Genomic DNA, 58,383 nt, shown 5'->3' on the forward strand with positions numbered 1-58,383 from the left:
GACTGAAAAAGTAGGCCACGGTCTGACAAGTGTAAGGTGAAATTCATCCATGCACGCCAAGTGTTTACGCAAACCGAAGCCAAGCAAAATTGTGCATGAAGATTTATTTATTTATGTGCAGAGAAATACTTTTACCCAAATAACTAGCTTGTAGAACAAGGGACATGGACTGGTCGAGGACTGGTGGGGAGAGAGGGTGGGTGGAGGTCAGGGAACTGGGGGAGAGTTAATAACTTGAACTAATAAACAATACAACCAACTGATGGGAATTTGGCAGCCGTGCCATCCATGATTATCTGTCAATTCAATGTGCCTCAATTTAAAAAAAATAATAATAAGTGCTTGGGGTTTCTGCTCCGTGGCTACTGTGCACTTACTGGGACAGTGGATCTCATTGCCCCTGACAATGTGTGTTTGTTATTTTTTGTTTTTTTATACCTCTGTTCATAAGGGGCTAGTCATGGAGCGTATCTGACAGGGAGATGCTGCATGGAGACAACCAATCCCAGATCATGGCGCAGTGCCCAGAGGGGACAGTTAAATGAGGACCACCGGAGTGAATAAAACAGCAGGACAGTAAACACCGGGGCCGCAGAATACACATGCGCTACATTAGTGCCAAAGCATAATGCAAACCATATTTTGGGCATGTCATTTTAGGTAAGTGTTAAAAAAATTCTACAAGCATTGAGAGCTTGTAGATCAGCTGTTTTCCCACGTGTCAGAAATTATCACTCACTTTCGCTGATGCTTGATTTTCCATGATCGTACAAGGCGCAATAAATAAATGTATAAATTCACCGTGACTTCAGGAAGGCGAGGCTCATGAGGCAGTGAGAAAGGGTCTGCTCTGTTGGTTCAGGTTCTGGTGTTCTCGCTGTCTCACTACTGACAGAACCTGGAGCAACATGCCGAAACGCTGAGAAATCAGAGTGTGTCGCTCAAGGATTTGGTATCACTTAAAGGATAAGGAATGTCATAACTGATGGTATCTGCACTGATTTACTTATCGGATTTGACTGATTTCCAACTGAAAAGGGATTCCAAATCTGAACAAAGGCTGATCGCTGATGTTGCGCTGTCAAGCCTTTACAGCTATCATATTACAGTCTAAGACCCTACAGTTCCCTAATTACATTTGTAGGGATTTTAGTAATCTGCTGTGCTCAGCTGAAGGCTATCAAGCTGAGCCGGGATTCATTTCTTTGGCACCGAGGAGACCAACAGAACCAACTGTGAGCTCCCTGCACTGCTGCAGTGCAGAACACAGGGAGGCTATCTTTTCGCTCAAGTCATTCGCAAACCTTTTCATGTCAAGGACCTCCAAATTAATATATAGTTGGCCGCATCAGAAGATATTGCTCTATAAACGCATTGTGAGCTAGTTATAAACAGACTATAGAGCACCGAAGTCTGACGTCACTTTCAGTAGAGGGCGCCAATACACAGGTTCATGTATTTTGTCACCTCCCCTTCATATTCAATAGATCCTGTGTTCATTTGGCCAGATGCAATTTCTTGGGGTCTAGTAGGAGTATAAGTAGAAGTAGTAAGTAAGCCTTGCCGAGCCTATCTCCTGTTTCTGTAGCGTGAGTCAGCTTGATGTACAAGTACACCCCCTGGACATGATGCTAGTATGTCGTAGGGACTTACCCCCAATCCAACCCTTGATGCTGAGTGCCACACTCGTCTTTTACTTTCTCAAGTAACAATCTAAAACATGAACCTTGGTTAAAAAAAAAAAAGGTTGTCCTTACAATATTTTCTGGGGACCCCCTGGAACCATCTCAAGGACCATACGGTAGGAACTGATGGTATTATGTGTGAACACAAGTCATGACCTCATTTAGACTATACAGAAATGTGTCACCACAAGCTCTGGTCAACCTCCAAGACTCTCAAATGAGAGACTTGAAATGACTGAAATGCAAGAAGTGCATTTGCCAGCAGAAAGAGTTACTAGGCAGGACATGGGTCTTGCGTCTGTGACATGCCACTATGAGGGGCGAGCATGCACGCACACGCACACACCCCCCGAGTGTGCCCGAACGAGTGAAAATAAGCAGCCCTAATCAGGAGAAAATAAACAGAGCAGCACCCCTGGGCGTCATGGCAACAATTGATGCATGGGGCCGAGACAGAGTAAGGCAAAGTCATTGTGTTACACATGTTGACATGTACACCCATCATCCAGATATTGCCTTGCAATCAGCCTAGCCATCTAATCTGATTTTTTTTTAAATAGAGCGTGTGGGCTACTCATGATTGTGCACACATTGACTGTGGCCAGTCTGGCCACATGACCACATACAACATCATCACCATATCTCTAATCATCACAGAGTCGGAACACCTGATTTATACTTGAAAATAGCTGATCTACAACACGCCTCAAGCTTGAAAATTTGCTATTTTGTGGTGTGAGACACAATGCACAGCCAAGTAAAAATCAGGCTTAATTACTTTGGGTGGTTTTGTGTGGCTGTCTTTCTATTGCAATTGTTGATGGGGAGTGTGTCGCTAGTTGCTACTGTGCAGGCTGGGGTTCATTGTTCACTCACCCCATGGGCTAAAAGGGTTACCCTGGACTGCGTCCAACAAGGCCTCAGGGAGCCTGCATGCTTACGATTGGTGAGCCTCCTAGGAGCCAGGCATTCTATCTGGGGGACTCCAGTCTTATCGCCGGGATCAGGGGAATTTTCCCATCGAGATGAGAAGCAGATGTCTGTTCTGTTCCTTCCGTCTCTCCGTTTCTGTCTCTCTTGTTGTGTCTCTCTCTCTCCCGACCTAGCTCTTTTAGTCAGATCTCACCCTTCATCCCCTCCCCCGGGTCAGTGGAGGAACACGAGGCACCATGGGAAGGGTAGATGTCCCCAGGCCCCTCCACATGACGAAGGGGCCTTGCTGTGGGAGGCAGTGCGTTTTAGGTAGCTGTTAGCACGTGGATCTGGTCCAAGCGCTCTCAACTTTCTCATGGAAAACACAGAAAATGCACTCTGTTAAAAACGTCATGTTTCGTACATTCCCACTTAGGGTTGGTAAACTATGTCTGTCTGTAAGGTAGGCCTGCTCTCCCAAGTGCACTTGGACATTATTATTGTGTGTCCACTGTTGATCTTGTGTGTGACCCCCACTGACCCCTGGCTGGATGAGGATACATGGAGTTCAGAATTCAGATGGGGAAAGGATAGCGGTTCTCTCAATCACTCCCACCCACCACTACTATCACCGGCATCAGTACTGATGGAGTCTTTGACTCATCAGTACTGATGGAGTCTTTGACTCCACCCTGTGCACCTGCCTCTGCCCGGGGTTACAAACAATCCTTGCCTGGATAGATACGATATAGCATATGCCAATATTAAATAATTTGAGCACAGCCCTAGTATGTACAGCTCAAGGTTTTGCCAAAGTACAACATCCCTTTAAAGGGTGGATGAAGTACTGTATTTGAGTAATGAAAATGTGATTTGTGTGTGTGTTGTTTTGGCTGACAGAAAGTGAACAGTGATTTCAGAAACACACACACACACACACACACACACACACACACACACACACACACACACACACACACCCCGGTCAATGCCAAACTGTGCGCACACACTCCCTGGATGCGAACGACGAACATCTGCCCCACATTTTCCACACCGCCTGTTTTAGCGCCACTTTTTTGCAAAAAACATTTCTTTATTTTACTCGTACAAATTCTATCCATACAGTACATCACGCAAATCGGTATACACTACATCTATAGTCATGTGATCAATATACCCATATAGACCCATATAGCCCATCCCCATTGGTTAAGATTGCACCGATCTGTGTACAACTTTGTATGCGCACTACTAACATTATGAATACACTGTTATGTGTTATATATTTATTTGTATTGCCCTGTTATACAACCACCAGACGACAGATTATTGCCAGATTATTGCCAAAATAAAAACATCACAAACACTATCATCCCGGTGAAGACCTGTGCCCCAAGGGGCACTTTTTTGTTTTTCCAAAAACCTCAATTATTATCTTGATACCTATTTTACCTTAAAACTGTCTGTTTTTGAAGACAATATAAATTGAGATTGAACTAGAAAAAGTGCCCTTCTGGGCACAGGTCTCCACCAGGAGGATAGGAGTGTGTACGTGATGTTTGGCAAAATGTTTAGGAGTAATATAAACAAGTTATTTTTTTTCGGCCTAGTGGAAATGTGCGTGCATAATTTCAGGGAAATTGCACACTGTATGTGATTTGTGGCATTTTGTTCGAAACGGACCAATCATGTGAGCTTTGGAAGCCAATCTTAGCCAATCAGGATGGAAGGTGGGAAATGGTGCAGATCCGTGTTGATCACATGACTATGGAGATAGTTTATACTGAATTGTGTGATGTATGGATAAAATGTGTATGAGTAATCTACAGAAATGTGTTTTGCCTAAATCGGCCTCATGGTGGCACTATAACAGACCGTTGAAGAATATTCTGGGCAAAGGTTCGTTGTTGGCATCCAGGGAGTGTGTGTGCAAAGTTTGGCATGGATCGGGCCAACGGTGGCGGAGATTAGCTGGTAACGGACGGACAGACGGAAGGACGGACACACACACAGACGGAATGCAAAACATACTCTCTCCCCATGCCTTCGGCCTGGTGGAGACAATTATAAAACCACTTCAAAGATGGATAATGTAGGTAAATTGTTTCAGCTTTACTTACAGCCACCATGATTCCAATGTTTTGAGAGCTGCAAATTGGGAGAGAAGACGAAACCAAGTTGTTGAAGGTAAGGATTGCCATCAAAGCCTATCAGTGTTAATAAGGCTGTTTACATTCTGAGGCTCAGTGTTGAATGACAGGGATTAAGAACAGGCTGGTGGTGTTTTGATGGTATATAGACCAGGGGTCTGCAAAATGTTTGACATGAAGTGCCATGTTTTGATTATTGCCAGTGAGTACCCACCCCCACCCGTGCAGCACAGACAGACAGACATGTTGTATAGGTGCCGATGAAGGATTGAAAGCAAAAGCTTAGTAAAGGCCGTGCTCAGGAAGCCAACAAGTGTTTTCTGTCACCATGCCTTGTTGGGAGTATGTGGACTGAATGGCCATATCAGCCAAAGAACTGTTCCTAGATTAAATAACAGCATGTCAGGTTAATCATGTTGTTGTGCATTTGTATGTGGGACTACGGATGGAAATTATAGCTAAATACAGCGTGTATTGAAAACTGCTATGTTTGTTAATTAATATGCACTGTCCCGAAAATAAATAAACTGAAACATAGGCTAATGTGTACTTTGTGTAAAAGGCTCAGCCATCATCTGTAGAAAATCTAAAATACAAGGATTCTAACATTGTTTAATAATAACCCTGCACCAGGTGGGGATATATCAGAGTTCATTTTGAATCTGGAAGGCTGTGGTTAATGTCTTTAATCACCTTTGGGTCACAGAGTGGTCACACACAGTGGCTGCCTCCCATCCTTGAGTCTGGACTGTGTACTGAGGACAAAGGGTTGTAAAGTGCAGGCCTATTGGATAAACAGAGGCAGATTACAGATAACATTAAAGATGATAGTGTAGGTGACAATCATCTATAATAGGAGAATCTAATGACATGACATGAGACAATGCAGAATGTGACGGGAGCCACTTTAACCATAGTATTCATTCATATTATGGGTATGTGACCCCCACCCCCCCAAATAAATAAATAATATACTAAAGAATACAAATTAATAAATTTTCGCCCAGGCGGTGGCATAACCATCTGGGCACCCGAATGGTAATCCAGTCGCAGTGTGCCGCGGGTTCGACTCCCGAGCCCGACACGGTCTTTACTGCATGTTTTCCCCCATCTCGCTCCCGTTTCCTGTCAGCCTACTGTCTGTCCCTTAAAAAAAAAAACAATAAAAGGCGTAAGCCGCAAAAGAAATATCTTAAAAAATAAAAACATTTTCAAAGACAATTGGAGAGACACTTGTAAAGAGACCTCATTATGGCCCAGTGAATCAACACCGTCTGATGCTGTATCTGCCCCGTTACCAAAACAGCAAACACTTCCCACTCGCCTCATTTATCATTGTGACATATTTTGGTATAGGACAATTACTACTCTGCTCTAATGCCCCACCGTACAAAAACACCCTCTGCGGCCTTTAAAAGCATGCTCGACCACCACACCTGGCTGGAAGCGAACACCAGGCCCTGCAGGCACCTGTACAGCAAGCAACAGCCCAGATGGAGAGATGAATCACAGAGCATGCGTGATTTATGAGAACCCTTGACAGTGTCGTCACAACATGCTGACATGTGCAGGGTGGCAGTGAGACTTAACGGGACAGCAAGAGACTAAATGGAGACCATCCTTTAGAATTCGCCACCAGGATCCCCACTTAAAAGGTGTGTGTGTGTCAGCTTTGAGGTGCTGTTTAAAGACTGCTCACACACACACACACACACACACACACACACACACACACACACACACACACACACACACACACACACACACACACACACACACACACACACACACACGGCATGAGAATACATATGTTTACATTGCCAAAGCAAGTGTCAAAAGCGAACACAAAAACAATTTCAAGAAAGAAATGTATGCCCCCCCCCCCGGCGTGCATCTGTGTCAGGGAGTTTGTATTCCCACACTGTGAGGAAAGGGGATCTATGGGCCCTCTCTCTCGTGACTGTATCCACTTTCACTACTGGCTCATCCAGTGGCTTTTATGGGACTGCTGGGGTTCGTGACGGTGGGGGGGAGGGGGGACGACGACGACTCCCACTGGACGCACTGTCCCAAATCTGCTGTCCTCCGTCTAATAGATAAGTGATGACAAATGGTTCCTGGCAATTGCATTCACAGAACACACTCGCATGATTCTGAGGGACTCACCAATTATACTTCTAGCGCGCCTTTTTCTCTAATGCAGTCCCCCCTCCCTCCCCTTTAGTCCCTGTTGTCTCCTGGGATGGCTCTTATCAATGTGGAAAAGTCACAGGAGGAAATGCCATCTTAAGTTGAGGCGTCTGCATGCTGCTTCTCCTTTGGGGACCGTAGTGACAAGAGATTTGATAACTGAGATGAGTCCCATAACTGTTGGACAAGAGACTTATGGCGTTCTGGATTGTAAGATCTGCATAGTACACAGCAAAGTCTGGAGTGTTCAACTGACACTCAAGATGTTTCTATGCAGATTGTACTACGTAGGTCAGGGGCACTGTAAAGGGCTAGGGCACAGTGGGACAGGGCCTATAGCATGGAAGCAACAGGATCCTGCAAAGCACGCGATCATGGGAAATGTGTGCACATGAATCGACAGGCCTATTTACACTGGGCAGGAAACACAAATCTGCAGATGTTGAACAGCTGGGATACATCAATAACTACACCATGGGAAATGAGTGCAACAGTTTTAAACTGTGAGTTATGAGTAGAGCTTATATGATAGTTACTGTATGACGTCCTTTTATTCTCACTGCATTTGCTTGAATCCCACTGGTCATGATGTTTTCCTGTTATACATTTATCTATATTCCTATTTCAATCAACCGCTGTTGACAGTTGATATACAACCGTGCAGAACATGTTCAACATGTCATTTGTGTAATAATCAGCATTGCTATTTTGGGTATGCCATTGTGAAAACTTTCCAAAAACCTAAAATAATTTCTCCAATATATATACTGTATATTTTAGCATAAACAGCAGATCTTCAAGCTCACACGCTGCAACGCATTGTGAGCTCATAGATCTCCTTATTTTTTAAGAAGTAGAGTCATCGCAGCCAGAGACAAAGGGTAGTTGGGGGTCCTTGGCATGGAAAAGTTTGGGAACCCCTAGTATAATCTCTTGACTCTTGCTGTGGAGAGGAGATGAAAGTTGGGGGAAAGTGGAATAGAGGAAGAGATGAGTGTACTTCATAATTGCAAAGATACAGACAGTACAACAGTCTTTGTCCTGGCCACAGCAGATGCTATCTGAAATGATATGATGCATGCAAGCCAAGAGCAAGCAATCCCAAGGAATTGTCTTGGGAAATAGGAAATAAGTGAAAGACATCAAATTAACAAAGAATGGTCATTCCCATGGTTTGGCTGGGGGAAGCCGCACGGTTACGCAATTTGGTACTTTAGCTTTCGCTATTATCTAATGATGCAGTCTCCAGAGTTAATATGGTTGGTTGTATGGATCATCCTTTTCAGTAAGACACATACAATAAAGGAGAATAATGTGAATAAGTTAGATAATGTCATGTGTGTAATGCATGTAGACTGCAAAATGGTGAGAACTGGTCTCACCCCGACAGCGACCATATAAGTACGATCATGGCAATACAGCTCTGCTCCTTTTCACTTGGTTCTGGTACAGTATGTGTTTCAGGTCCAGCCGCCTGCACAGTTTGGCCTGGTGACAGACAGCTGGGTCTGGAAGTGGTTCCTGGTATAGACGTCTGGCTGTCTGCTGATGCGGTTCTGGAAGCCGGTGTACACGTCGTCCTGCAGGAGGCCGTTCAGCACTACGTGTCTCACAACTCCGATGATGTTTTGAATCTCCACATAGGTGTGGGTCCTGTCAGGCCTGTCGGTAGGCAAGGAGAGATCGAGGAAGGAAGTCCACCATGTAGTCATAGCCGTCAAGCACAGGCTTAAAGTCTTTCTCGCACACCTATGTTGTATAGTCTTTGAATCCTGCCCATTTGTGATGGCTCTGTTCATCTCACCCAGACATGAGTAACTGTCCTTTCTTTCGTGCCGTCAGGTGGATTGGTGATGGACCCATCAAGTCTCTGTCTGGGTCTTTTAATGCGAGGGCCGCAGCACCTGGCCAGGGTGTCCACATCCTGTTGCCAGGTGAATTCATATTGATACGACCATTGAGCTCTTCTGCAGTGTTTTTGACATTCGTGTTCTTAATGTAGCTGTCTGACGGATGTCCGGATCCACAAAGTAGCCGGCCATCGGGCATTAGGCTGTAAGGATTTCACCAGATCAGACTTGTAGACCAGGAGCTTTTTCCGCTATTTTTTTATGAACTCTTCCTTCCACTGCTCAGTGTATTTCCCCCCATGAAAGGTCATGGGGAACCCGGAGGCCCCCCTGGCATAATCTCCTTTATGGAGATCCATCAGTATGTGCCCACATATGGGCATGCTGATATGCCCATATAAGGAGATCTCCCTCAGGGAAAATACAAGCAGGCTATTTATAAGTGATAATGACATTTATATGAATAGAAGATAGCATGTTGCTCACTGTTGGTTCATCGTCTATTCTTGTGCTAGCGTTGATGGAAGGCTATGGAGTACTTTAGTTAGTTTTACTAAGATAAACAGCTATAACATGTAACATATAATTTTGGTTTGGATATATGTAGCAATTTTCTAAATAGTAGGCAAGTTTGTGCTGTCTGAGAAGAAACTGGCTGTGGGATTATTTTGGTGTTAAAAAACATGCACCATACAGGCCAGTAGCACAGACTGGCAAGGGTGTGGACACATAATGTGAGCTACAATAATGGTCCTTTTGCGTAAGACTTAAAAATCACCTTGTGAGATTTGAGAGATTGGCTTACCACGGACAATTGCAGCCTGTAGTTTATCTCCACTGATCTTAAGGGAATACCAGTAACTTACTGGTAACTTACTTTATACATTACTTTGAGCAATCTATGTCATATTACCCAATATATAATATAGTGCCATTAGGACACAGATGTTGGCTTCTACTGAATCTGATCTGTCATCACTAATATCAAACTGTACGCACCAGTTCCCCATGTAATAGCCTTGATTCATGTTGTACTGAGTGAACTTATCGCAGTGATTGAATATGTTATGTAGGAGTCGCACATAAAACACTTACAGTATACTCCAAAGGCAGCTGGCAAAGACTACAAACTCTGAAATTACACATAATCTCGAGTCGATTCCCAGAAAGTGGTTGAGAAATGCTATCTTTTAGCACAGTCAGAGGTCCTTGGGTCACTCTACCAGTAAATAATGTTTGTTTTTCATAAGGTGCCAATACGATAACTTTTGTCCATGGTAGGACATCATAGTCAATACTTTACCGTGAGTAAACATATGCACTGAACAAATCAAAAGACTTGAGATCTTCCAGACTGTCTCCTTGACCTCCAGTTGCTTTATGAAAAGTGAAATAACTTTACAACAAGAAGCTTCTAGCCCTCTCTGCATGGGGTTTGTGTAACGCCCGGGATTCGAACTCGGGTCTTCCGCGAGTCCAACAGCAAGTCCAACATCTTAACCACTAAATCAAAGTGATATCTCTATGGACCGGGGGAAATATTAGACTTCCCACAGTCCATAGACGTTAGAAAGTCCACTTTATACAATACTAAAATAGCAGATCTACAATCTCAAAGTGTCCATGGATGCGTTGTTCGGGCGTGACACTGTCGTACGACAGAGCATAAATTAATCCTTAGAACATTGCAGAGAAAAATCACAGCAGTCTAAATTTCCCCTAAATTGTCCAGTAGGCGTAATTAAGAACATCTTCAGGATGCCTCGCTGCCTTGCCTTCCAAATAGTTCTCCATTCCCCTGTGACCTCAAATGGATCAAATTATTTTTTGAAAAAATGATGAATGGATTCCAGTTTGCTAGTCTCCTCTGACAAGTCTTTGAACAACACAACTTATAAAATATTTAACCTGTAGGTTGATACAATGTGGGTGGGGGCTTTTCAGTCTTAAAAGCTATGGTTGCGTCCACCGGCATATAATGTATATTTTATGATGGATAAAGCATCCCTTCCATCCAAATCCAAGCACAATGCAAGTCTTGAACTGTAATAACCTCAAGGAATTATGGCAGGACAGATTTTTGGAGATGGGCCGCGCACATTTTCATATGAGTTGGATGAGTGACCAGTCCGCCATCTTCATGTAGATTAGTTTCAACTATGGGGACTGCAAATTGGAACTGTTCAAATGCAATGTGATTATTAGTACTGCATGATGAAGGGTAAATGATACCAACATTTTTAATATCTAAGTCAGTATTGCAAATGCAAGGTTTAAGTGAAATAAAACAAATTAAATACACGTAAATGGTGCAAAAAGATACATAATAGTAGGCTATATCTGATCGTTGATGGGTAGGAAATGTTTAATTTGCCAAGTTAACCATTTGAATGTAGGACATTTTGTCCATGACTCCCTCTATAAAACACTGTTTTGTTGGTGTTTTGTTTTGTTTCATATGCTGGGCATATCTTAAATCTGATTAAGATACATTCAAAGAAATATCCTCCCTGGGTTACAACTTGATTTAGATGTCAGGGGTTTAGTGAGATCAAACTCTCTGTGAACAAATTAATTCCAGCAATTCCTTAAAAGATAAACAAACAAAAAACAACAATACTACTTAAAGGCATATTCAGTGATTTCACTTAATTCAAATATCACTTTTTTTTCTTTTGTTGTGATAATCCTCTCTACTATAGAGTGTGCTGACCATATAAGCAGTTCCTCCCTGTCCCCAGTTAACCCCTGGGGGTCAAAAAACCTTAGGTTTCGTTTTTGACTCTCTATCCTGATTGGACGAAGGCTTAGGTCCCACAGCCCAAAACGAAACCTACGTTTTTTTGAGTGAAATCACTGAATATACCTTTAATGGGGATGTTAATATTTACATGAAATGTATATGAACTACATTTTATAGTGCCTTTATCCAAATACGTTTACAATGTGTATTTCATTCACACACAATGATATACCAACAGCAGAGCCATTGAGGCAACCATGCAGTGTCTTGCTCAAGGACACTTCAGCACAAAGCCAGGATGAGCCAGGGATTGAACTGGGAACCTTCCACTTCCTAGATGCATGGCCACTAGCCCACTACTGGGTATCCTCCAGAGCCACTGCTGCCTCAAATACATTGGTAAAGACCTGTGTGTCTTGTGTGTCTTTTCAAGCGATGGCTTCCAGTGATTAAATCAATGACACGTGAGGTTTGAGTCGAAGGGAATAATAATTCAGAAATGGGCTAGTGCAAAGACTGGAGTGAAACAGTCTTGGAGAAAATAGTAGGTCTGATCTAGTATTTCACACTGAAATCATAGCGGATAAACACAATTATGTGTCCCACTGGAGGCAATTATCTGTTCTTATGAAAATACAGATTATGTTTACAAATGACCATTATCTTTACACTATCAATGAAATATTATGCACCATATACTTTGGTGCCAATTAAATTCGCCTCACATCCTGACTCATCGTGAGCTTTTAGATCTGCTATTGTGTGACTGCGTTGTAAATCAAGCTAATCAGGCTTAAAAGGGACACAAATACAGGAACACTTTTAACTGAAGTGTTTAACTAAGTGTTCCGGAGTCATAAAATGAAGATCACATTGTAACGTCTACAAATGTTTCCTCACAAACCCCTTATAGTAGTGGTTCTCAAAGTGCGCGGTCTGGGAACCCCGAGGCGTACCAGTCCAGAGGGTAAATTAAAGTAAAATAAAAGTGAAGACTTTTTTTTATATTTTTGAATGATTTTAACAACACAAATCTTGTATGGGAGACGGGGTCAATTGCCAGATACATATTCATTTGGGAGTCCTGAAGAAGAACATTGGGTAACCACTGTCTTACCATAATAACGTGTGTTAATTGCGAGGCATTGGCTTTGTTTGTTTACACTATCTCACTTCATACCACTCTGCGAAGAACTGGTTGACCAGAGGGTGGCACTCTCGTAACAGCCTTTCAAGTGGCAGTCAACATTACTGTACACGCTGTATCACACACACACACACACACACACACACACACACACACACACACACACACACACACACACACACACACACACACACACACACACACACACACAAACATGTCACAAAGTACAAAAAAGAAAGGTGAAATATAGTGAACTTTGTGACTCCATCAAGTACTTCATATTTGAAAAAGTGTGAATTACAGTAGGCTGACAAAAACAATGGAGACTCATAATTTAAATATGAAACTATAATGCAATGTATGGATAAAAAAAAAGTAATGTTAATTATAATATAAAAGTAATTGGTGTGTATTTTGTAAGGTGTAATAAAAGACATTGGTGTTCATACTGTAGATCAGTCTAGCAGGGGTGGAAGTAACACATTAACTCAAGTACTCTTAAGGAGAATTTTTAGCTACTTTTTAAATACATTATACTTATACTCCACTACATCCCAGAGGCAAATATTGTAAAAAAAAAAAAAAAACATTTTCCATGCCAATACTTTTGAATTCAGGCCACGGTACTTCTTCCACGGCTGTTTAGGAGAGGAAACTCCTGTCTTTAATTGCACAGTGAAACGTCTGTACTCTAGTAGACTACAGAGCAAATCCTCGAGTCTATACTTCCTGACCTTAGGGGAGATATATATCAGAGAGCATTGATTCCCTGTTAAATCCTCACTGGTTATCATGGGAGAGACCACGCGACTCCTGCCTATACAGTCACTATGGACAAATTGTTTAATTAGGGTGGCCCCCTTGGGAGTAGATGGGACATTCTGGGTAATAAATAAAGATTAATTGTGTCTTGTGGTGAAACAGATCAATGTACAATAAGAAATGGGAGGGAAGGGGGTTGCCAGACTCAAATGAAACCTGGAATTGCACTTAGAAAAATTAGGAAGCCTAAAAACTGAGTGCAAATAATTAGGACTACAATTTGCTTTGTATCATGCTGATCTCTGAAGAAAAAAATAAGCAATTTTAGCAGGTTGGTTAGAAATCTCCTGGGTTTGCCGTTCCATGAATCTCAGTCAGTCACAATCAGTAATCTTCTTGGACACAGATGTCATACAAGATGCAAGAGAAAATAAAGTCTGAGTTATACTGACGTGATGGTTGCACTTATAATGTAGCTAGATGTGTGACACCAGCACTGTGCCATGCCACGGGCACCAGCCACTGGAGACGTCTGTGCTCCAACAACGCCAGTCTCCAAAAAACGTTCCTCATTTATCAGATGGGTGACCAGATGTCCCTCTTTGCGTGGGACAGTCCCTCATTTCCAAGACTTTTCAGGCGTCCCACAAATTGAGACCCTGTTCCACATTGTGCCTGGTAGACTATTGCATCAGTGTTCAAATGCCCTAATAGTTAGTCCCCCAATAGTTGGTAAATTATTTTAAAATAAAATGTGAGACACCAGAGGAGTTTATAAATGGTAGCCAATAGGCCTATGGTCGAATATGACATCAAGGCATTTAATAGCAACTCAAGTAGTAAGTTGCTAACCTGGTACTCCAGTATCGCTTGTGTGGGACAAGTGGGATGGGGGGGACCGGGTCCCCCCATCCCACTTGTCCCAAACAAACATAAATCAAGACAGATGGTGAATCTCAACTAGCTTAGGTCCATTTAATATAGCCAGATGTAACCTATATCCCTGCATCACAAAGGCCCCTTTTCGACCAAAATAACTTTGGTTCTAGAACAGATTCTGTTCTAGATCCTTGGAACCGTGGTGCTTTCATGGAACCAGCTGAAAACCGCAAACCAGTTTAAAGCACCATTCCTAAACAACTTTTAGGGTTCTGAACAAATTATTTTTCAGTGGAAACACTCTGAACTGGTTCAAAATTAGGCGGGGAAAAAAGAACGGAACTGGTTCAACCACGGTGGAAACAGCTGGGCCAGAGAGTAGTTCAATGACACCTGGCTTAATTTAGGTTATGTTCAACGACTACGACTTTGATAGCCATTATAGCAAAAATCTCTAAAATTACCCTTTAATCATTAAAAATGTAATTCACCATGTGACGTTATGGCTTTTACTCAGTTTGCTTGGACGCCCAGTGGCTGATTTGGAGTGTTATATAGACACGTTTTCCAAGTGGCCGTGGAGGAGTTACGGCTGAGTCCTGACAACACTAAACACTTATTCAATTCGTCAGTAGCCCTGCATGCATGAGGAACCACAGAGAATCCACAGCTTAATGGAATGTGGACATAGAGTTAAAGGGGCCGAAGCTGCTGGGAGAGGCTGATTTAGAGTGATGCAGGTCCTGACCCGTGAGGCTGCTTCACGCTGCCACGCCACGGGCACCAGCCACTGGAGACGTCTGTGCTTCAACGACGCCAGTCTCCAAAAAAACGTTCCTCATTTACGGGATGGATGGCCATGTCTGGTACCGTAGACAACGGTGTGGATAATTCCCAATTCTCCTTAATACGGTAGATCGCTCAGGAAGTCAATCGCTGTTTCGACCTTGGATTCCAATTTCCTATATGGTGTCACTGTGTTTGACTCCGAGGATTGACCCCCCCTGGCTGATTTCCCATTCCCTCCGTACTAGATCGTAGTTAATGAGCTGTGGGGAGAGTGGCTTTATTTTGGGCGTTCAATGGGACCATTAATCCTGGGAGAGAAACAGCCAACTAGCCTGAATGAGCTACAATGCAAAATCCTTGTTGAATTAAGTCAGAGAGGGAAATCATGGACGCCTATTGGTACAAATGGCCTTACATGAATACGGTATTTTAACACTCTCTCAGAGGTAAATTAACACTCACAATTTTACAGCGTACTGCCATTGAAGTTTCTCGCCAAGGAGACTGCTGCATTAATATCAGAAACCTCAGATGTGACCTCTCGCAGAATAATGAACTTTAATGAAGTAGTGGATGGCAGTCTTTTGTATTCTGCTCCAAGTTTAGCTCTGTATGGACAAGGAGTCAAGGACCCAATATCTTACTTCCTGCTTTATTGGCATGAGATACATATACATTGCCAAAGCAAGTGTGAAATAAAACAGTCAAAATTTAATTTACAATTAAAAGGAATAAAGCAATGTGTAAACAGAGCTGTGTCAGTGCATAGCAGTAAAAAAAACAATAATTGTATATAGAGATAGAGAGATATACTTTATTAGTCTCCCGAGGAAGAAATTTGTCTTAGACAAAGGGCCCGCATGCAAGCGTAGCCCTAGTCCATGTCGCCACAGTGCAGCGCCAAATACATCTTTCTTGCATCATAGGCGACCGCCTTCTTCAGAAGCTAAGAGAAAATGTGTATATATATATATATATATATATATATATATATATACACATGTATAATATATGGTATATATACATACACACATAGTGTATTTGCTGTTAGAAATAGTGATATAAGCGAGGAAACTTTGGTATATGTCTCATGTATCTCTATTTCTCTCTCTTCCCCTGACATGGTCAAGGCAGATGGCCTACCATAGAGTTTTGTTCTGATTGAAGCTTCTGCCTGTGTTAGGTAGGGATAGGTCGACAAGGAGATTTCCGTTTAAGCCTTTATTTCCATTGCACAGACACGCATTTAGATTTGAGCAAGGAGGTGGTGAGGCATCACGGTTATGGTTTTTACTATGAAAGATAGAAACACATAATTATTATACAATCCAACAACATTTAAACAATACACCAAGTATATATTCTCTAAGGTTTGTGATCATTGCATTTCCCTGAAGTTCACAATAGGCCAAGCACATGTGCATTTGCATTACACAAAACATATCTATACTATAAGCTTCAAGGCAAGCAAGTAGCTATAATAGTCATTATCTCCATCACAAACCCAATAAAGTACAACATATGCATTCATGAATTTAACTGAACTCACTTCAGTGACGCATAACCGTGGCCTGCTGAGACTCCAGAGCAGAGGGCTAGCTCTCTCAGCTGGTTGCTATTGCTGCTGCTTCCAAACAATGACTGGAGTGAGTGAGAGCAGGTGTGATTAGTGATTGAGAGGGAGTGACAGCACGTGAGGTGGGTGGGTCCAACCCATGGAATAGGCCAGGGGAGGGTTGTTGCTGCTCACTAGGATGACTCTTTTCTACATCCTGTTTAAGGGAGGTTTTTCTTTGGCACTGTAGGAAAATGCTTGCTCAGGGGAAATGTTGGGTCTCCTCTATAAGCCTATGTAACTGCTCTCTCATCCATACAGTACAGTAGATCTTTGGCTATGGCTGAGGCTAATAAAGATTTTTTTTCCCAGCATCCGCTCAAAGAAATGGCTGTGAAACCATAGCCTCTTATTGGTATACCGGATAATGAAAGGCTCTGCAGTGTTTTCATTGGCCTGTAGGGATGGTGGATGCGCATGGGGGATGTGCATTGTAATGCTCCAGTACGATTTTTTCCCTTCTAATTAAATGCTGCACGAACAGGTGTGATCTATGCTCCTCTTCTCTCAAACAGGCGTGATCTCGGCTTCACTGCTCTCAAATCAGTTGTTGGAAGAAATAACAAATATCAAACTTCAACGATTGTGGTCCAGGCAGTAAAATGCCTAAAATGTATTCTTCCCATGAGATCAGCCGAGTATGGACGTTGAACGCTAACCATTTGAGGGACAGTGGGACCCCATTCGCACCCCGCAGGCCAAAATGTTGGTGTAAGACATTTGCAAATATATATTTTTTACATGCATAGATTACCACCAAAGATTAATCAGAAGAAACCCGCCAATGACAGTTATATCATATGCACACTGACAGACCAGTTGACATTTTCAAGTGGATAAAATTGCATTTAGAAAATCCTTCATCCTGATTCCTGACTCGATTTATGATTTATGAAGTCTAGTCTTGGGTGCTTTAGACACTTTCCCACACAAGTATTACATACTGTATCCATAACAGTCATCATCAATAGACACCAACTTCTTAACAACATTTGCTGGATTTTTATATGGGCTAGCCTATTAACAAGCAGATTGCAGGACAGTACAATTAACTTTCATTTTTACTTCACTACATATCTCACACACACACACACACACACACACACACACACACACACACACACACACACACACACACACACACACACACACACACACACACACACACACACACACACAAGGTATATTCAGTTAATTCAAAAATCACTTTTTCTTTCTTTTTTGTGATAATCCTATAACTATAGTGTGCTGACCATATAAATATTTCTTTAAACATATGTTTATTATTCTTCAATATCACCTCCAAGTTCTTGGACTTAATGAAGTCCAATAACTTATTTAAAGAATACAGCAGGTTTCAGCTGACCATATAATTAGTTCCTCCCTGTCCCCAGTGACCCCTAGTTTCGGTTTTGGTGGTGGGTGAGAAAGCCTTCGTCCAATCAGGATAGAGTGTCAATTTTTGTCCAACATAAATTGACACTTTTGACATATAATTTTACGTCATAGTGTCTGAGCAAATAGACATGATGTACGATGATAAGAGCGTCCCTCACTTCACACAGGTGTGATTTTATTTTTTAATTTTAAAATGTAATGTTTCTTAGGGATTGTAAAGGATATGCAAATAATAAGCATCGTGCTTCAGCCTACAGTATATGCCTTTTTTCGATCATTGAATTTGGATGTGATTTGGTTGGATATGCACATTTCTGATGATCCACACAAGTACAGTGTTTTGATTTGTAAACAAAGACCGAAATGAATTATTAATTCATTCATTTATATTCATTCATTCACTTACATAAGACATATTCCAATTCCCATTCCACCATGTGTCAGTGACATGCTACTAGTGGCACTTGTCAAGCTGGTTTAAAATCATTTCTACATGGTTTACAATACATGGCCCCATACAGAGACACTGACCTTTATAGATGGATATTAGCTGATGAAATATTCATGTGCACAAACACTTCTGGCTATTGGCATGTCGTATGAATAAGTTAGAGCAGAAACATATAGATGGCATGTGATTTTGACTTATTGAGGCCATGGCCACCTAGGTCGTGGCATCGAACTGAGCAACCACACAGAGCGAGACTTTATTGCATATATATATATATATATATATATATATATATATATATATATATATATATATATATATATATATATACACACATATACATATTCAACCATCTTCCTCTAAAAGCGTGTTCAAATAGGCATGAAACCTAACAGGCGAGGTATGTTGAGGGTAGCTAAGCACTGTAGATCCTCTATTTTTAAAAATGCAGTATGGTGGCCACTACATATATTATTCATAAGTAGACTAGGATGCTCACAGCAGAGCTGGCTGGCTACTTTGCCAATTGCCTTCTAGACGGAAATCAACTTTTAAGCTAACCGGGGGGAAAGCCAGCACTTTGGCCAAGAAGCCAACCAAAGTGCTGTGAGACTTATTTTCACTTCACTTTTGTTTTCAGGCAGTCTGCAGACACAATAATTCAAGGACATACATCAGGCTTGGAAGAGGACATAATTATGAAATGTTATCAGGTACACAGCCAGTGTATGTGGATACTGGATAGGGGACTTTTGGCAAGATAATGGTTCCTACTGCAAGTTGAGAAGTATTACAAACTACTGACATAAGGATACTTACTTACCCAGTGCTCCCAGTGGAGCATTCAGTAGGCCATCTACGACTCTTCTCCATCCAACACGGTTTTGGGCTGTCCTTTTTTCCTCCCCCAGATGTATTGGTACGTTCCCCGTCTCTTCAGCTCTGCCTCGTGTCCTGCCTGACAGAAGGACAATGTTTTTTGTTTTGTTTTTTAAATCACACTTGTGTGAAGTGAGGCGCAAGATGTATTTATATTGACCATATGATGTCTTCATTTACTGCCCTAAACAAACATTAAACTCCATAGACTTGGCTGGCAAATAGTTTACGTCATAACTAAAGTCCTTAGACTTGGCCGGCAATACGATTTATTTAGTGCTCTAGTTTAAACAAACATTAAAAATCCCATAGACTTGGCTGCCATATGAGATGACATGATCATGAGTTCTTGATAAATCACACATTCACAGATGGTGCTACTTATGTGATCACCTACTTTACTGTAAACAATATGCTCTGATTGGATTGCTGATTCTGCTTGTCATTCCATTTCTTTCAAAGCCATACATTGACAGAGACATATGGTGACCAAAGCCATTCAATATTTATCAAACCTGACCTTTGTAGGCCAAAGTGGCATATAATGACAAATCTGTCTTTCTAAACAGCTCTCTCTCCCCAGCACACAAGCTAGGTTATCTTTAGTAGGGGAGAGCCGCCTTGGATGTAACATTTTGCACGTTTCATTTTTTTACTCGGAGATCCGTTTAGCTACACATGTAATATTTTCAGGCAACGGACCTACACATGTCAGCTACCATAAACCACTTCAAGTTATTTTTTTGATAAAACAGGTCGGGAGTTATTAAACCGAACGTGGACGCTGTTTCAGTGTTACATTTGCTGCGCATATCGGATTAATTGTAACAGCATGGAGTATAAATGTAACAACGCTAAAAAACACCATTAAACATATCGTTTTCAGCTTAAAGCAATTATATTTCATTGAAGCAACTCCTTAGCATTGTTTTCATACCATGGATGTGATAAGAAAATGTATCAAACATATTGGGAAATATTAAATAGTATCGGGTGTGCAGTTTGGGCTTTTTTTTTCAGTTCAATGGGGAAATACATTGATTAAACAAACGTTTGATTGATTGAGTTGTACAATGTTATACAACCCTAAACTAATTTTAGAATACACTACACAATACAATACAATTTTAGAACATATAATATTGGCCAATATGTCAAATATGTAAATATTACTTATAATGGCATTGAATGGAAGCGGACCATTTGTAACACATGTTACAATTGACCCTCCCTCCGAAGTTTTCTTTGCCGTTGCTTACAGACCAGAATGAACGTGAATTCCGTCTAAACACGATGCAAACTAATGAAGAACATAAGCATGAAGACATCCATTTGGATTTTTATTCACCAACACCAAAGAAAAAACTTGTAGCACACAAATACTCCAGGTGTAAAATTATACGCATTTTGAAAAAAGTCAGTTTTTCGCCAATAGCTCCCCGCAGGATGAAGGTAAACACTTCAAACTTCCTGGGCACGTAGAGTACGTTGCTGTACACATACTGACGCGATGGCGTCATGGTGGCGTTGACCAATCAAGAGATAACGTCCATGTTACAACCGTGACGCGTTACATCCAAGGCGGCTCTCCCCTACACATTGAATATTTATAAAACAGGGGAGTCGGTTACTGATCGCTAAGGTGACTTGTCGAGCCTCTGTATGGGGTGATGGTGCACAGGGATTGGCTTGGGATGGTGTCACATGGGACCCAATGTCTCCTCAAGGTGTCCTTTCCCTCCATTTAGGCAAGGGATTGAGTTTTATATGGCTACTGCAAATTCACCCCTATGAAGTTGAGTGAAGCATTAGTGTAGAGTGGCGTGTGATCAATCTACTATTTGATTCATGCAATGCGTCTGATTTCCTTACATAAAGCGCTCCTAGCACCAATATCAGACCCAGAGATTAAAAATGAAAGCATTACAGCGCTCCAGTAAATCTTATTATTGAAGTTTATTTTCCTCATCCCCTATGAGCATATATATCACTGTTGATATATTCTCAGCACACAGAAGCAGCTCTGCTGAAACTTAATTTGAGGCCGTTATGATTTGAGCCTCACAAAAGGGATGAAGGTCAGAGAGAAGGAAGAGAAAGGCAAGAAATCTCTTAAGCAACTAATCGTTATCGGATACTTCAACATGCATACGTGATGGGGGTCTGCTGGTGTTCTGAATGCTAAACATACCGTCATTGAGATTGACGGTACTCTCAGCCTCGTTCCATCTGCATTGCAGTGTGCCAAATGAGAAGCAGGATTGGATGGCCTTTTAGATGCATTTCAGATGTAGGTCCAGACATTTAATGATGTCAGACTTCCACACACTGTTTGCAAAAAAATCTAATCAGCCAAGCTAGTTCTCTCTCTCTCTCTCTTTCTCTTTTGTTAAATACATTTTCATTATTTTACTTTGACATTCTGATTTAGCACCTTCTTCAGATAATGTTGCCATTTCTAAGATGTCAAGCTTTGTGTGTCTGTGTGTGTCCCACGAAAATTATTTGATATGATGATGCATGATGATAAGAGCGACCCTCACTTCACATGTGTGATGTTTGAGGGGCGCCTATGTCCAGCTTTTGGTGTGTGTGCACAAACTTTGTCCTACACAAACATTAAAATGCCATTGACAATGGACATTTTTGAGTTTGTGTAAACACAAACATTGCATAACACAAACATTGATGACGAAGGTGAGGACGCAAATTGTGATTGGCCGGAATGAGATATGATGTACGATGATAAGAGCTTTTTTTTATGTGAGTAATGAATGAGTATGTCAATGATTATTGACCTGGTGCCATGTCATTTGAAAAACAATAGATGTATTTTGTATGATTTAAGAAAGAACCTCTTCAAAGAAAGCATAACCAAAAGTTTTTGTTCAGTGGTTGCCAATAAGAAATTAACAATTCACAAAAAGCTTGGGGAAAGTTTCTGGGCTTTGGCATTTCATTGTTGTAGCCACAAAGCAATCCCTATAGGGAATGTGAGAGATAACATGTTTGGAGCGAAAGCAAACAGAACAAAAGAACATGAGTTTGAGATGTTTACGTAAAGAGAGGGAGAAAGAACCACTTCTGGCATCCAGGGGCATCGTAAAACCCAGCATGTCTGCACCACAATGCCAACGGGGGTGCAAATTCTCACACTGGAAATCAATTTCACACAAAGTGCGGAGGACTTGGACACAGAGGCGTATTGCAGAGACACTGAAATACTGCATCTTCTGTTATTGGATTTGGAGCACAGTAGTCAGCACATTCTGGGCTCCTTCCACAGTCTGGACTGATCCAGTCAACTGGAGCTTCCCTCAAGCCAGTTATACAGGCTTTGGCCGGCAGAATAAAAGATTGTTCTGGGGTTTACCTTATAGATTTAAATATGTCACACAGTCACAGACTGTAATTGTATGACAATGCAATTGGAATAATTTTAAGTTTTCCTTCTTTTATTCTTGACCATTTGTCTGATATAATATCCAAAGTACACCATAACTTCTAAGACTCTAAGTTAATAGAAGCGGACAGTAAATCATTATTGCAAGTAAGTAGTAGCCTAGGCTAAATTGGATACTTGTGGACAGATTTGCTCATTATAGATTTTATTTCAAACCATCAAACACCACCTAAAGCCATGGAGGTGTGGAGATACTGTAGATATAGCTAGAAAGATAGATCTATCCAGGCATTTCTCAGGTGAGAGGGTAGCTTTTGTTCTTCAATCTTCAGTGCAATTATTCATTTATGTATGTTATTATATTGTTAATCAAATCACATTTATTACATGTAGCCTATTCATAAACCATATTATATCTGGGGAAAGTAAGTTAGAACTAACACTGGATGGCAGTACCTCTGGTCCATAGCTAAGCTAACGCTTTTGATAAATAAAATGAGCATAATAGCCTACTGCTCATTCCTGCTTAGTGGTACTATATAGTAGATATACTACTGTGCATGTGATAGTAATGACACGCCCTCTAGCGTTCAATGTCTGACACGACCCCTAACTTCGCTCACCTCGCCTGGCGCGCCCGCCAGCGAGTAGTAGGCTATCAGATGGAATGTGATCGTTGTCCTCTAGCAGTCTAGCTGTTAATTGGTGATGCTGCTCCTGTCTCCCTTCGCATGCTGATCACAGCACATTTCGCAGCTGTTTCCATTTTTATCCGCTTTTGGACCTACAACAATGACAAGCACCGAAAGTCTCGAGGAGAGTGGAGACCAGCCTTGCATTCGGCTGGAACCCCTGAAGAGCACACACTTGCCAGGCAAGGAGGCGACGTCGACCGGTGACAGTCCCTCTCTCGTCGGGGACCCCACTCACCCCAGAGTGACAGCCAACGGACTGCATGATATTGAGGACCGGATTTTGAGGATTACGGGCTACTATGGATATTTTCCAGGATATACCAGTCACAAAAGTAAGTAAAACAAAGTATGCTTTATTGCTTACACATGGGTACGAAGTGAACACACCTTTCGCCCAGGTGTGGCTGTGGCCACAGACCCAGTGCATTGTAAAACATCTCAATGGGACCAAATTCGGGTTCCTTTGGTCCCATTTGAGTTGGCCTATAGGCCGGATTTGTATGAAATATAGGGGGAATATTAGCTCTGGTCCATATTAGAGCTATATGGGGAATATATTGTCCGTCATGAATGTCCTCCATTGGTTAACACTTAACACATTTGATATTCTGAAGAAGCTTATTATCCAGCCAACATCATTGTTTCGGCTTCCACATTGATTTATCCGTTATTTGACTTCTTCAGACGCATGGTCACATGTCAACGAGAAAGAGACTGCAAATGCAATTATTGCAAATGTATAGCCCACATACACATTTATATGGTGCAACAAGCAATCTCTAACTATATGTTCTGGCCTGAGTCATGGGATTATGTCAACACCCAACACATGTACTCCTCCCCCCTGAATTGTTTACTGCAGATGTTTCCAATTAATTAATTAATGCAGGAGTGGGCATGGCAACCATGATCGACCGGTCGGTCGAGGGGCTTTTTGGTGATTGCAAGCTATTTGAAACCCCAGACAACAAAAAAAATCCAATCATATTATCACGCCGTCCAATAATCATGCTCACGTCTCCAGCTGTGGTGACAAAAGTGCAAATGCAAACAATGCAATTGCAAGGTAGGTAGCCTATAGTTAGGCTACCTCACACCACTCACCAGGAATTGGAACATTCGAAATTTCGAATATTCACTCAATCACAATTTACAAGGAAAGAAGAAATTGCCTACCTGGGTTAATTGTATTTTAGTGGGAATTATTTCCAGCGAAAAAGCAACTACGGTAATCAAAGTAAAAAAAAAAAAAAAAATGGTACAGGATCGTTGGTCAGTAGGAATACAGAGGACTCTAGCTGGAGGCGGAGCACTCATTCAATGTCACTTTGACTATAGCGCCACAAAGGCTTTAAAAACAAGGCTTCAGACATCCCAAAAACAAACTGCAAAGGGTAGTAGGCCTACTGTTTGTCCTCCTCACAGGCTCACACCTGGCTGCTATACAATAAACTCACCCACTCGACCAGCTGCAGCTGGTCGCCAGCCACTGAGCCGAGGTGTAGTCTACTAATTAGCACTAGTTAGCTACACCTGGCCAACAGGGCACGTACTGCAGCCATCCACGGGGCACGTACTGCAGCCATTCACGGTGCAGGATGCGTAGGTTACTGTTGGCCAGGCCAACTTAATTGGCCTACACATTTTCTCTTTTTATTACTACTTGTGTATATGATGTCCATCCATCCATCTTCAACGGACAACTTGTACATAGTCGGGTCGTATAATTTATGTTTAGCATATTATTGTTTGTCTGTAAATCAATTAAATGTCTTGATTCATTGAATACACAACCTCAATGGAAATAAGCCCTGGGCTTTTTTGGGTTATCCTTAAGTTTTAGCATCCTTTTGAATAAATCTGTAGGCCTATTATACTAGTACAGAATACAAGTATTCAATCAATTCCAAAGCTCCATCATGCATCTGTGCTGCACTATCTGATTCTTTGGGTTCACATTCAAAGCAGCACACGTGACGTGTCGTGACCTGTGTAATCAAAGCTGGTTGCGTTAACTCGGCCTTCTCAGTCCTGTTATGTGTGTGCACGGCCACGGCAGCACTCAATTTTACCACAAGCCAATGACACACGTGACGTCGCACAAAGTGGGGATATTGCCCATGCATGCATGCAGTCATCATGGATATTGTTTCCATAATGACGGATCAATTTCTCTGCTATCGATTGTTACACCAGCATTAAGCACTGTACAGGTAGGAAGGAAGGAACATACAGTATTATAGGCTCCTGTGATAGATGTGTTGCCATGGCCCATGACGTATACGTTCCGTTCCAAACATGCAAGTCTGTCTTTTCTCACATTAAGGCTTTCAGTTCAAAGTAGTTTCTGATCAACAGTGACAGATGTACATCCACCTTAACCTTGGAATAGATGTGGGCACCAAAATATCGTGCCCATGATGTGCCTATATTCCCCAAAATATCCCCAAATAGTGCAGTACACCACTTAAACCACAACATCCGAATTGTGGGGATTGGGAGCTTGTCGATCAGCTATTTCCTGTGAAAGCTTTCCCCACAATAACAGAACATGCAAAATACACTAGTATAGAGCCCTGAGGGACTCTGCTGAAATGGTAACATGGAATTGTGTGTGTGTGTGTGTGTGTGTGTGTGTGTGTGTGTGTGTGTGTGTGTGTGTGTGTGTGTGTGTGTGGGTGCAGTGAAAAGGGGAGGGGTCTGTGAATGTGGAAATTGATGTAATTTGCTTTGCAGCAAATGGTTGTGCAATAACAGTATGGTACAGAAAAGCAATATTTGTACAGTAAATATGACAGTTGCATGGATGCAAAGTAATGTGTTGTGCATAGAGAGAGGTGTACAAACGGAGTGGTTTGGTAGGAGAAGGCGGACGTATAAACGGGCACACAGCTTTCAATTAGTGTGGCAAGATGGTTTTTTTTTGCATTGTTCTTACAGAATGCATAATGCATAATCCCCATATAGTCCGCTTTTTTCCCTTCTCTCATCTAATTTGCATGGCAGCCTACTGTATAATAAGATGTACTGTAAAAAAGCAGTGGTGGTTTTCAGTGGATTCAAAGGTACATCTTATTAGAGAGATGACTTCTGCACACCCGGTATAATTTTACAGCAGGTGCGTACAGGTCCTGCATGGCAGAGCAGCAAACGTTTGGCGAAGGAAGAAGGCCGAAATGCAGAAACCATGCTATGACTCTTATTAAAAATAAAACTCTTGAACCAGCAAGTGGCACTGAGTATGTGGGTCTCGATCTCCTCCTTCTCCAAATGGTACATCTTGCCTTTAAAAGTAAAGTTTGTGCCCAAAAAAGCTGCAAGTCTCTGTGAACTGAAGGCAGTCAGTTTGATGAATGACAAATGCAAAAGCATCCATTCTTTCAATGCATGTCTTAAGCTGTGTTGTATGTAAGTGTGTGTGAACCACATTGTACCATTTATCAGAAATGCATTTCATTGTGTATGGCCAGCATCATTCAGTATACTATACTGTAACCACTAAACCTGGTATTATTATTCTTTTATCTCATAGCAGCACTGATAAAGTCTACCAGCTAAGGAAATGTCAATTGCAATGCTACTTTGATTTGTCTGGGATTCTCTTGCTTGATAGAAAACTCATATCATCTTGATTCGGTTGCCAATATTTCCTTTCTAGCCTTGGAGGGGTTTGGGTAGAATACTTATTACTTAATGCACTGACTGTTCAGATATGATCTGTAAAATGTCATGTATTTGTTAAATGTATGACAGTGGTATTACATTGGAGAGAATAACAACCATTGCAATCCAGTGATCCACCATATGGCCTATTAGTATCCAAGCATATCAAATGAGGCATGTATGTACTTCAAAATCCTGAGTCTTTGTTTAACTCTCTGAGAGTGTAAAATGGAAGTATGGAACCATAAGGGATTTACTGTGTAGGTCTGTATTTCATGAGGGTAAGACTGGCAGGCATGCTGCGTAGTTTAATGGTCAGAGGCTCTTGCTTCAGTGTAATGTAATTGGTATACACTGCTCCATGATATTGTCTCCCTGTAAAGGTAATGAGATTTAGCATGCTCCTGTCTCCAAAGAGATAGCCAATTAGCCATTGGTGTATTTTGTGCCTCCCGGGAGACTTGTCTGATGTACATCAGTCATTCTCAAACTTTTTATTTTCATGGACCCCAATCTGCACTGTAAAAATAATCTGTGTTAATTTTAACTCAGAGTATACAAATAGGCTTGTGAGTGTCCATTTGTACACCTACAGATCAGACCCAAAGGGACCATTTGGTTACTTCCTACCATATAAATTATTTAGCTGTGAGTACGAAGTGTGAATCCAAGGACCCCTTGGGTACCTCGGACCCCACATAGACACCTGGACACCACATGTAGATAGCGTACAACCATAAACCCCAAATGAATTGGACCTGTCAGGAAAGCTCAAAAGTCTGTTCAAAGTAAAAAACAAATTTACAACTTTGAATGGATAGTACTCATACTTTACGGTACATGCTAAGATATTCATCCCCACATCCATAGAGCAATGGATCACTCCTGTTGAATATCCGACTGTCGCCATGCTTCTTTTGAATCTTAAATGTAATGGAAAGATGCAATTAGGACCTTATTCTGTCCTGTTACAGCTGAGCTTCCTGCATGAGCTGAGTGTGGCTTGATGGATTGCAAGATAGAAGCCAGGGGAAAAGGAAATGAACCTGTCTTTCATTTCGTGTGCTCTGTTTATCAATAGTGTCACTTCCAGCCAGAATGTAATCAAACACTTTTGATGAGATATTTGCCGACTTGTCTAGTTTAATTTGTTGTTGGATTGATTTGCTAAAGAGTAGCACCCAGTGAAAATATGATGCAATGTGTTTAACAAATTAATTCAGTAAATATAGTCCAGCTGTGATATGACTAAATGTGCTTATTTCTAAATACACCATACAACTAAATACGCAATTTTGAAAATGTGCAAAGTGTGGTTGCCGCAAGGTGTACACGGAGCAGGTGTGGAGGGGAACAGCAAGCTTATTATGAAAGTCATTGTGAGTACGAGCCTCTCAGAGAGGCATGTTGTGACACGTGGCACGTGGGACACAGCTCAAGTATGCCACCCATATATTTTCTATTCCAGCAACAAAGTGGTGTCATGCCCGAGTTGTCAGAAGGTGATGATCCAAAGCGCATCTTCTATTTGTTGCAATACAGCCAGCTCAAACAAGCTTTAAAAACATAATTTCTCTTGTCCTGTTACGGTGCGGGAGTACAGAAGAGCTCACCCATCTTTCCAAGGTTGCGAAAGCCTAATTATTTTATATGTCATATAGGCTTTATACACTCCAAATGCAATTGGTATGGAGGCTCAATTCTTTCTATATTCTATAAAGTGCCAAATATATTAGTTTGCCTTGTTTTGTTTACACAATCGTGAACTTTGGAGTGGAGAAATGCAAATGAGCTGTTGCATATCATTTTCCATAAAGGGCTGATCAGTGGGATAACACAAAGAGAAGCATAAATAGAACAGTAGCCATATCCTGCCAAGCCTATGGGGTAATTATATATTTAGTAAGAATCTGCTGCCAATTTGTTATTATTGCTACTTGCCATCTGTATTGAATTAAAATATGCCTGTGAGGCAGACTGTGGACTACATTTGGTGTAATACATAACATTTTCTAACTATTGCACCTTCAAATGAAAGTCAAAATGTTGATGGCCTTTTGTTGAGAGGTAAACGGTAAAATCCCTTGACCCTTACATTACATACCCTATTTTCCTAGGCTTTTGTTGTTGTTAATGTTACTGTAGTGAAAAGATTCAAGATTTAACAGTCTTGTCTATCACATAATGATATTAAATCGTCTTTAGTTAGGGGCTTACAAACAACATAAAAACATACTGTACAGTACACCCATGGGTCAGAAATGGACGTGGCTTGAGGGAAGTGCACATCATCCACTCTCTGCAAAGCTTTAAAAGCAGTGCAATTGATGCAACCAGGATGGTGCCTCTGGAGAAGGACCTTAGGTTCCATGCCAAACGTCCGTTGCCTGAAGTGAAAGAGGTGTTGCTGTACATGCTTTGTGTGCACTGCATATCCCATGCAAGTTTGTCAGTGAATCACAGTGATGTTGTTGCAGAGCAAGGCCTTCTCCACTGCGGTCAGGTTCTTGACCTCTCTCCTGCAGGCTGTCTCATCATCGTCAGTGATCAGGTCTGAGAGTTGAGTCTGAGGAGTCTGAGTGGTTTTTGATTACATGCTTGATGATACATATTGTCTGGTTTTCTCTGTGAAGAAGTACCAGCTGATGCAATGTTGAATGTTAGGAGTGAGACTGTGTGACCAGAATGCTGCAGTTAAAATTTCCTTCAGCCTCCTCAGGTGAAGGACAGGTGGTAGTTGATTTCAGTGCAGGTTAAAGATCTTGACATCCACCGCCTGCCCGTCAAGCCTGAGCAGTCCCGAGAGAGGGTGTGTGGTGTCAGCATGTGCCTGTCATTGTCCACAACACAGCTCTTTGATTGTACTGATCTTCTGTTCTAGGGAGCTCTCCTGGATCCAGAGGAAAACGGTTCACATATTGCCTCTTGCCTGTATGAGCATTTGCTCTAGAGACAGCATTGTTGTAGGTGATTTACAAACATTAGGAGGGACAGCATCCAAGTTAGGCAGGCCCTTGTTGTGTATCATGTGTGTGAGTGAGTACCATATTTTTGAGAAGGCCAACCCTCTGTAGTGGGCAAGCTCCTGCTAGGTACATTTCTATGTAAGAGGGGCATTGACAGCTAATTAAAGGCAGCCTCGCTCAGCAACTGCTTGTGGTTCATCCCTGACACCACAGAAGGAGAAGTCAACTGAAAAAGGGGGGATAATTTGACAATGGAGGCACACTTTGTCATACCGAGGACATAGAAAGCAAGCGTAATCTCAATTTCGTACATCCTGTAGTACACAAAGTCGGCACGCCACATCTCTGAAGAGAAAAAGTGAGACATAAAATCCAGTAGGCTATTTTTTCACCATGTGATATGGTTGGCTTGTTCTATTGCAATTGTGTAAAAGGTTCCTTCAAAAATGCCTGTGTGGAGTCTGTGGGCAGAGATTATTATTATTATTATTTTTATTAAAATGTATTACGGCCGGTAGATATAGACTAACATTCAGTATATGTCCACAGTCGTTTGGGCCCTGTCCCAGGCTTGTTCAATCTTAGTGCTATTTATAGCACGGCTAGAATCAAACAGGATCTGAGCTTTCGCCTGAACTGCTGTTTAGCTGAAGTACCGATTGCCTCGTGCTCTCTCTGGGGAATAGAAGAAAAAAAAACACCCGTTAAGTAATGGGTGCAATATTTCTTGCAGTGAGACTTGCACGACTGCTGACATGCAGTATGCAGTATACTGTATCACTGGACAATAAGTGGCAGAATGTTCAGGCAAGCCACGCTGAAATACAGTGGCATGGAATTGTGGAGACCAGAGGTTGCGAGAGACCCTGGCCTTGCAGGGGCGGAGACATTGGACCCAACAAAACACAGTATCCACTTTCGCAACATACATTATTATTAACCATCAATCACTATCTTCACTATATATCACTAAGCCTCCATAAACTATAATCTAGTGTAAAATTGCACTGTATGTAATGTCTTACTTATGTGTACAGGACCCCCTCTAAAACAAGATGCTGCATCTCAAGGGGCCATCCTCTCAATAACATTCTGACAAAAAGTCAGTAGAAATTCCAGCCGGGTGCGTGCAGAGGCGTTACATTACATATATACAGTAACCACCCCCTACCCCCATAAATGATTAGGAACAGGGGAGACCAACAACAGTACTTGCAGTCTTGCACCCAGGCTCCCAGACCTAAACCCTGTTAAAAGGTAGCCTACTTACATTTTTTTGCAGTTTTGTTTCACAAGTCAACATGGCATGATTTGTAAGAATTCTATATTTTTGAGGGGCGCTAGCCCCTCCTATACACAGGTTTAATGTTTGTCTTTAGTTCAATGTTTGTTTTGTAAACGCCATTGACAATGAAGGGAAAATGTACGTCATAATGTGCCATTTACGTCATATTGTCTCTTTATTGGTAATGGCGTTTAATGTTTGTGTTGGCACCGTTTGTTTTTCATCACCATTACATCACCTAATCAACATGAGTTAGACTTTAATATATTAGCACCCCTCACTTCACACAGGTGTGATTTTTAGCTTTCACAATGCCCTGTGGACGAGTATTGTCATGATGCAAAAATAATACACTCTGTCCTATCTTCAGTACTACCTTGTATGACCAATGCAGCATACTTTCGACTACTGTTCATATGGAAAGCTTGTCAGCTGCCTTATAGTGCCCTCATGTGGTCTACAAATGGATTACTTGGCCATCCAACTCCAATAAACAGAAAGACAGACAGTAAATGTGCTCTTGTGATGGGATGTCTGAAGTACTTACCCTAATTACTACCTCCATGTGTAAAGAATCCTTGAAAGAAATTACATGACCCTGGCTCTTTCAGAGATAAAAGATAAACAGTAAGAAGCTAATACACAACATTTGCTGTGTTTCTATTGCTAATATGAATCCAATTCTATTTAATATATGTGTGAATGACTCAAATATTTTGTGGAGATGAAATTGCATCCGTAGGAGAAAAGTAGCCAAATTCACTCTGTTGTAGTCTTTAGAAAAATATATATTGAGAAAATGTTTTATTTTCATGCAGAGACACCTGTCTGGTCAGTGAACATACAGGTAATACTGTAATGTATTGTGCGTCGAATGCAATACTTATTGCTTACCACTGTGTGTCCTCCTTTTCCAAGTTACTGGTAACATCTTTTAAACAGTAATTAATTTGATATTTTGTCCAGACACTACTACAATGACTACAATTCTATCTCTCTGTCTCTCTCTTTGTCTGTCTGTCTCTCTTTGTCTGTCTGTCTCTCTCTCTCTCTCTCTCTCTCTCACTCTCTCTCTCTCTTAATGTTTTATGCCTATCCACCCACGACAGCTGTGGATAGAGGCATAGGCTTGTACATCTGCCGGTACGTAGATACGTAACGTACCGATACATACATACATCCGTATGTACGTTCCTTGCCATGATTATGTATTCATTCTTGTGAACGTGATATCTCAGGAACGCTCTAAGGAAATTTGATTACATCTGGCACAAGCGTCCACTTGGACTCAAGGATGGACTGATTAAAATGTGGTGGTCAAAGGTCAAGGCCATTGGGACCTCAAAACATTTGTACGTTCATTAAGTCTTCTCTGCATATGCTATATGAGTCTACCAGTCTGGACATGGGTGTAAACTGTAAATTTCTAGTTTCGTCCTGGTTTTCTCAGAGATGTGTTGGTTGAGAGAGAGACAGATGCATACAGACAAAGCCAGGATTGAGAAAAATAGGCTGATCTGAATGACAAAGCTGGGCCTGAATGGACCGACTGCGTCAGTATGCCTGGTCTACAGTATACAGGAACATCACTGTCTGTTACTATGGAGGTGCAGAGGAGGTCTGTTTCACTATTTGGTGCCTTGATCTAAGATGCAAAAGCATAATTTGTATAATGTAGGAGTCCTTGGTAGTGGAGATGGCATTTGCGATGGATTGAGAATCTGTGGATGCATGGTGAAAAGACAGGGATGATAAGAAGCCCCTCTCTTGCATATATGGGACCGACCGATATTAAACTCGGTGCACACATCGGCAAGGACTCGAGGGAATGCGATGCATGGCGCCGAGTCGTTTGGATATGCGGTTGCCCAGAACCGCCTATCCAACCGATATGCGATATGTCCATAGTGTATAATATGGGTATGCCAATATATAGGAATATATGGGACATGGACATGGACTGACCAGAGCCTTTGGGACTGACATATACAGAGATCTCCATATATGGGCAGAAAAGGCATACTGGTATGGATGGACACATACAGAGATCTCCATATATGGGCACAAAAGGGACACAGACATAAGGGTACAACGGTACTCTGACAAAGCCCCCGACACTGTGACTCATACATATTGGTCGGATCAACGTTGTACTACGAAATCTGGTATACGGTACACTGTATACCATATCCAAATCAGTTTCCATTCTTGAAGTGGCCTGCACCTTTGACTCTAACTTAGAGGAAGCTTTTATGACTAAAGTTATTAAATACCAATCGCTCCTACTCCTACATACCATAGGTGCAATCTACTTGTGTTTAACTTTGCCAGCCTGGGACATGTACATAGGTTGGTTGTAAGAGGCTCCCAACAACTTGGGATGCCAAAGAAAGCAGCTAAATGGCTTGCACAATGCAGTGCAATCTCTTCTATCGACATTGCTAGCCGCCAATATGGCGCTGAAGATTTGCTGAATGTACTTTTATACAGCACCTCGTAAATAGTTAATAAATACATTGTGTGTGTGTGTGTGTGTGTGTGTGTGTGTGTGTGTGTGTGTGTGTGTGTGTGTGTGTGTGTGTGTGTGTGTGTGTGTGTGTGTGCGTTGCGTGCGTGCGCTATTTTAACTTTGTAACCTTGTTTGGAAAAGCACTATATATATACACATATAAATTCAATTATTGTCATTATATTTTATGATAGATGGATGATGTCATCATATTTATGAGTGTGCATCTGTTCATGGATCTGTCACCAGTGTTCCTGCTGCAACGTATCAGCCATTGATCTAGTCCTTCAGTTTGAACCACACCTCCAATAATGCCTGTGCTCTATATCTGCCTCTTAGTGATTAGTATCCTGGGCCCAGATCTGATGACTGGACGGTTGTCTCTCTCTCCTCTCTGTCTACCCGCCTGGCTCCACACATCAGCAAGGCTATTTTTAAGTTTAGTGCCCTTTGTCTCTGGGGATCTACTGTACACCCCTGGCGCCCCAACCCATCCCCTGCTTGCACATACGGTACCTGACCAAACATCGGTTTGAGCCATGCCATGCCTAGCACACACGTACCACATTTGACTTGACACACGACAAGCACTTTAACCCTTGCTAGATCCAAGCTCTTTCCACAAGACATTACATTTCATGCATTTTCTCCGTGTGCTCGTTGAGTCATACTGAGTCGGTGACAAAAGGAATCAAGCATGCACACACTGCTATTATTTCAGAAGTGGAAGCTCTGTAATCCAATAGCCTCTTTCTACTATAGCAGACTCTAGCATTCAAACTAATGAATACCTTTAATTTAATGTAGTTTGGGTGAAAGCGACAATACTCTGCATGCTTTTCCCTGTCAGCATCTCCCCACTGTGAGATTGATGAACACAGTACTCTGATCTGCCATGCTCTTTGTATCGGTGCCAAAATTGAGTGATGCACATTGCAGTGTAAAGATACATGAGAGGGGTGGGGTGGGGGTGTTGGCCAGGGTGACACTTATAAAATGATAGAATAAAATGATTGTAAGATTATGACAAATCAAACCAAATGGAGGGAATGGGGACATTATTGCTGTTGCTTGTGTATTTGACTACTTAAGCCCTACTTTGTCATTAATAACACACAAACAGCCAGTCTACAAGCTCGCAACATGACATGTGAGTTTGGGGATCTGGACACACAGTTGTTGAGCACCGCTCCAAAGCATGGCTTTGTGTACAGCTAAACGCAGTGGCAGCAAAGTCTATGGACTTTTTATGGAACATTGATGACACTTGACGACTTCATCATCATACATGGTCATGATGAAAGGCACCGCTCACTTCACACAATTGTGATTTTTAAAGGCAACCGCTCAATTATAGTTGCACCGCTTTTATTACTTGCGCAAGCAGACTGGGTATGTATTATGTATGTATGTATGTATGTCAGTGTACTCCGGCCAATAAGGTCGATCCAGTCCGTCAAACCGTCATGCCTCCATATATGGTTGTCAGTCTATCATGCCTTGTGACACACCACGCCACCATATATGGCCGTCACTCCGTCACACCTCGTGACACGCTCCATTTATGAATATCACGACACTGCCCTCATCAAACCCTGGATAGCCATACATGGAGAAGACTGGATCATCACCTAGATCTGCATATATGGAGATCAGGGGTCATATGTCATACTCAGACAGGGGTCATAGGTCATACTCAGACAGGGGTCATAGGTCCTACTCAGACAGGGGTCATAGGTCATACTCAGACAGGGGTCATAGGTCCTACTCAGACAGGGGTCATAGGTCCTACTAGACAGGGGTCAATACAGTAGGTCATAGTACTCAGAGTCAGACAGACAGAGAGAGACAGACAATTTTAACAATTATTGATTTCAGTGGTGAGAGGGTTAGCATTAAGATGATATTACAGCGTGCAAAGACTCTTATGTGTCTGACCACATACATAATGTATAGGCCCCAGTGACAGTGAAGCCCGTAAAATCTTTAAGTGCAAAAACCACAGACAGATGAGTCCTTTGGCTGGAAACTCTTACAATGCCCCTGAGGGTGATGATGGGCATGCCTGTCTGTCCAGGACAGAACACTTGACCGATCAACGCAAAGATTCTTGTGCACACTGCAGGTAGGCCAAGGAAGTAACATGCAGTTTTTTCAAGCAGTTATTATTTAACTTTATAGACGAATCCGCAGAGCCGTGCCCTGTAGGCAATCATAGCTGCGGTGTGAAATTAAACGGTTTGGCAGCCAGGATTAATTAATTAATTCACCATACTTGCCAGGATTTCCCCCCGTTCAACCATTATTTTGAAGAACCAAAACCTGCAACTGAATGTTACAAATGTTACTACTACTGTGTGTGTTGTCGCATCTACTTCCGGTCTCGCGATCGGCGATGAGAAAGGCTGATCGGATTACAGCGTCGGGTATGCATGGCCGTGGAATAAACCTTATTTTGACCAGAAATGCCATCTGGGACAAGGAATTGGAGATAAAGGCGATCGAAAGAAACGGAGTGTGCACAGACCGCGGATGCGTGTGCAGTTCAAGATGGGGCGCGCCATTGCTGTTGACATCACCTATAGCAACCCAATGTTAAATAGCATCACGGCTCGTTAGATCATAAGCACTATAAAAGACCAATTGGCATAGATCTATGCTATTGGCGCTGGGTCAGATTTATTCAAATAACTACGCCTTTGGCGTAGATGTGTGTCAAGCTTGACACTGCAGCCATGATTGCCTGGCCTACACAGGGCAGCGCTCCGGATTTGTCTAGGGTAAAATTAATATTCAAAGTCATCATACTGTCGTGTGAGCGTAGAGGACATCATAGACTGGCCACATTTAGAACTACAGTTAAGTATCATAGTGCAGACACCTGCAACATAAATGAAGACAGGATGTCTGAATATTGTTTTATCAAGCTCCTTAGCCACAAATATCTTGAAGAAGTACCTTTGTTTGTACTTATGTGATGTTGATTCCCTTCCCCAATTGGCACATCACTGGGGCTAAAAGTATAGGCATGCAAATATGCAGGAGTGAAGGGCTCGGCTGCACGATTAGGTTCTTGCTCAAGAGGTGAACTGCCACCATGCAGTTGCAGTTTGTTTGCAGTTTGTTTGTGTTGTCTTTCATGTGTGGTAGATGGCAGGTTGTTCTTTGTGTAGGGACTAGGGAAGCTGACTGTTGACTGAGAGGTTGCTGGTTCACTGCACTGATGTATTGCAACTTCAAACTGGTGAGTGAGAGTATGTTGGCTGGAACATATGGTCCCTACCAACTCCAGCCAAAGTACCCTTGGCTTGTGCCCAGTGGCTGACCTTTAGCTCTGACGTCTCTAGTGGATTGCATAGGTGGAGCGAACATAAATTTGAATTATCATAATAGACTATCTTGTATAAGGAGTCTGTGCCAATAACTGGCGAATAGGGGTGAGGTCAACATTTTTGAAAATACAGATATCAGGTTGAAAGTGGTTCAATTGATGACCACGTTTACATGTGTCCATGTTGTCCGATGTGTGACCATCTCACTGGTCAATTCGTTAACGGCTGCAATGGCACAAATTGCAGGACCTGAGACGCCTGTACACACAAAATAAATCCTCATTGTTGGGTGTAAAAAAAGGACCTCAAGGAGTAGCTATTGTGGGAGATGTGCCAAGTACACTAGTACAGTATAAGAGAGAACAAGTGAGTGATTGGAAGAGAGGATGAGAACGAGAGAGGGAAGGGGGTGGCCAGGTACACTAGGGGCGGGTGTGTGTGTGTGTAGAGGGTATGTAGAGGAAGGAGGAAAAGAAGGGGGCAGCTGCTAAAGTAACATAATTAGCCAGGGTACTGCTGGGTTACCTTCCAAACAAAGCTGCTGATTTGTGGAGCAAAGGAAGGGGAGGGGACAACAGAGAGAGAGAGAGAGAGAGAGAGAGAGAGAGATGGACAGAAAGAGATGAGGGTAGTGATTGCACCGTGCCACACACACTTGAAGCTCAGTCTCCCTTGGAGACGGTGGCAGGCGCTGGATCACTGCATGACAGTGCAACACTGAAAGAGTCTCCACTCCATCGCACTTCCACCGAGCCGCAGCTCCACCGTGTCACGGCTGTCCAGAGAGACAGCGAGGAGGAGGAGGAGGTGGGGAGGCAGAGTGAGAGAGAGATAGAGAGAGACTGAAAGAGAGTGAAAGTGAGGATCGCAACACTGGGAAGAAGGCAGAGGAAGTTGACAGAGATCTGGGAGGAAGGTGGATAATCAAGCAAAAGTGACAGACAAACAAACAAACAAAATCAGCGGAGGAGTCAGGACGCTGAGGATGCTCAAAGCCAACAGGAAGAGCTGAACTGAGCCTGCGGGGGTCCGGGCACACCGGTGGCACACACACACACACACACACACACACACACACACACACACACACACAAACACACACCCCAGGGAGGGACTGTGGCTTGCGTCCCCTACCGGAGGATGAAGAAACACTCTGCCCGAGTGGCTCCTCTCAGCTCCTACAGCACCCAGGTCCTCACCTGCCCCATCTCTGAAGGTAAACTGGACGTATTGGAAGGGCCTGAGGCTGAGACACACCGTGCGTGCGTGTGTGTGTGTCCGTAGATATGTATGTCTCTGGAGTCTGGTTGGAGGTTGGAGGTTGGCGGTTGGCACGTTGGGTAGCATCAAATGAATGAATCCCTATTATTTCAGGTAACTCAGGGTGCAGTAACATTTGAAAAGCACCGGAAGAATGTCCTTTGTGTGAACTGCAGCATGCGACACATTGTGAGCTTGTAGATCAGCTTTTATTGACACAACACTGCTGTGTGATGAAGTATAAATCAGGCTGTAGTTCTCTCACTAACTGTATGCTTCTACATACACTGTAGAACCTTACATACCCTGCAGAATGTATCAAAGACCTGGGATTGGAAAACAAAAACACTCCCATGTCATTACAGTGATCAGTAATCAGAATGTAGTGTGAGAGCTCTGTTAATACGTGGCAATGTATCACTGCAGTGTTTCTTAAAATAATCGTTCTTGAAACATTACGCCGCCATATAAAGAGTAGCCTAATATTTATTGTGATCCCTTGTTAACGGATGTTAAGATATTGAATAGGACCTGCAGTAACACAAGCTTGGTCGTTTTTAGTTGCCCCTTTGCGGTACACCATTCATTTCAACATAACAAACGAAATAGGCCCCTGTCAGCTGCTTTCACATCGCTTCATTTCTGCCGTCCTCTTTTATGTGATTCATTTTGGCAGGAGTTCTTGATTTCAGCAAGGCAATTTTAAGTGCTTTACACAATTATCAAAAGTGTAAAGGAAATGACTTTTATTTTTATTTTTAACATAATTATGTTTATTCATTTTCTTTACAGTACACATAAGTATTTTCAACAATTGACATATATTTCCCCCCCCCCCCCACATCCCCCTGGCCATACAATGACATTTAAATATAATTAAAAATAGTTCCAGACTTTTTGGAAGTTTGTTCCAGATATACAAAAACTGAACGCTGCTTCTCAACATTTTTGCTTTGACTCTCAGAATGCAGACCTGTCCCAGATGACCTTAGAGGAATTGCGAACATTTGTACTTCTAGCTGCCCTAGACTTGAAATTCATAGCTTCCGATAACCTACAGTTGATGATGTACCTGGGATTAGAGAAAGATTCCACTAATCTTCCTTTTATCATTAAGATACCGAGCTGTACCACCTCCACTCACCTAATTTGGGTAAGGAGATGATGCAGTTTCTGGCATGTAGTAAATGTCTACAGGCTCAATGTGCCGTCCAGGTTGGATGCAGCACAGATCTATCCATCAATGTCGCCAGGGGGCTGCCTCTGTGGTACGTATAAAACACTGAATGGATTGAAATATGAGGTTCCAGCAGAGTACTGCGTCATGCTGGCAGGGGGATTATGCTCTCTTAATGAGAGTGTGCCAATAGTATGGCGTATACTACAGTATTTATTGAAGAAACACCTGCATAGAATCTGCAGTAATTTCATTAACTTAATGCATTATTGTCATGCAAGTTATGACTGTATAGTTTACAGATAATGTCAATGTTTTAAAGGATAATGTGTTAATCCCTGCCTGCTCATCTTTGAAGGGACTATCACGGTCAGCCCCTATTACACACACAAATGGTTGTGTGGAGGGGTCCAAATGGATGGGTCCATTTGGTTCAATTTGTACACTTTCAGAGTTAAATAAACACTCAGTGTACTATAAGAAACCATTATAAGGACCATTTTAGATTCTTGATTTTCAATGTAACTAACTAGAAAAACAACTTTACTCACTGGCACTTGCAGCTTACTTACTTTTTGAGTATGTGAGAACTATTTGTTGGACTTTACCTCATAATAGTTGTACTATAGATTTGTTGATGATATGAGCCAACAAATTATGGACGACTGATTGAATTTGGAGCACATAAAAATGTGAGCGTTCACAAATTCCCAATGATCTTCACGATCACATTTAAGTAATTACAATTTAATTGTAATTTAATTTAAAGTGACAAAACCGTTTAATTTGACTTCCTCTGCAGCACCAGACTGCCAGACACCTTTTTCTTAGCAGCACTATTAGTCAGCATCTCTGCAATAATGTTGGCTGTTATGAGTAACAAATCAAATAAACATTAGCCATTAAAAGTGCATTAATATGAAAGGGGAATAGTTCAGTTTTAATATTTGTTCATGTTGGTTCATACTTCACTCTGCTTGGTGGGCAAGGAGAAATGGGAACAAAATAAGAAAGAAATAATCTGATGAATGTTTTAATTTCAAGTAAGAAGCCATAAGCTTGATTAAGAATCCTTTCTAAGACACAATCTGATTAAACCAAATCCCTAGATGAGTCTTGGTTGAGTCTATAGATTAGTCTTCAGTGTTTTGCTTCCATCTCTTATTGAGAACCTGCTCCCAAATGAGATGCTGTAAAATTTAAACTTTTATAACTGAGTAAATGCAGTGGGACTGCAAGCACTACAGCACAGTGCACACCTTTTGATGTATCAATTCAATTCTCATCATTCTCTAATGCATTGAACTATACAGAATGTGAGATGCAATTAGTGTTATATACATTACATATCCTGGTCAAGGTAGGACATGTATACAGTTTCCGACCTATATGTTCTGTAGCTGTTAATAACACAAATCTGTCAATCTTTTCTGAATCTTGGACTCAATGTACGCAAGACCTCTAATTTGCAACAGATTCATAACAGGATTTGCCCTGTTGGTGTGTATAACGCCACACCTAGAATGCACAGTAAAATCTGGAGTGTAAATTTAACCAAGTCAATTGAAACCTTTATAGCAATGCAAGCTGGACTGCACACATTTAATATTGCAAGACTCTAATGCATTTAGTTTAGTTTAGTTTAGTTTATTAGTTTTTTTCCCCATCAAAACATTCTTAGTTCATCACATTTCATATTATGGAGGGAAAAAAGTATAGACTGAAGCAGCCTAGCTTATTACATCTACACTTTTGTTATTTAACTTTAAAAATAAATAAAAAATCTTTATACACCTTTTCCAAGTATTCAAACACATCAATTCATGCATAAAAAAGCGACTTTTCATAGTTAGTTAAACAATTGAACCAAAAACTAAAACTTGATCTTTCTTAAGTTTACCCATGTATAACTCATTACCACATTTAACTATACAGAAGTTAAATTATCACCAGTCTTTACTCTGGTCTGGACATTCATCATTGTAGTGTGGGCATATTCAAGGCCTATTCCCGTTTCTATTAAATTCACCACTATTAATCCAATAGTAACATTAAAGGTTACATTCATCACCTTTAGTGCTTTAGAATGACAGAAATGAGCTCATGCTTTCCTATATTGCTCAGTTTTGCATGGATCTCACTTAACGGAGCATGACAGCCTCCATATCTCTTTTCAAAGTTCATGGTGCAATAGAAATGTGGTTGGCACCACACACACCACACCATTAAAACCTCTACAAGTCTGCTTGACTCTGCTGAAGACATCATGCTAAAACGTTCGTACTTCATTTGATGTATGACTTTAATAGTGTGAAATGTATTGGATTTTGGCCGGTTGTTTTGCCTCTGACGGAAGACTTAATACACAGAAGAGCAATCAATTATTACTCGACGTGTTACAAGTACCCTGCTGCTCCCATTTGAACCCCTGCTAATGTCCGTTTGCAGTGAACAAAAGGATATAAGGGTAATAATGAGCACCCAGGAGAGGCCCTGCAGTAGAGACATTTCTGCACTGTCTGTAGTGAAATGGCAGAGCTTCTTGTGCTGAGCCAGCAAAGAGGGCGCGAGCAGCAAACACCGAGCACATGTCATCTTTTATTCCTGTCCTAGTGTAAATTGATCGGACTGTTGAGAGCTAGAGTGTACAACGGATCTGGGCTCTCTCTCCCTGTCCGGAAGCGGCCTTGCATCAACCAAGAAACACGCTCATACTGTTGCACGACGTGAGTGAGTGATGCATATGTGTGTGTGTGTGTGTGTGTGTGTGTGTGTGTGTGTGTGTGTGTGTGTGTGTGTGTGTGTGTGTGTGTGTGTGTGTGTGTGTGTGTGTGTGTGTGTGTGTGTGTGTGTGTGTGTGTGTGTGTGTGTGTGTGTGTGTGTGTGTGTGTGTGTGTGTGTGTGTGTGTGTGTGTGTGTGTGTGTGTGTGTGTGTGTGTGTGTATGCATGTATGTGTGCCTGTGTGTGAGTATGGAGTATGTACACCCCCCCCCCCCACAGCTGAGTTATTAAGAATATAAAAGTAATTCAGTTCCACAATCAATTAAGGCTATGCACCATTTGCAATTCTGCATTGATGGCGTAGGGAGGGACAGATGCAGAGAAATGTGTTTGAAATAAATCCTTAGCAGCTTTTCTTTTGTGTCAGTCGGATGTACTGTATGTGGCATTGACCATGCTCTCAATAGTGTGCAAAAGAGTGTGTGCACATTCACAACTGGAGCCAGCACTATACAGTAGACATTATATTCTATAATCATTGTAGTTTCTAGCCACCTATCTTTCTACCTGTCTAAATATATGGTCTATTTATTCTGTCTGTCTGACTGACTGACATGCTATCTGTCTATCTTTCTAAAAATAATGTTGGCCTAGTTTGTTTAAGCGTATAAACCTTGATTTATTTATAGCAAATGTCCCCCAAGTTACTGCAGCACGGTGATAATGGTCCAAATACAGGCTTCCACAAGCGACAAGGTTGTTGCGTCTTTCTTGTGGAGTGTCATGTGGTCAGGCTGACTCCTGCTTTCAGAGTCTCAGGTTTCTGGGCACATCTGAACGTAATGGGTGTTCAAACTGTTCATGCTACGCTGTATTATGATGCTATTTACAGGCATCCACCATGCTAAGCCAATGCATTTTAGCAAAGTCTTGCCTTTTGTGTTTGCCTTTACAGCAGGTAATGCAAACTGCGCTGCGGGAGTGCTCACTAAGGACAGTGGATCAATACATGCTATACTGCACCTGAGGAAGGGATCACACAATATGTTACATCCTACAACATCTAGCCTTGAGTACACTGACTAGTACTACTATTCATAAAATGTGGGGTGATACAACCCACTTGAATAATGTTATCACTTCCGAAGTGACATAAAAAAAAATCTGCTGAACCGTGGTAAGTAAAAATTGACTTTGTTCTCTCGTCATGGCTGCCCGTAACCATTGCCAATACCATTGGTAACCACTTTCAAAAGAAAATGCCAAATGTCTGTGAAGAAGTTAAAACATGGAAAAGCAAGAAAGTCGAGAACCAGAAATCAGACACCAAGTTATAACATTTATGTTGATATATCAATACAGAAGCCTGCAAGTGGGAATATTACATTTCTATTTAATGTTCTTATTACTCAACCAGGAGAAGAGGGGTCTGAGTCCAATGCAGAGACTCCGGGCAGTGAGGGCAGCGGAGAGAGTTCGTCCTACCAGACATGCGCCCACACGGTCCTGAAGGTACTGGGGGGGCTCCTGTTGGTGCTGTGTGTCAGCTCGTCCTGGGTGGGCACCACTCAGCTGGTAAAGCTGACCTTCCAGTCCTTCTCCTGTCCCTTCTTCATATCCTGGTTCAGCAGCAACTGGAATATCCTCTTCTTTCCCATCTACTACTCTGGACACGTGGCCACCACAGGGGACAAGCAGACCCCCATCCAAAAGTTTAGGTGAGTATAAACATAACGTTGCTGTTGGGCAGAAACCTATTATCTACATATTTTATTTATTTATTTGTAATTTAATGCCCTACTACGTTACAAAAATATAGCTGATCTACAAGCTCTACAGAGATTTTTCCCCCTATTTTTTAAATGTTTTTTTTGTGGCTTTCACCTTTTATTTAATATTTTTTATGGAGGGACAGGCAGTAGGCTGACAGGAAATGGGGAGAGAGATGGGGGGGGGGGGGGGGTGACATGCATCCGTCAGGATCGGGAGTCGAACCCGCGGCACACTGCCAGACTGGATTACCAGCCATGGTGCCTGGACCGCTGAGCTATGGCCCAGTCCAGCTCAGCGCCTTTTTGACATTTGTTTTTAAGAGAAAGTAAAAGTGGTTAAGTCTGTGGGTTTTATAAATATTTAACATATGATAATTATAGAGACTAAATAATAAATAGACTGGCTCCATTGGAACACATTTTGCATCACCTTGGCTTTAGGCTGCTTTATTAAAATACATTATACAATATGGATGCCTTTTTTCGAGATGAACACAATATAATCGATTAATATAACGTACAGACTTTAGAGAACATGAGAGGACATTACTAGATGTTAGAGGACATCAGAGGATATTAGAAGTAGGATAGAAGAATATGTTAGACTAGAGTGCATGAGAGATATTAGACGCCATGAGAGGATATCAAAGGACATGAACGATATTACAATACATTAGAGGACATGAGAGATATTAGACGCCATGAGAGGATGTATATTAGAGGACATTATAGGACATGAGAGGATGAGAAAGGACATGGAAGCAGTGGTTCTCAGGGGCACGGTGGCAGCAGTCGGTAGAGCTGTCGCCTCACAGCTAAAAGGTCCTGGGTTCGATTCCCACTGCAACACTTTGGGCGATGGGGGCGTGTTCTCTCCTCTGCATCATCAGTGGGAGGAGAGAACGCTAGGTGGGGTTAGAAAAAGTGCCTTTCTGTGTGGAGTTTGCATGTTCTCCCCTATAGGGTAGGTAGGTACCCTCACAAAAAAACATGCAGTAATCCTGGTCTCTAAACTGCTTCCCCCTGGCCAACATGAGGTCAGTCCGTTGCTCTCCCCAGGTTGGCAGAGGGAGTGTAGTGCCCAGGATTACACTAGACAATTAATTGACACTGGGTTAAACAAGAAATTAATCAAGTCATTATATATCAGCTTGCATTCCATTCTCTTGCATATTGTACCTTAGTGTCGCGTTTGCAGTCTCTAGTCATGGTGTGGTGGGGGAGACGAGAGCGGGCTTAGTGTCCCATTGGCCGTATAGGGCTTGGCTAGGGATTGGCTTGTCAATCGATTGATTTTCATCAATCATGAAAATCTCACCAGAGTCACCACTAGACCACATGACTAGACTAGAAAGTCTGATCATTGATCAACTCTGCAAGATGATAAAAAATGGGTTTACGAAAATCGTGGAATAAACATCTTAATAAAAAAGAAAGAAAGCAGTGGTTCTCAAACTTCAAGGAGACCCAGTTTGTTATGCAGTAGGCCAAGGACCCATATAACATCTATAACTATAATAGTTATAGGGCTACGGTTGTTTGTTTTCAGGGCTGTGAGACCGCCTCAGCATTTTGCAGGGTGGAGTGTGACCACCATCTTCTCATCATGGTGGTCCCCTCCTGGGTAGCTCTTGGAAGTGTATTTCAGAGTCTCTGAGGGCTGAGAACCTCTTTGGTTGCACCCCTCGCCAAGTGTCGGTTGTTTCCTTGCATACAATATAGCCTATACCATCAATGCTGTATTAGTGTGTTAGTGGAGTGGGGCATTTGAAAGACTAGACCGCGGTAACAGACTTTTCTAATTGATGTAACAGCAGTGACCTCAAAGTTTCCAACTGTCAACAATTTTGCTGGGGACCGCCTAGAACTCCTTCAAAGAACCCTAGGGGTCCCAGGGTCCCACTTTGACAATCACTACCACTACAGACATGATGAGCTGATCTAATCTTCAGCTACATTGTCAAAAATCTACTGTACGATTCTGACGATGATTATGACTTATAGCGAAAACCATAGTGGAACCGTACTGCATGGTCTGCTTGCAGCATCAGGTTAGGCACTGAATAGTTAAGTTTAGGCATGGGTTTGGTGTGGTTTAATATGTTTTTAGATGGTTAGTCACACATCATCATCCTTCCAGTGCCCTCGAGATCTGCGACACAAGCTGCTTCCACTGGTCTCTGTTGCTCATTGCCATATGCCACACCACACCATGTTCATTCACAGTCAGTCCTGTGTCCCTACTCAGAACATCTGGAAATGTGAGAGGTCTTGTTCCTCTTGATGGGCAGGGTAGTCTCCACTCTCCACAGAAGAATATCAGAAATTAGTCACACAGTATAGTTCGTTATATGCCAGTTTCCCGTTTATGTACAGATGCCTTTGCATCATTATAGAACTCTGCAAGGTTGTTTAAGCTGCACAGGGGCAGAAGGCAGTTCTGCATGGTATGGTCTGCTTTTTCACATACACAGGTGGTTGGGCTAAATGTGTACACCATCTGACCAAAGCAGCTTCTGGTCGCCCCATTCATGTTCTCAGGCAGTTGAGTGTTTTCCACGGACATACTGTACATTATGATGCTTCTGAGCCAGGAGGGAGATCATCAGAAGATGCTATTCCCATGTCAATAGGAGGGAGGTCATTATCAAGCTTGTTTGCCCATAGTTGGGGTCTGGTATCTTCCTGAGATGTTGTCAGGGGTTTAACAGGGCTTTCATCTCCATGGTGGAGATGCCGTTCACATATCATCACTGACAGGCAACTCTAATCAGCTGGCAACGTACCGTCTCTAACATCAGCATGCAGAGGCAATGTCAGTGAGGAGGTGGAAGGTTGTTTATGACCCGATGGCTGAATATCTGCCTTCTTAGACCTGGCTAATCCTTTGGCGTTTTAGGGGATTAATAAACCGTGTGCCAGCATTGCTAATAAGAGCCTCTGTGGGCAAGCAGACTGATCGTAAACAGAGTTTACAGCATTAGTGACACACAATTGGAATGACATATCTCTCCTTTAATTGACGTTTACAGTTAGGCCTGTAAGTGGAGATATTGACTGCAAAGAGGGGAAACAGTGGGGTTATATGGCTTATGTTCAGCACTTTCTCTGAAGTACTCTCACTAAGTAACAGAACTTGTTGCATACTTCCTTGTCCCTTCTCTAACAGGGAGTGTAGCAAACTCTTTGGGGAGGATGGGATGACATTGAAGCTTTTCCTGAAGAGGACAGCACCTTTCTCCATCCTGTGGACCCTGACTAACTACCTGTATCTGCTGGCCCTGAGGAAGCTGACCGCCACTGACGTCTCAGCCCTCTACTGCTGCCACAAGGCCTTCGTCTTTCTCCTGTCTTGGATCGTCCTCAAGGACCGCTTCATGGGTGTTCGGGTCAGTAGACTCAGTATACTAACTAAGCCACCACCAATGCAAACTTTATCCATTCTCTACTGAGACATACCGGTAGTTTGGAGTCATGGAGTGTAACTTGTAATAGATAGTAGTGGTGGGGCCTTATGGATAGAAATGTCTGTTGGTTGGTCCATCCAACACAGATCATTATCATGTGAAATCTAAAGGGTGGGTTGCCATGAAACTTGGAGCAGCACGACCTCTATATAGTGGGGCTTTTGGACGTACTCATCATATTAGCTTAGTCTTTTTCATATTGTGCTGATATTTGTTCATTCTTTGCCTTCAGATTGTAGCTGCCATAATGGCCATCACAGGTATTGTCATGATGGCTTATGCCGATGGATTCCATGGGGATTCGTTTGTCGGTGTGGCCTTGGCTGTCGGCTCTGCATCCACGTCAGCTCTCTACAAGGTTAACATATAGCTTGGATTTTATTTCAAGGGCCCCTAATTTGATATGCACTTGACTAGGCCATGGGCTATGGACTCTGGGATCCCAATCTCAGAATATGTTTTATGTGATACGACATGATTTTGTCTAATATGGTCTGTCATATGTTCAATACTTATATTTTCTGTCTATGTACTCTACGTATAGAGATAACGGTGAAACCCTGATCAAAATAGCTGTTCTTGTACATCATAGTTGTATTTACTTATACATGTAGGTGAAGATTAGCTATCATTCATTTGGCTGGAAACACCTCAAGGACCCCAGGTGGCCCCCAGACCCCATTTTGAGAACCTCTTGAGTATAGTATCAGGCTTTATCCAAACTGCATCCTCACTACAGCAGCACTACTGAGTCTGTAGTGCCGCAGTTTTATTAATACTGGATTAGGTTACTCAGAAAAGACACCAGATTGACATCCGGCCAAACACTGCAGCACAATAACCCAAAAATGCCTGCATGAGAACGATCAGCAGGAATTTAATATCGTTTCCTTCACTGCGCCACAGGTGCTGTTTAAGATGTTCCTGGGCAGTGCCAACTTGGGAGAGGTGGCTCACTTCCTTTCCACAATGGGCTTCTTCAATCTTATTTTCATCTCCTGTGTGCCGCTCGTCCTCTACTTTACCAAGGTAGAGCACTGGGGTTCACTTTCCTCACTGCCCTGGGGATATCTTTGTGGACTGGCTGGATTATGGCTGGGTGAGTGCACGCACGCACGCACCAATAAGATGATTGTGCATGCCTGTATCACCTATATACTTTCAGAAGCAGTTATAAAATTGATTCCCTTGAATACATTACTAGTTTGAACCCTTTTCCATGTGGTTTCCAGTGTTCAACGTCCTGGTGAATGTTGGTGTTGTGCTGACATACCCCATCCTCATCTCCATAGGAACACTGCTCAGTGTGCCAGGCAATGCAGGTACTTTGACTTTATTATGTAAGGAAATGAAAGGAATTATTTGCTCAGTGATCACCAGGGGAGGGGAAATTACTTTACTTTTACTGCTCTCACCCGGAAGATGCCTGCTCAGATGGCTCAGATGAGCCACAGGGGGAGCTGATTAATGAGAGGAGCAGATTCTTAAACATAAATAAGCAATAAATGGAACATCCGTACTCACAAAATAAGTTCCTTTTGCATAGGAGAGTTTGTTTGTTTTACTGCTGCTAAAGAAAACTGTATCGCATTCCCGCTATTACCTTCTTCTTCCCATTTGCGACGTGTGGCGCTAGGAAGAATTCTAGTTACGGTCTACATTCTTAAATAGTTACATTTTGCATATGGAAATTACGGTATTGGGAACTTTTTAACCCCATCAGGTATGTTTTACTCCAATGTTTACAATAATGACCAACGTAAACAAATCATGTAATTGTTCTGTTAGTCCACCCGTTTCGACTGTTATCAATAGACAAGACCACAGTGATCACTTAGGATCAGTACCATTGTTTTACTGTTATCAATAGACAAGACCGCAGTGATCACTTAGGATCAGTACCATTGTTTTACTGTTATCAATAGACAAGACCACAGTGATCACTTAGGATCAGTACCATTGTTTTACTGTTATCAATAGACAAGACCACAGTGATCACTTAGGATCAGTACCATTGTTTTACTGTTATCAATAGACAAGACCACAGTGATCACTTAGGATCAGTACCATTGTTTTACTGTTATCAATAGACAAGACCACAGTGATCACTTAGGATCAGTACCATTGTTTTACTGTTATCAATAGACAAGACCGCAGTGATCACTTAGGATCAGTACCATTGTTTTACTGTTATCAATAGACAAGACCACAGTGATCACTTAGGATCAGTACCATTGTTTTACTGTTATCAATAGACAAGACCACAGTGATCACTTAGGATCAGTACCATTGTTTTACTGTTATCAATAGACAAGACCACAGTGATCACTTAGGATCAGTACCATTGTTTTACTGTTATCAATAGACAAGACCACAGTGATCACTTAGGATCAGTACCATTGTTTTACTGTTATCAATAGACAAGACCACAGTGATCACTTAGGATCAGTACCATTGTTTTACTGTTATCAATAGACAAGACCACAGTGATCACTTAGGATCAGTACCATTGTTTTACTGTTATCAATAGACAAGACCACAGTGATCACTTAGGATCAGTACCATTGTTTTACTGTTATCAATAGACAAGACCACAGTGATCACTTAGGATCAGTACCATTGTTTTACTGTTATCAATAGACAAGACCACAGTGATCACTTAGGATCAGTACCATTGTTTTACTGTTATCAATAGACAAGACCACAGTGATCACTTAGGATCAGTACCATTGTTTTACTGTTATCAATAGACAAGACCACAGTGATCACTTAGGATCAGTACCATTGTTTTACTGTTATCAATAGACAAGACCGCAGTGATCACTTAGGATCAGTACCATTGTTTTACTGTTATCAATAGACAAGACCACAGTGATCACTTAGGATCAGTACCATTGTTTTACTGTTATCAATAGACAAGACCACAGTGATCACTTAGGATCAGTACCATTGTTTTACTGTTATCAATAGACAAGACCACAGTGATCACTTAGGATCAGTACCATTGTTTTACTGTTATCAATAGACAAGACCACAGTGATCACTTAGGATCAGTACGACTGTTATCAATAGACAAGACCACAGTGATCACTTAGGATCAGTACCATTGTTTTACTGTTATCAATAGACAAGACCGCAGTGATCACTTAGGATCAGTACCATTGTTTTCCACGAGTATGGGCATGCTCTGCCGACTGATAAAAAAGAACGACAGGATTAAGGTTGGCGAACATGCGTTAATATTAGGACCGCACTGCGACATGCTTGCGGTTAAGTTTAGGGGAGGGTATGAGGAGGCTTGTCATTTTCAGTAGGCTCCCAGCATGTCCAGTATACCCGAGTAGACCGATAAGATCGGTTAACGTGTCATCAACACCAATCGCAGCCAGTAGGCTCCAGACTACATGCAGTAGGTCCGATCGGCTAGATAAGATCGGCGTAATAAGTATAACCTACTGGGAATTATCGGTTGATTTTCGGTCGAAACGGCTCCCTTGTATGAAGAGCTGAGTCAATCACCTAGAGACAATAAAACACACATTTTGGTGGTGGAGCTAGTAGCTACCTACAGTATCTGTTTATGTTTGTAAGATTGTTTAGGTCTCTCAGTGTTAAAGTAACACCATAACACAAGATTTTACAGTATGGGAGTAAAACAGCCACTTTGAACAGAGCGTGCCTGCAATGGCATTGTATTTAGTAACGGTCAGCATTTCTGGCCACTGTAGCAAAAAGATTACACAGCAAGTCTGACTCTCACGCCCCGGAAACCCAATCATCGATGTGCCTCCACCGACGCTGCAACTATCCCCTCACCGAGGGAGGATCGGGTTGCTAAGGCGACTCTAAATGCCTACAGATGGGTTCTTTTCCTTAACCACAATGGACTGTATGAAGGTCAGTGGGTTACGGGCTTTTCTAACCACAGAGACACAAAGGACAGAGTCGCCCATTTGTGCTGATTGTAAGCTGCACCGCTAAGCTATGTTCATCCTCCTACAGCCCCAGTATCCTGTGGTTTGGCTTACTTTATGTAATTAATCTCAATTTGTTTTTGTTTCTATCCCACCAACCCACCTTCCCCTAACTCTCCCTCTTCCTGTTGTGGTTTTCTACCATCTATGTCATCTTCTTCCTTTCCTTTGCGCCATCTCTCGTCCTCTCCTCCCATCCCCTCACCCACCCGTCCCCACCACCGCAGCTGTAGACGTGTTGAAACATGAGGTGATCTTCAGCATGGTGCGTCTCACAGCCACTTGCATCATCTGCCTGGGCTTCCTGCTGCTCCTGCTGCCGGAGGAGTGGGACACAGTCACACTGCGTTTCCTGGCCACCATCGCCGACAAGAAGTCTGAGGAGCACGGCGACGAGCTGACGGAGTCCAGCGTCCATACCCGCAGCCGCAGCCGAGCCAACGGCGCAGTCTCCATACCACTGGCATGAAGCTCTCGCCCGGGTCGGCCGCCAAGCCTGTAAACCCTGTTCGATGTCTAAGTCCCTTCCTCGCACGTTTGTCCAGCATCCATCGGGGAAGTGCAGATGGGTGCCTAGTGCTCGTGAACATCAAGTCCTCCGGGCCAGGAAGACAGGAATTATTATGTTGAACTGTGTGTGTGTGCGCAGGGAAGATGGGCGGGGGGGACTGTTCTTTTTTTGTGTTGATGCATCTCTGTCTCTCTCACTTCCCTGCAGGAGACGGAAAAACTGAGCATTTATGGATCTTGCTCAGTGAAAGGGTAGAAAGCATCCTGTACTTTCTTGAGCACCTTACCGTGCCCAGTCCTGCCCCTCGCACGCCCCCCCCTCCGCCTCCCCGTCGACCTCACAGAGCTGACTGCCCCACCCAGCCAACCCCCCTCCCCAAACTGATCAGCAGACTGTATTCTGTGAATATAAATATTGGCAGGGCCTGTTTGGCTCACTCTACTTGTATTTATTGAATTTATTTAGAGCTGTCTCAATTAGACAATATTTACATTTTATGACTTAAATAGTATACAAGAATGAAAATTATACTATGTGTAATGTACAGGCTCTTTTTCTTTTCTAATAAACAAATTAAGACCGGCCCACATTTATTGCTGTGTATTACTAGACCCGCCTATGATCGGGACAAAGTCTTAAACATTAGAAAATGTGTTTTTTTTTAAAAAATAACGTAATTTTGATTGATTCAGTCAGTTTTGTTCAAATGGAACACAGTTCAAACAACTCTGATGGCAGAGCTTCAGCTAGTCGCTTCAATACTGTATCTCTTCACAGATGAACTGCACGGGGCACATACAGTGCATGCTCAGAGAGAGGGAGAGAGAGAGAGAAAACTCTGTGTATCTCTGCAATCAACTGGTACATTTAATTTTGGCAATCTGTGAGAACAGTCAATATCACATCATCCAACCTACTGAGAATGTGCCTGCATTCTTATCCTGGCACATGAGTGTGAATGCAAAGCATCACTTGACAAGTTGCGGCATGAGCATGACGGTGCGTCATGGCGGTGCTCGCATAAGAGACGCGAGTTCTATGAACAAACTGTTAATTACTTAATTAATTTATGGTGAGCATAGTGAGAATCTTAAAAAGTATTAACGTCTATTTTAGTGGAACTCTTTAAACACTGTAGGGAGATACAAATCTTGAGTTCCATAGCGTTTAATGGAATTAAATGTTATTTTTTATATATATCTCCAAAAGTACAAGAGATATTTTTATAAAAGAGAGGTTACAGTATTTTTGCATGCTTGAAAAAAGGCTTCAAACGTTTTGCTTTAATGCACTACCTTTATTGTTGTGTGCAAAGTTTCTTAATCAATGTGGTGCCCTGATCTGTGCCAACATACCATTATATATTGCCTTAAAGTAAAACTTTCTTTTAAAAAGGTGTCTGTGTGAATTTTCTGGAAGAAAAAAATCCTCTATGCTCTTATCACTGCAGTAATTTTAGAGTAACCAAACTGTCCTGTTCAAAACTTTTTATTATATAGTTATTTTATTTTTGTAAGATTTATTTTGGGCTTTTATGCCTTCATTGATAGTACAGTAGTTTGACAGGAAACGGTGAGAGAGCGAAGGGGAGGGACATGCAACAAAGGTCTTCGGGATCGGGGCTCAAACCTGCGATGCACTGTCAGGCTACAGTACATTGAGCCTAGATGCCAATAGTCCTGTTCAAATAATGAGAGAATTTTGCGGTATCGTCACTCCACATAGATATGGATGTGCACGCGTGTAAGCACACACACACACACACACACACACACACACACACACACACACACACACACACACACACAGTAATGAAGCATTTGCTGAGGTGACAGTTTCAACTGCACGATGGCGGCTGATATATTTAAAATAAATGATCTAGAGGAGGCAGAGGCTCAGTTGAAATCCTCATTACATGAGTTACTGCCACACACCACATACCCACAGATGACAAACCATCAGAGGCCTTAATAAGTGACAGCATTCAACTGATATGCCCACAAAGAAAGATGTATGCTCATGTCACCCTACTGAATTTTGAATGAAATGCTGAAACATTCAGCTATTTACTGAAATCCTGGAGTACCTGCCTCCGTCGTTACTCCTGTCAGGGCAAAACTCTCCGAGGGAAAGGGGGAAAAAGTACTGAATCTTTCAAGCATTAACTTACGAGTTACAAAGTAACCTATAGGGAGAGTTACCATAGAAACGTAGCTCGTTATAATGACAAAGTCAAGTATGAAGAAGGCAGGTATTTGGAGAACACACCCACTATTTGAACTGCGACCAAAAGTGTTTACTGCATTTGTGCAGAATTTCTATTTGCCAGTTGGGCAAATCCCTGGATTTGAACTGGCACCAGTCAGGCTAAATAGACAGGGTTATAGATAGATAGTAGTTATTCTGTAACTTATGATGTCCTACATAGAAGAGAAGGGACTGAACAGCCATACTGATTTGCTGTCAACAAAGGTAAGACAGCCGGGAGTATACTATATAATCCAAAGGATCTGCAGTGTTGTTCATCAACATCAACGTGACAAAACAACAAAGACACCAAACAAGGGAGGTGAGAATATTTTGTGATCGAAAACCTAAAACATATTTCTACTGTTCCTTCTGAAGTTAAACTTAAGTAGAAAGTAGTTGAGTAGGGTGATCAAAGGACTGTTGCTTGATACTAGTCTTGCTTGACATCCAGGCATGGCATCTTGGCCTGTATAGCTACAGTACCACAGCAGCAATGGGCTCCACAGTGTCCAGGCCTCGGCTGAGCCAGGTGGCCCCGACTCTCATTCAAGAAGAGGAGAACAGGCATCCACCACAACCACAATGGACCCTGCCCGCTCTGCCCCTCACACTGGGACAGAAGAAGACAGCCTTACCTCCTCTGAAATGTGCAACTACCATACCTCTCTCAGGTCAGTGACAGCTAGGCTTTGCTATCCCCATTCATGCTTTTCAATTCATTATTCAGATTTGTAGCAGCCATAGCCTGTAGTCCGTTGTAACAGTGCAGCATCCATGTTGTGTTGCAACATCACAAGCAGCTTGATGTGTGTGCATGTGTGTTGTTAAGAATCGAGCCTTGCAGGCAGCTCCTCGCCCTCAACCCTAAGCAACAATCCGAGCATCATTCATTCTCATCCGCCTAGGAGACCACAGGTTGGCCAAAGTCAGCATATAATGTACTCGTACTGTTAATTTGGCCTAATGTCTCAATAGCCTGTTGTCTGATCTGTACTGTGTCTGGAATTCTGAGTGGAAGAAAATTGTGCTGTTGTTTGCCAAAAGACCTCGTATCCAGCATTATCTCTCTTCAGGCACTGCAGCTGCTCTCTGTTCAAACTGGCCACACAGTCACCGCCAATCAAATTGCCATGGTAAAATGCATGTCTCACCGCCAGTGCCTTGTTGTCACTGTGTACATGCCCACCTCTGGGTGTGCAGTAGCAGTGTGCTATGATAATGATGGATTTTATGGTTTCTTGTAGGTCAGGGAATGCAGCGATGGGGGTGTCCAGCGATTTTCTTCCAGAAGCCAAACAACAGGGCTGTCTGGCACCAACAGACTCATACAGGTACAGTGTACTGACACAATGTGGAAGAGAAGCACGTGAATCGCTCATAAATAATTCAGTTATTATTTTAAAGGGAGACGTAAACGTAAAGCGTCAGCACATAGGAAGGCTTTAAACAGAGAGCTGCAGAGAGAGAGAGAGAGAGAGAGAGAGAGAGAGAGAGAGAGAGAGAGAGAGAGAGAGAGAGAGAGAGAGAGAGATTGAGAGAGAGACAGCTGGTGAAATGTGTGTCCTTTCCCTTCTGTCCCTGTGGGTCTGATTAAAGTGCCAGTGGAGTGGAAAGTGGGGCGGGCAGCCATGACTGGCCCTCAATGGGACCCACTTTCAGGGTACAAAGAACAGGAAGACCTCCACTATTAGTAAAACACATACCGGAATACTCACACACACACACACACACACGCACGCACGCACGCACACACGCACGCACACAGGACCACTAGGCCAGCGGGCACCCTCAAAATAATACCAATAATAAAAAGTTCCAAGTATAGGACTTAATAAACCGGTATATATTGTTCAGGAACTAACTAAATAATAACCAGTGAAACTTGAATATGTATCCCTGTGACTGTGTGGGTTTACTTTATAGGGAGGGTTTCTGGACGCCCAGTCAGCCCTCAGTCAAAAGACATATCGACACCGGCGAGCTCATCACTGTCAAGCCAGAGAGCAGAGGAGACAGAAAACCGTCTACACTGCTAATGGTAGGATAACTAGGGGGTCTGGTGGTACACATTCCATCACTCTTGATTACATTCTTCTAAAATATTTTATTGTCACTAGATTTTCTCTTGTTTTCTGACTTCTGAACTTTCCACACCATTTTTTATTTACCTCTATCATCCTTTGCCCACATTAATTGTATCTACGGTATGTATCTCTTTAAAGAACATTCTTTAAACTGTATAAGGTGAAAGCTTTTAGTCTTTTTTCTGTCTTCTACACTGGGAGGTCTCAATAAGGAAGGGATCCAGAGGCTGCATCTTGTGAGAAGGCCCACAGAGAAGGACATCTTCTGGGATGAGTCCACAGGAGAGAGCCTGGACTTCAGGCACCTCCTGCAACCAAGCCCTTTGCCTCCCCTGGCCCTGGGGCAAGAAGCAAAGCAACACGAGCAAAGGAAAGAAAAGGAAAGGTACTATGTTTACCCAGGGTAACTGGACTAAGCTCAAGAACTTGTTTACAGCCAGGCCCTGCTCATAGAACATTTCATGGTAGGGGTTCAATGCCTTGTCCAAGGGCACTTCAGCGGTGGTAATTTTAACGTACCGGTCCGGGGATACGAACTAGCGACCTTCCGATATCAAGACCGCTCCGCAAACCGTTCGCTGCAGATTATTTCACTTCTACAGTGCAAAGTTGAAAACCCAGCCTGGAGCAATCGAGCTGAAGGTCCACAAGGGTTGACATCAAAGATACAACAAACTAGACACACAGGCGATTGTGGACAAAAACACTCAACATGGGCAGTTGATATGAAAGGAGAGATAACATAAGGCACTGGTAAAACAAAGGGATACTACACTAACTACAGGGTGGCTGGGGCAGCACCCTGACAAGGCCAGTCAAGTCAAGGAGACATTTTAACCACATGAAGCCTAGCATCCTATTCCGGGGTGAACATTCAGCGAAAATAAATCTACAAGTTCACAATGTGTTGCGCTTTGATGAGCTGTGAGCTTGTAGATCAACTATTTTCAGTGAAGAGATTTTGTGTATAAGGAAAAGATGAGCTGACATAGTATAGAGCTCAGGGGGACCCCAGTCAACTATGTGCAGCACTGCCCCTTTAAGGGTAGTGCATAAAAGGCGTGACCAGGTTTAAGGCCTCATGTTTGTCCAGAAGCCTGATTTGAGGGTTTTGGCGAACATGCATTAAGGTTGGCGAACATGCTCTTCTCCCGTGCTTGCGGTTATGTTTAGGTTAGGGTTAGAGATAGGGTTTGTAAGGTTAGTAATGGTCGAATGAGGTCGTACCAATGCCAGGGTTTTTCCAGAGCCTCCAGGTCCTTCCCAGGTTAACCACATCCACAGTGTTGTGGGTATTCAGTGGGAACTGTGGGAGCCTTGAGTATACTGACTAGGTATGTTTTGGTATTTAGTTTTTTTGTCATTTTGCGTAATTCATTTGTATTAATCTATTGTAGGACAATTAACCTACAGTACCTAACCTACAACCTTTCACTGTCATGTTGTATTTGAGACTGTGTTTCGTCATATTGTTTGTTTGGGCCATCGTGTGCCATAGTGGTGTTGAGGATATGGGTGTATACCGGGCCATTCATTAATTTAGCATGGTTTGGATTTTGTTTTGCTGTGATTACTTTATTTGCTTTTGCATTTTAATTTCTTTATTTGCGGTGTATGTTCGGTTTGGAGGACCCAGTAGTAGGACCTGAAGCCTTCAGCCTATATTTGGCCTTGGGCTCAGTCCCACTTTTAGAATCATGATTTCCCCAGCTATAATAACCCCTCTTCAGTATTTTAACTTGAATTTTTTTTTACACGTTGATTAAACTTGACACTTTGTTACATCAGCCTCTGGTTCTGTTCATTCTGAACCTGTAGCAAATTGGGCAACCTTACCTTGTTCAGTCACATTGTCCACTGTCT

General features: G+C 42.3%; 1 protein-coding gene across 1 annotated transcript; it reads left to right on the forward strand.

The window, feature by feature from the left end:
* Positions 1-38,134: 38,134 nt before the first annotated feature.
* On the forward strand, positions 38,135-52,742 carry slc35f4 (solute carrier family 35 member F4). The gene is made up of 7 exons (XM_080783180.1): positions 38,135-38,519; positions 43,880-44,180; positions 47,404-47,623; positions 47,934-48,059; positions 48,608-48,800; positions 48,934-49,023; positions 51,903-52,742. Exons 1-7 carry the CDS (start codon positions 38,444-38,446, stop codon positions 52,142-52,144), a joined length of 1,248 nt encoding a protein of 415 aa, XP_080639306.1. The 5' UTR covers positions 38,135-38,443; the 3' UTR covers positions 52,145-52,742.
* Positions 52,743-58,383: the final 5,641 nt, after the last annotated feature.

This window comes from Protomyctophum bolini, assembly GCF_963924005.1.
Source record: "Protomyctophum bolini genome assembly, chromosome: 15".
Lineage (NCBI taxonomy): Eukaryota > Metazoa > Chordata > Actinopteri > Myctophiformes > Myctophidae > Protomyctophum > Protomyctophum bolini.

What these genes read in the sequence shown, in the direction of transcription:
- slc35f4 (XM_080783180.1), top strand. Translation starts at nt 38,444, where the DNA reads ATGAAGAAACACTCTGCCCGAGTGGCTCCTCTCAGCTCCTACAGCACC. An exon ending in ACTGGCTGGATTATGGCTGG is followed by an intron (nt 48,801 to 48,933) that starts GTGAGTGCACGC and finishes TGTGGTTTCCAG; the next exon opens with TGTTCAACGTCCTGGTGAAT. An exon ending in CAGTGTGCCAGGCAATGCAG is followed by an intron (nt 49,024 to 51,902) that starts GTACTTTGACTT and finishes CCACCACCGCAG; the next exon opens with CTGTAGACGTGTTGAAACAT.